General features: G+C 41.2%; 1 protein-coding gene across 2 annotated transcripts; it reads left to right on the top strand.

The window, feature by feature from the left end:
- Nucleotides 1-33,912: 33,912 nt before the first annotated feature.
- On the top strand, nt 33,913-59,377 carry GALNT15 (polypeptide N-acetylgalactosaminyltransferase 15). Of its 2 annotated transcripts, XM_026068618.1 has the most exons (11): nt 33,914-34,467; nt 40,510-40,676; nt 41,395-41,599; nt 49,973-50,140; nt 50,737-50,854; nt 51,821-52,015; nt 55,653-55,784; nt 57,184-57,285; nt 57,697-57,699; nt 58,140-58,280; nt 59,230-59,377. In XM_026068618.1, exons 1-11 carry the CDS (start codon nt 33,914-33,916, stop codon nt 59,374-59,376), a joined length of 1,932 nt encoding a protein of 643 aa, XP_025924403.1. In that variant the 3' UTR covers nt 59,377. The 2 variants fall into 2 exon arrangements, with proteins under 2 accessions (XP_025924402.1, XP_025924403.1); XM_026068617.1 differs by lacking the exon at nt 57,697-57,699 and having other exon boundaries at nt 33,913-34,467.
- Nucleotides 59,378-72,089: the final 12,712 nt, after the last annotated feature.

Genomic DNA, 72,089 nt, shown 5'->3' with positions numbered 1-72,089 from the left:
TACCAGAACAGGACTTTGCAACCTTGAGATTGTAGGCAGATGTCAAGGTTACCACTATTGTATCCTGTATCTCCAGTACAGATGATAGAAGTGGTTTGGGAAAGGAAATGGTTAAAAACCACTGGTCTAAGCTACAGTCATAAATAAAGAATAGGAGACCCTTGTGGATAATTGGCATATGGGAACCTTTCAGATTTTGCTTTTATAATTCATGTTTTTCCCTACAATGTTCTTTATGAACACTGCATTTTTATTTTACACTGGTGATGATTCCTTAGCAAAAGTGAAAATTAAAATATGTATGGCTGATTCAAGGAACGCCAGCCCTATTGAGGGCAGCATCACAGTCTAATCTGCATTGCAAAAGTATACAGAATAAAATCTTGGCCYTTCTGAAACACATGGAGTTTGTCATCGATTTTGATAGGGCCAGGACTCCACCCATCAACTGAAGGTATTTCTAAATAACAAGAGGAGGTGACCAGCATTAAAAACATTAGTTAACACGCCTGAAATAGAATGCTTTCAGACTGTGGTTAGACAGAAGAATTATACGTTCACGTAGTTTTGCTGGTTGAGGGGCTTGGAGTAAAGGCATGTTAAATACTTTTCCAAAGTCCACCTTTATAAGCTCTCCTTTTGTTACTACGTAGATATGCAGAATTATATGTCCTCAGACCCAGCCCTTTGTGATCTCTTCTTTTCCCATAATGTTTATAATGTGACTGACTCCCTGGTTAGCCAGTCGTCCAACAATTCTAGAAGTCGAAAGGTTTTCAGACTTTGTTTTGTAGAGAAGCAGACAGTAGCTGACACGAGATGCTCCCTAATGATTCAGTGTTGCCAGGCTTTCTTCTCTTCTGCTTTTTGCATGGAAGTGCTGAATGTGTATACCCTGCTGGCATCTCACCTTGCTCCTGAGCTTTGGCTAGGAGGAGTATCAACAATAGTTCGGCTTGTAGTGACCTCACTTCTTACTATCCAAATAGTTTGGTTTTTGTTTTTAAAAAGAATCACTACTCTCCTTCAGCAAGTAGGAAACAGAACAAAACATTGACTCACAAGTTGAATAGTGCCCTGGGTCCCAAGAAGCCTTTGAAAGAAATGGATATTTTCTTCCCATGAGACAGACTGAATAATTTTTAGCATATTGTTTTACTAAGTAATATGTTCCATCTCATTTTAAGAGTGGGGAAACAGCTCAGTCACCTACCTTTTTTCATTATTATTTGTTTTCACAGTTGTGCTGTCCCTACTTCGAATGTTGTAAAAGGCACCAGTTCAGTCAAGCGCTGCTTCAGTCTACACAAAAACGGACATGAGAAATTCAATGCTTTTTTAGTTTCTTTTCATTCCAATCTCCCATCAGCCATCATTACATTTCTTCATAAACAGCATCCAGATGTTAATAAACGTGTCAGACTTACTGTTTTTCAACAGCATAACCTTTTCCTTTTCAACATTTTCTACCATTTATTTCATCTACACTGGAGCCACTGTTCCTCGTTCATGTTTCCAGCTCACCACAAAATATGCTGTATGAGTGTCAAAGGAAGAATTCCTTTAATCTGAACCAAAACAATATTCATTTGCTTTAAAACTAGGGAAATAGATCCTGCATTTAAATTTATGCTCACTGGAGCTTCTGCTAACATTTTTTTCTGGATAGGAATTTAATGTGGAGCATCACAGTGTGTTCCAGTTGGAGTTCAAAAGTGAACTTTTATTTTCAGAGTTCACAATAATAGAAAATGAGGGTTGTTTTGTTTTAAATAGGCTTCATTCAGTTGAAAATAGGTTCCCAGCTCATGAGCTATGGCTTGCAACTCAATCCAGATCTGATAAGGCTGACAAATGACAGAAATACAATATGCAGCAGCTTACACAAAAGATTTGCAGCACCACTCATTAGCCTGAGCACATTAATGCCCCCTAAATTGTAAATAAACTTCAGATTAAAATCACTTTCTCCAGTCAAGACCAGCTTGCACAAAAATTTACTAGCTATATAGGGAATATGAGAATATAATATTTATATAGTCATGTCTTAGGCCCCAGTTCCAGTACTTTGCTGTATCGTGATAAATGCAGTTGCTTTCAACTTGAGTTCAATGGACCTTAGAGGTCCGCAGACTACTTCTAAGAGGTCTGTGTAAAGTACCTAATAAAACCAAGTACCTCACCTTTGGGGTTAATTCTGCTGAACAGGAGTCAACATCTCTACTAATCAAAGGTGCTTGAACTGATGGTTAAAAGCTAAAGGACAATTAATTAAATTACTTCCACATACCTGAAAATGACAGAAATTGGCAARGATATTGCTGTAAAGTAGTGGTCTATTACTAGAGGCTCGTTACTGAGGCTGAAACCAGAGGGACCTCCCCCAGCAACGGATTAGCTTCTCTGTAGGGGCATCTGCAAGGGACCTAAAAGACCCCAGGTTCCTTAAAAAGGTTGACAGCAAGACCAAGGAAGTGCATTTTCTCAGGCAATCTGAGAACTGCTGATAACAAGGATATTGCATCTTTTAAAGAACAGCTCAGGAACCGAGATGGGCTGCATGGCTGCACAAGACTTTCGCTAACTCAGTCATGGCTTTCCCACCGCATACCATGTACCACGGAGACAAGKATAGTCTTGTTTACTGCTGAAAGACTTGCTTGTCTGGCTGCCCTTTGTGCCACAGGCCTGAGGCTCACTGTGAAGGGTTAAAACCTCATCGCAAATTAAATGTTGTTTAATAAAGCTAATGGATATGCTGGGTTTGCCAGCCCAAGCTGCAGAACCAAGAAGATCTGAGAGCTTACCCTATTTCAAACCCATGACAAGGGCTGGCAGCATTGAAGCGATCTGGGGAACGCGGAGCAGACAGACTGCAGAGCGCCAGAGCTCTCCTGGCACGTGAAGCCATGACAACGTACAAACACTCTCCTCAGACTTCAAATTCAACTTTCCCCTCAGGGGACATGCTGCCAGAGTGATGCTGTTTGCTAACACCCAGGGACAGAAAGCCCTCTTTCTGCTTCACTGGTGGAACTGCAAAACAGGAATCGAATAAAGCCTAAACAAAAACTCATTGAAACCATTGTTTTTAACTTCTTGTTAAACTTCCCAAAGTATTCCGCTAACCAGAATAACAGCTCAACTAATGCTGACACYCCCAGACAGGAGCTTGTTGAGCATCAGGACTGCCTGTACCTTTGCAGGTCTGCAAAGCTAAGTTATATCCTATATATGTATTATTATACCCTCTATAACCATGGGGCTCCCCAGCAGGTGCAGCACCCACCCCTGCACCACCCCCAGGGATGCTCTGTGCTGTTCGGGGTCCCCCTTGGCATCTGCTTATGGCAAGGACTCTCGCGCTGGGAGTGGGAGACGGGTCTGGCTCCAAAGGGGAGGAGAAGGGGGCAAAAATGTGGATGAGGCACTACCACTGGGTGCTTTCTTATCTCAGATGTTCCATTTTCCAATGCAAGCAGGTTAAAATTGGTTGGAGTTACTGAAATAGTTAACAACCCACGACTGGCCTGCATGGGAGCCGAGCCAGAACAAATTCAACCACAGTGAAATCCAAATGGAAAAAAGTTCTGGTTCAGCTTTCTGGCTTTACTTCTCTAAGGACTTTGCAAATGAARGTAAAACAAAAAAATTAAAGGAAACTGAATAAATGAAAACGAGAATTGTTATTATAATAGCCTCTAGCTGTCAAGTTTGAGGTCCTAGTGGGCTAGGCTCTGCATGAACACAGTCCTTACCTCAAACAAGTTACACTCCAAACGAACAAGAAAGGAAGGGAAGAAAGAAAAGTGGGGCAAAGAAAGGTACAGGAAAGTAGTGACAGCACTGCCTATGACCATAAGCCTTGTGCTCTGCTCCAGGTGAAATCCTATCACAGCAAATTAAGAGAAGAACAATCCACACAGAATATCTTGGTTGCAATCCTCTGCCCATGCCACAGTTTCAGTGTTGATATCTGTTTCCCTAGGAAAGCTGCTCAGTTTCCCAGGAAGCTTAGATTATTCTCCCCCCTGCCCAATAAAAAATTATTAGCAGGAACATGAAGCAAGACTCTATTGTGCATGCAGTAAATATTCTGTTATGACAGGCTAAAGAAGTCAGTTGTGATACAAGAATGATTATGAGAAAGGTCTCCATTATTTTGGTTTGTTTTTAAATAATCTGTGGTCCACAGCTGAATATTTGTTCAAGGAAGTAATGGGGTATAAAGCGATCACTGACTATACACAGCAAGGGACCAGATGCTATTGGGTTACGCTTCCATGGACAGGCAGCATTAAAAAGTTAGAATGATTTTGACACAATAATAATGCAACAAATTAAAAACAATTCCAGGCTTTAACAGTACAGTCACCACTTACATTCCTATTCCTATCTGTGTAACTGTGTTTATTTCTTTTTCTTCCCAGGAGTAAAATTTAAAATAATTGACTAGTCTTCTTACTTGCAGTCACAAAACTTTGCTCTCCTCAGGTCTTTATRGAGTCCGATTCTGTTCACTTCCTTTCCAATTGCAATGTCTCCTGCAGACTTCATCATTTACACTAAAGAAATAACTCCAAGGAACCCATACAAGGAACAGTGTTGAGAGATGATTAGAAATGCCTCTAAAAATATTCAGGGAAAAGCTCTAGACTTTTCTTCAGCTAATAGGAAACACAGAGTATTTGCTGYCAAATGAGCATCAGAAATACGGAGCACCCACAGTGAGGTCCATAAGACATTCTCTAGCTCTGCAAAATCACGTGAGGCCTGCTATAGACAGGGGACTTCTCAGCAAGGTAGGCAAGACTAGATTTTGCCTCCTGGAATAAGGGGTTGGAACCTGACAAAGGCTTAGCTGCTCCTACCATGGGAAGGATGGGGGGGGGAAAAAAAGGGGGGGGGGTGCAGGTGGGATGAAGTGACAGAAAAGACTTGTGAAACTGGGCATGGGATGTCTGTTGCCCTAAGCAGAGAAGGGGCAAGTTGGTAACCTTTAACTCACAGTCACAGCTCAAATAACCTACTGCCCTTTGCACTGTGGCCCTTCCCTCAGCACAAGCCTTCTGGCTTTTGAGGGCTCCCAAGTAAGCAGACTAGGGCTATGACCCTAAGGGATGGTCCTGGCTACCTATATACCTCACATCTCCAGCAGGGTTTCTGCAATGAGAAATGAGGAGGACTGTTGGAGGGTTCCTAAAACATTTTAAGGTATCTAACCAGTTTCTAAACATTACAGGAAACATCATTATTTTGATGACCCAGATACGTTTTTTTGCACTGCATTACAGTAGTAACATATAAATCACAGTCTGAAAACTTCTTTTACCTGCTGCACTTAAGACTGGTTAAACACAGCCTGCTTTACCCAGCCTCTCCTCAGGGACTGTTCTCCATACCATTCCCTATCATACAGATCAGCCTGTTCTGCTGCATCATCAATAAGACCATTTTGGTGAAAGCAGTAATGGAAATACCAGGTTAAGACAAACTCAGTAGCAAAATATTAAAATAATTAGTTGCTGTAGTGACTCAACAGAATAACATTTTCCAATGCCATACAGATTACACAAGTTCAGACCTTGAATATTCTTGCATGGGGTGGAAGGAGAGGAGGAGATCTCATGCCATGCAGACCTCTCTTCAGAGAGGTCTCCACAACAGCCCATCCACAGAATCACAGAACAGTTGAGGCTGCAAGGGAGCTCTGGAGATCATCTAGTCCAACCCCCCTGCTCCAGCAGGGTCACCTAGACCATGCTGCCCAGGACCATGTCCAGGTGGCTTTTGTTGAATATCTAAGGATGAAGACTCCACCATCTCTCTGGGCAACCTGTCCCAGTGCTCTGTCGCCCTCACAGAAAAAAAATATATAATTTTTTTTTTTTTTTCTTACATTCAGATGGAATGTTCTGTGTTTCAGTTCACACCCATTGCCTCTTGTCGTGTCACTGGGCACCACTGAGCAGTGTCTGGCTCCATCTTTCTCATATGAGAGATGCTCTAGCCCCTTAATCATCTTAGTACCCTTTTCTAAACTTGTTCCAGTAGCTCCATGTCTCTCTTGTACAAGAGTGCCCAGAACTGGGCACAGTACTCCAGATGTGGCCTCCCCAGGGCTGAGGAGAGGGGAAGGATCACATCCCTCAGCCTGCTGGTAATGYTCTYCCTAATGCACCCCAGGATACCATTGGCCTTCTTGGCCAGAAAGGCACATTGCTGGTTCATGGTCAACTTGCTGTCCACCAGGACCCTAAAGCTGCTCTCCAGCAGGTCAGTCCCCAGCCTGTACATGGTGCATGGGGTTATTCCTCCCCAGATGAAGGACTCAGCACTTCCCTTTTTTGTTCATGAGGTTCCCCTCTGCCCATCTCCCCAGCCTGTTGGGGTCCCTCCAAGTGGCAGCACAGCCCTCTGCTGTATCAGCCACTTCTCCCAGTTTTGGATCAGCAAACTTGCCGAGTGTGCATTCTGCCCCATGATCCAGGTCACTGATGACTAAGTTGAACAATACTAGACCCAGTATTGGCCCCTGGGGCACACTGCTAGTTACTGGCCTACAACTAGACTTTGCACCACTGATCACAACCCTCTGAGCTCTGCCATTCAGCGAGTTTTCAATTCACCTCACTCCGCTCATCCAGCCTGCACTTCATCAGCTTGCCAATGAGGATGTTATGAGACACAGTGTCAAAGTTTGCTCAATTACTAGAAAGATTTTAAAGATAAACAAATTTGACTTAAATCCAGGTTAAAATTCAGGTTCACAGACTTATCAGGGCCAATCAATGTCAAAAAMCACATGAGAATTTGGTACAAAAAGCTAGATATTCGATATATATTTTGTGAAATTCCACCACCTGGAATGAACTCAAATAGAAAGTGAAGTCAGTTAGATTGGAAAGTTATGTGTTTTGAAATGAAAACAAAAACACCCCATCCCCCTGATTTATCAGATTGCTGCTAGCATATTTTAATCAAAATACATTTGGCATGAAATTTCAAGCCAATGCAGTCAAAAAAAGGAGAGAGAAGACTATTTATATTTAGCTAGTTTCTTCACAGAGTTACTCCTTTCTTAAGAGCAACTGAAATTGGCCTGATGCACAGATACCATTAAAAAAAAAGTCACTTTTCAATAGATCAGTAATTGGCCTGCTGTGTTCTGCAAGTGAAATTGTTAAGCCAATTCTCTCTCCATTCTCTATTCTTATCATCTATTTTATGTAGATGATTCATGAAGGGTCTTTTTGTTTCCTTAAAGCATGCAGTAATTCTATGAAATTTCATATGAAATATTGATGAGATTTAGATAAGGTATCCACACAGCAGGTGTATTTTACCTACCAACTCTTACCCCAGTTGGACTGGATCTATTTATTTTGGCTCTGTTTCCATGAGGTTTCCCAACATTTTCCACTCTTTCAAGCCACATAACCTTTTAACAGAGGAAACTAAGAAATTAATGTCAATGAAGTCTGTTTGAAGCTTCCACATTTACTGATTTTTATCCCTCCAGATATTCACAGATCAGAATTCCTGATCTGGCCAGAGCCAAATATCAYGAGTATGCCTAATCCATTGTACTGATGGTTTTGGCAGGCTTTATTCAGACCATAAAGAGCACATATCCAAGAGGAGGATTCTTTTCTTTCCCCTTATGCTTGCACTGAAAGAAACAAAACAACACTTAAAAATGCATCCAAAATTAAACAATTTGATGTATTCTACTTACTTAATGTTGCCCTTTTTGCAATGAAACAAACTACGTCATTGACTGTGCGGATAAGGATACCATGAGACAATGACATAAATCGGTGAGTTTTGCCAGATTCCAGTWCCATCGCCACATATCACTGTCCCCAGAGGGAAGGACTGGGCAGCATCATTCCATTCTGCTGATACACTGCTTTTGCTCCTTCTAGAGGAAGAGAAACCTAGAAGCTTTACCACTTCAAAAGAGTTTTGCTCATAGAAAAGAAGAAAAAAAAAGGAGGAGGAAAAGGAGGAGGAAAAAGAAAAAAAAAAAAACACTTGCTTTCTCCAGTTTACATTAGAATAAAAAACTTGCATGAGCCAAGGGCTTAACAGTACTTTTGATGAATTGATCTATTGGGACCAATGACTTCGGTATCCTTTTGTTATAATATGAATCAGTTAAACAAACATCTTTTACTCTGTGATGTTTCACATTTGTTCCCAACAAAGCAAACCTTTGTATCCATGGTTGCCTTAGAGCAACAAAAGTGTTCTAGAAGCACTGCGTTAAACATTTATGAACACTTTTTGCACTGTAGCACTTCATGGTTTAGTTATTCAAAGGAATTATTGAACGTAAATAGAACTGGCAAATGCGATGGGCATTAAAATGAACGGGCAACAGCAGCGCCAAGCACCACCAATACGTGTGTTCACACCTGTAATGTCTTAAGGGTCACTGCTGTTAAGGAAGAGATTTACAATATTAACAGAAGCTTATCAAAGCAAAGAACCAGTTTAGATAAGTGTCACAGTGAGATACAACCAAAGAGCAGCAACCTAGTTCACTTGGGTAACATGCTTGACTAACATATCAAATGTCTTGCTATCTTGCCTTGTAAATATCTGTAGACGACACAGAAGGATTTTATTGGTTAAGAGCTGTATTATATAGAGTACTAGTTAGCACTGTCCAAATAAAATAGTATTCTATGACTAACATAATTGCATAATGATGTTAAATAATACTAAATAAAATAATAAATTTAAGCATTCCAACAATGTTTTTGGTATAGGCCCTAAAAAGGGTGAGCGACCTGCAGCTTAGGAGGAGTTGGGGGGAGCAGACACATACTGGCTGCTTGTCTTTGTAGATAGGATAAGAGACAAAAGGCAGCTCTGAACAATCACTATATTCCCTGCCGATGGCTGCAGAGAGCCATGGAAGAAGCATACCAGGATGCCGATATCCACTGACAAAAGGAGGAAGCAAATGTAGAACTGCTGAACAAGCTGTAGCCCAGCAATGCTCAGCCCTCTCCAGGCCGTTTATCCTGTGTGGTGCAATCAGTCAGCAAATATGCAATAAATAGAGCTGCCACTTTCCATAYGCATGGGTAAATCTTTTGCCATCAAGAGAGAGTGACTTCAGCCAGGTCACAGGCCAGAAATCCTCATAGGCTGTTTATAGACTATTTGATGCAAGTGGCCATCCTTTTTACCTACAACCYATCTAAAATCCTCTGTGTGCTAGCTGCCTGCTCTTGAGTTTTAAGCTTATAAACAGGCTTAAAGTGACAAACACGCTGTACGTGCTAATTCTAGAAAGGATTTTTGAAAGATCAGTCTGCAGATTGTGGTGGGAGGAGTACAGATGAGTCACACTTTCATTAGTTGCATAAACTGTCAGTTCTATTACTGTTTTTGGAACATGCATTTCATTTTTTTCTCTGCTTGCTGATGTTGATTTGGCATTGTTTTTGTCTGCACCAAAATAACAGTGGTTGTTATTTTTGTAGTAAGTTTTGTTTGTTTTTTGGTAACAACAAAAATACTATTTTCCCCAACACTAATCATTCCAATTTATCATGACTCCATAGCTGAGCAAGTTGTGGCCTCTCTATAGGTTCAAAAAAAAAAAAAAAAAAAAATCGCTTATCTTTTCTGTTAAGCATAATGTTAATCCTGCCTCTCAGCTGGGTTTGGGTTTCACTTTCATTTACACCATATAAAACTAGAATAGCTCCTTATAACCAAGATCAGAATCCAGCCCAGACAGTTAATTCAGGAAAGGAATATAAAAATACTATAATAGTAGTCAATATGCTGACTATAACATTAGAACATACTGACATGCTAAATATGGTAGGAGAGAATTGGTAGTTAAGGTTATTCCCCAGATTGTGTTGCTTGGATGAGGCTTGGCATATACAACTAAAGACCTTTGGTGCACAAATTATACAATTGGAAGCTCAGCCCCAGTGCATTGCTTTGCCTGTCCAACAGGACTGTAGGCCCTCAGCAAGGACAGCCTGGGACAGCTGTGCAAAGACAGGGACTGGCAACTCAGCAGTCCCAAAAGCCTCCTGCATACCCACTCCAAGCAGCAGCCCAYGTGAGCAAGGTGGGACCAAGGCCCCCAGCCTACCCAATCTGGTCTCCATCTCACTCTGCTCGAGCGCCARTGCACAGCCTAGGGTGATCCCCAGCCTGGAAGAGGTCACAGTCATCTCTTGCCCCACATGGGGAATCCTGCTACCCACCATCATGTGGGCCAGTGTGAAAAGTGGTGGTGATAAAGACGCCAAGGGACAGAAACTGTTCAGACAAAACCCATGTTGTGAAGGTTTTGCAAGTTTGCATGGTGCAGTGGAAATTGGATCTGATTCACAAGTTTTGTGCATGCTTTATGCTCCACATTACCCAAGATCTCTACTCCACTTCCTGTAGTTGGCAGTAATAGTCACCCACCACTAAACTTCATGTGCTGCAGCAATAGCTGCATTTCCAGCTCTAGCACAGAATATTTAAGATCTGCAGGTACCACCTGCTCCTCACCATGCCGTGARGACACGCTACAGGTATCCTTGTCTTTCCTCACTCCATTGGGCATAGTTTGAGGTTGCTTTTGAGACATGGCCCCCTGCCTGCCTTTGACTTTTCTCACACTTGAGAGGGGCCAGCTTGTCACCTAGTCTGCAGCTAATGCTTTCTCTCTTCCAGGAGCACAGTTCCCCACCACAGCACAGCCATATGCCTCAGCTCAGCAGGCCAAAGGGAATAATTGGAGCAACCAGCTCTGCCTTGCAGTAGGTCCACTTTATTCTGTATTTTTTTTTAAATCTAATATTCTCTTTGAATACTTTTGGCATGCTCATAACACACCAGAGAAACAGCAGAACAATTGCTATCCTCCAGTTTAGCCAGGAGGCCAGTTATTCCTCAGTATCTTGCATCAGAAGTGGCCAAATACTTCTGCATACTTATAAGCCAGTTTTGAACTTTGAAGGCAAATACTCATTTTTAATGCAATTCCAAGTTATTTTAATTCCTTGCCTGCCTGATACTCTTGGACCACTCTTAAGTTTTTTTTTCCCCATACCAAGCCCTTAGGCCTCCTCTAAATACTCCAGAAGTTGTCTATTTTATTGTATTTAAGTCTCCCCCCAATAAGCTGGAAATAGAATTAAGTGAAACTCAGATGAAGGATAACAAGTAAATATCCAGTCTTAAGGGCTGAAAGATCTGCTAATGAGGAAATTGAAACAGTTTAAAGTGAAACAAAGCTTATTAGTCCCCTCCATGCTTGATCAGCAGGGGCACTGCTTACACCGCGTAAGGAAGGAAAGCCAGAGCACTCACAGTGTTATCACAGGGGCTGACCAGAAACAAAGCCAAATTTCTTTACCATTTAGCTCTAGCCATTATAGCCCATTCCCCCTTTCATCGCTCTCTAACTGGTAATCAGCCATGTCTCACTACCCAAGAATGAAACTGCCCGACAAATATGTTACATACTAACAAAGGAATTCACATTTTCCCCATCATCTGTAGTCTCCTATTTTAGGAGGTTGGTTTTGGCTCCCTGCCCCTTTCCCCCAATTTCCAAATACTTGTCCCTCTTTTTTGATCCCATTCTCTGATCCCACATTTCCCATGCGGGCTCTTGCCATTCTTTTTCTCTCCTGCCTCTTGCACAGCTGGTTCTTCRGGTTTGTTCTTCCTTTTAAGAGTTTCTACACTTTTCCCTGGAACAGGCTGGCCTGAACTAGCAATAAGCAGCATTGCCTTAAACACAAGGACAACATTTAATGAAGTAAATTGACAGGGGACAAACTCCCAGGAGACAAAACTGCTGTCCTGGACTTCCAGCTACACAGCTGTACACAGCCCACACCAAGGAACATCTCCAAATACTCACAAATAAACAAGATCTAAGGGAAGCAAGGACATTCAGTCACCGAGATAGATAAAGTAACAGTTACTTCTTCTCATCAGCTTAGCATTTATATATCAGTAAGAGGGCAGCAAGCCTTGGCTTTAGTACAGCTTGAACCTGCAAATGTAACAGTTTGTATCTCTGACTTGCGGGTGCCACATTTATGCCTTGTCAAACAGAAGTGTGGGAATGTTTGCAGAGTTTTGCCCCAAAGTGAAGGGAGCAAGTAATTATGTACAATCAGAGACATTCCAAAGTTTATACCAATAAACTCACATTATTATAATTGTATTTATTTCTTGTTTCTCTAAATGGACACCAATTAGCTCTGCACTTTGCTGACAAAACCTTTCCATTCTGCCCAAAATAGGGTCTTTGAATATGCATCTTGCATTAAGTAATACAACTCYGACATATTCTAATATACCTCATATGAATCATGACAGCTGAGTAAAATGTAAAGACTAAACACTGTCATTTTGTGTTCTGTTACAGTTAGGCATATGTCCATAATATGGACAGAGCAAAAGTTATGAAATTATGTCAGTGAACTCGCTACCTTGCCAGAATCCAAATAGATAAAGTTTTCTTCTCAGAATATGAATTAATACAGATGCATGCATTCAAGTGACAGCTGTCCAAGATGACTAGTGCATAATCCACCTTTATGTCAAGCTGCCTTTAGGTAGGATGAATCATCTGCCTGCGAGCACCTTACCTGCTATTCTGACTTACTGCAACCATATTTTGTCTGTTTATATAGTGAGAAACAGAATGCTTTCAGTTCCTATGTTCTTTAATTTTTGCTTTGGATTGAAATTCAATGAGCTTTCCCATCCTTCATCCCCTGCAGTTCCTATTAGGGGGAGAAAGAGGAAGGGAAGGAAGGAGAACATGAGAGAAAGAGGTAACAGCAGAAGGAGGAAAAAAATCTGAATGTCTTCTTATTCCTTTAACATACCAAGAAAGAAAAACTATTTACTTCCCCTCCTTCAGTTTCAACAACTCCACAGGAGAGAAGACAGTGACTGGGTGAAGGCAGCAAGAGGTATGTCAGAAGCAGCCATGGCAAGAGAGACCTGACAGTGTCTGCAAGGGCAGAAAGGTTTGAACTAGCTGGTGGCAGCCAGGAGAGCCTCTCTCTCTCATCATCTCTCCCACCTGGAAGACATGATTCCTAAAAATAGCACTAATCCTTTCTTTTCTAACCTCACATGAATCCAAGCCCTGTGGATGCTGGCAAGTTAGGGGATCTCAAGGCAAGTCATTTCCTTCTCCTACTTCCCAAGTTTCTCATTAGAGCGAGCACTATCCACAATCCACTCTCTACACCAGACTTTGGGGAAGTGTTTTCCTCAGTTGCTTCTCCAGAGTTTTCCCACTCATAGCATCAGAATACCACTCATGCAATTGATGCACCATTAACACATCACTCTCCTTCTTGGGATCTCCAAGGAGATCCAAGGAAAGTGAATGAAATAAAGACATGTCCCAAACAACAGCTTCCTACCATGTTACAAGAGCTTTGGCAAACTGAAGTTGAACATGTGTTTGGTAAARTAAAAATTTCTTTAGAAGATTCTCTGTCTGGACATTCAAAAGAAGCCATGAAAATGGATTTTGAAACATCTAGAGGTCTGTATAGTAATTAAATCTGCAGTAGTAAATAAGACATAGCCAGGGCATAAGCCTTAACTAATGGCACATGATCATCTGTAGYATTTAATTGTCAGGATGGTGCCTGGAGTGGTTTTGGTCTTTATCAACTATCACTCAAAGTATGCTCAGACAACACAATCCAGGCAATGGTCCTTATAGACAAGGTGGCCAGAAGTACCCTGCCTGGGATGGAGGGTGTTTAGCCATTTAGATGGAAACTGGGCCATGCCACTTACTCCCAGAATGCTGGCTCATGAGATTTACTGATGTAGATATAAGTCTCTAGACTGGAATGCCACCAGATCTGCAAAGACCTAGACTGTCCCCAGAGAGCAGGGCCTATTAGTGAGCAATGCAGCGTTATGAATCCTCAAAGGAGCCAGAAAACATTTGCTCCATGACATTCCCAGGCTGATTATGGTGGCAGTGGAAGGACTTGTGTAGGACAGGGGGTTTGGTTTATTGGGAGGTTGTTTTTTTTGTTTTAGGAGTCAATTAAAAAAATTATATCTATCTATTTATCTATAGATAGATATAATCTCCAGGGGAGGTACAGACCCTTATATAGTAAGCTTAAACCAATAGGCAATACTTTTGCTTTTTCCAGTTGCCTTCCATGATCCACTTGAAAATAGCTTGCAGATCTCAAACAAGCCTCCATTGAAAAACCAGAGCGGTAAGTTAGTAGATCTATATCCAATTCAGAAYCGCCACCTTTGATATCAATTAGGGGTCAGATCTTGCAAATGTTTTGTCCTATAATGAGGGAAAACCCTGAGTCACCCTGCCCCAGAAAGATACTTCAGGGTGTGGATTTTGTCAGAAGGGCACCTCCTTTGGAAGACAAATACACCCAAAACAATGCACGCACCATAACCCTGGGTACCACCACACCCAGTAGCGCACCTGGGATAGCAGGAAAACTTCACACAATCACTGCTTCCACTTTTGCTCACTTTCACAGATACTAAAGGGTTTGCTACTCTCTACCCCATGACTGCTTGAAGACATCGCTTGTCAGATGCTCTTCCGAACCCTGAACTCGGGAGGCAGAGGCTCTCGAGGCAAAGCATAAATCACTCTGTTAACTGGGGGCAGCAAGTCATGACACCTTCATAAGCCAAGTGGCTGAAGACTGCTGTGAGCAGGGATGCCRTGACAGTGGCAGGCAGCTGATGTCAGATCACCCAGTCCAGAACTCRGCAAACCCAGCTCTCTGCCCTCTGTGCACCACAGTGCATTTTCTGCTGTTCAAGGCTGCACGCAATGGGGCTCGATTCCACAGCCTAGTAAAGCTAGACGTCAAAAAAGATAATCTGGGCATTAAGCCTACATTTTTCATTCGTATTTTTCTCATTTATATGCATAAATTAGTATAAATAAGCTATATGTATACACTAGTTTTTCTGCATTTTAACAGCCAAGAATTTCTGAGTGAATATTAAAGAGATGTTACTAGCATGGCAAGGCTAATTAAACATTGAACATGTTGCTATGTAGCTAGCATTTTAAGAACTACAGCTGCTGTGATGGGATTTCATTTATGTGCAGAAAACACCCTCTTAAAATAATCAGAGATATATTATTCAGAAAAATACAATCTCAAACTATTTCAGCTGTCAAAATAATCACAAATGTGATGGGAGCAGAGCAAGCTACTTAACAATTGTATAAGAAAGCTCCAATTTATACAAGGAGGTAAGGCTTGATTCTCTCATGTCCTAGATGATTGTGCTTACAATAACACCACCTATTTATGGTGGATTTGGATGAAGCAATCCAGTCTTAAATGGAACAAAAAGATAAATACATATTAATAAAAGCACAGATAAAAAGTGTCAGCAGATATGCTAAGTATCTCTTAGTTGTCAAATACAGAGATATCAAATATCTTTTAAGAATTCAGTAAATAGCTGCTCTGAATATTAACAGCAAGCACAGGTAGTCAGTTTAAACAAAGACTAAAGCAGCAGGCAAGCCACGCTGTACAGGCCCAGCTGGATCTCTTACTAAGTGTCCTGTATCACTACGCAAAAGAAGGGTGTTATTTTCCTATTCTTGATTTATATGGTAGATCAGTCTGCAACACAACTTTCCATATGAAATGCAATTGCCAAGCAGCTCTGTTAGTGTAACACAGTAAGGTTCCATTTCTTTGTCATTTCCATGTCACACATTGATTCTCAAAGCTTTTTTTTTTTTTTTTTTTTTTTAATTACAGCCCCTATAAACACCATTTGAAATGTGAAAATAAAAGTTAATTCCTCATAGCTTGTAGTTCTTCTCAAGTATCACATCAAATTATACTTCTCACCACAGCTGCACAGACCCTGGCATTACATATTGTGCCTTCTGATAGCTGTGCAAACTGTAGTGGGTTTACACAGCTAAAGTGTTTGGAACATAAGCAACTCTGTAGACATGATAAATACCCAGTTTACTGTCTCCAAGTAGCATCAGCTCATCTAGAAATTGTTAGTAAAATTAAGAACCAAAAGTGGACATGATTGTATCTGCAAAGGAATCAGATTTGGTGAGACAGTGGCTACATTAAAGTGGAGAAAAATCATAATTAAAGGCATATTGGTTCTGTAGCGGAAGCCAAATCTAGCCTCTTCAGCTACAGCGATTGCAAATAAAAGGCTAGAAGCAGGTCTCACAGCCTCACAGCATTACTAAGGGGTTCTGAACTCTGATTGACTTTTATAATATTGGAATAAAGCCAAGCAGGCTGAGGTAAAGCATTTCAACTCATGCAAAATCACCCTTGAAATGAGAAAGATGTTGGCACACCATGTTGGAGCAAAAGCAGGCTTTTGTAGTGGGATGCAGCACTGGGCCATTTAGACTGGCAGCAACAAAGATTAGATGCAGCTAATCATGTCTTATATACACAGAATCAAGCAGGTTAAATCCCAGCACTGCAGCTGCCTTGTCTCTTCCAGACAATCTGTAAACCCTATGATGTAATAGGGAAACTTCCAAACAGGAAAACCAATTTCCTATGCTGCCTTTTCCCTAAGGTCTAAAGATTCACTGCAGGGTGGTTTTCACAGATTGTGCCTCATAGGTCAGGATCATCCATTTAAGATGCCCATCTAAAAACAAGATGAGGTATCACTGTCACATTCCCCAATGCACTGAAGCATAAGGAAGACTTTTGCCAAAATTTAAAAAAAGGACATTGACTCAGACTTGATGTCAACATGTGAAATTGGTTAAGTAGAAGACATGCAGAAAGAGTCTGGCATGAACCCTGCATCCCAAGATTGTCTTGCTGCTAAATTTGGGGCTTTGATTAAGTAAAAGAGATTCTTCATGAATATCTTAAGGGAATAGAAAATATAGTGGCCATTACAGTTGTCTGAATTCGAAGTACAGCACCTTTTGCTCAAGAAAGGTGCCAGCTTCCAGAAGGACTAACCATCTGAGAAGAGACAGTAGCTGCTGGGACAACCCCTTGAGTGGATTAGAAGGATGGCATCTTCCAAAGGAGAATGGAAGAAAACAAGGTCCTGTGGGTGTGATCTGTAACTCCATGGGATGGTACAAGATGAGTGCTCTAATTATATTTTAATGCAGAGTCTGGTACAGAATTGTTTTTTCCTTGAGCATACAGACAAAACCACATAATTAAGGCTTTAATCTGAACTACAGCCAATCTATCCTCCCTCACTCCATAYTTGGCTGTGAGACTTCAGATCCCCCAGCTTGAACCGGGAAACTCTGTGCATGAAGCCAGCAAGTTCCCCAGCATGACACATGGGAGCATGGAGGAGCCAGATTTGATTTTTCCTCAGCTATCTCTCTGCCTGAAGCTTACAAAAAGTACCTGCAGGAGAAACAGGGCTGGGAACTCCATGCCCAGAAAGGCATAACTTTTCAACATGGCTAGAAAACAAAGTTGTTGACCTAAAAAAGTTACAAATAAAGTTTGGATTTCCCTAAACCTAGGTGAGTCACTAGCAAGTGAGTGTAGAAGATTGTACCTTTAAGAACTGGTTGATACGCTGGACCAAGTCTCTCATTATCTTCAAACTTAATCAATCAGAGCCTGGAGATGAATGAAGCAGACCTCTTTTGTACTTAGAGATGCAGAAGAAACCTATTGAGATCTCTTGCAAAAAAGCAGAGACCAGCTCAGGCAAAGAAGCCTATCTTTGCTTCGAGGGCAACATGGGCAAAGGTTTACTTACATTAGAAGAGAAATTATGATGTACGTGTCCTACACTTTCATGCAAAACATTAACAAAAAAAAAATCACCACACTACAGCAGACTGTAAAAAACATTTTCTTTAGAACTGGCACAACTCAGACCATGTTTGAGAGTAGACTACAGCTTAGCAAGTGTGAGTTTAAATCACTTGCAATAAAATATATATTAGAAATTTAGGAAGCAATTCCCACTAGCTCCGATTAAGAGGTTGGTAGAAAACAGTGTCAAAATAAAATGCCTGCTGTAAGAGCTATAGAATCAGACTGTGATCCATATTTAATACTCCTAAAGAGATGCTCCTGAAGAATGGATCCTTGCTTTATGACACTTGGTAGGGGGTCATTTATTTTACAAGCTGGACAATAACACAGCAGGCCATGGCAGGCAGCCACCCAGGCACGGCGCAAATGGACTTACTTCCCCCAGCAACAGCAGTGCAGACGTTTTGGGAGACCAAGAGATCATGTAACGGCAGAGCACACCTCAGAGACCAACTGAACATCATGGCCCTTAGGTTGTCTTAATGTATCCAAAATTCTGTATTGTGTCAGTGTGGATTGTAAATTATTATGTTTATTGTTATAGACATGAGAGCCCCCTGTTTACTGCCCTGAGCCCCATGGGGCAGCACAGGATGGGAAACAAATACTCCATTGCCACAGAGCAGAGTACACAGGGATACTGTCCTGTATTAATTTCTGACAAAGGACCCACACAACAGCAGTAAGAGCTGAACATGTACATGTGCAGTTGTCAAAATAAATTRATCTTCAGAGCAGTCAAAAAAAACCCCACACATCTCAGAAATGTGGTTTAATTTTTCACTTGGTGATAGTCTCCTCTTCCAGGCAGAACACCAGGACAACATAGATTTACAGTCCAGAAAGAGAAATAACACCATAAGACYGAGATGAGCTTGGCACAAGTAAAAGGAATAAGGCGTATTAGCCTGGCATAAGAAGCCAACAAGTCAGCAGYGATACACAGAACAGTGTTTGGCTGAAACCTTAGAGCTCCCAGTTAGAAGCCTGATCTCACATCCRCTGCAATCAATGGAAAGACTTCAAGAAATTAATCTAGGTGATATTTGGACCAAATCCTTACATAACATGAGTGAAGAACAAATGCAGTAACGGAGCATCTGTTTTCAGTTGCCTTTTTTGTTTTTTGGAGGGAGTGTGTTTTGTTTAAAAAAAAAAAAAAAAAACACACCCCCACCCCTCCCAAGCATTTCCAGTGAGGAGATCCCTGAAAGGAGAAATTCCTCTCACACTAAAAATTTCTTTATTATTAAGATTTTAAGTTTGGCTTGATTTGCCATTCAATGCTGACTTGAGCACTTTAATGAAGGTCCTTCAATATATCTCTGGGTGAACAGAACTTACACTATGAAACATGCTTCCCTAGCTAGTTGTTCATTGCTGGATATGAGAAAGCTTCAAAATTGTTCGGTTGCCCATTTTTAATTAATGRCCTTACAAAGTTGCACCGTCTGCAATAAGTACCATTTCAAACAGCATTTGCTTGAATGATTCTGGGTTTCTAATTAGGTTTGAAGGCTGGATACAGTTTAGTCGTGCCTGTCTTGGCCTTTGCTTTTCTCTCCAAAGAGACAGTGGCAGTCTCTACAAAGGGATGTAAGTAGCCTTGCTGTTTTACAATTAAATACAGMAAATTTGATCCATTTGATCATTTAATTATGACAAGCCCCAGGAAAAGTTTGAAGAAAAGCCTTGCAAGCCAAATGGTTATCAGTGATTGGCACTTTATCCAGATAAGATAGTGTCAGATAGCTACTGGACTCAGCATATTAAGAATTGTGCCTACCTAAAATTCCCTTCTGGAAGGGAGAAGAGGTTAAAAGACAAGCTAAAGAAGGATGCAGCATGGAGTGCAAGAACTCTTTGTCAAGCAAGAAAACTTCAGAATACGTTTGGCTAAACTGACTACATAAAGTTAATGTGTTAGCAGCCTGTAAGATACTTACTCCTGTTCACATGTTACTACAACATTTTTTTCAACATCTGTTTGGGCAGAGAGATACGAGAAGTTGTCAGACTAGTGTTAAAAGAAGCACTCAGACCATGGCTTTCTATCAATATTGATGTGTTGAACAGCTGTCTGGAGACACAGACATAAGTTAAATGCCCATAACCCATGCACTGTAGCCATAATAGAAACCCCGCAGCTTAACACAAGGGCTAGACAGAAGCACCTCCCCAAACTGCCAGCTTACCAGCTTTGACCTATACATTAGCCTTTGGGGAGGCCCAGATGTGTCAGTAGCACAGCCCCATCSAGGTTTTGGAAATGCCATCCCTTATGGGCCACCCTCCTCCCTCACTGCTGCAGCYGCTAAGGCACTCACTTGCAATAACCACAAGAAAGAAGGCCACTGCAGGGGCAGAGGAGGGAATTGGGGAGAAGGGAGATGAAAAAACCASCCACTGATGCTACTGACAGCAGGAGGAGAGACCTCCCCAGCAGCTTCTACACCACCTTTCCACATTCTCCAAGTCAGCAAGAAAAGCAGCAGCCTGGTTTGGCACATCACTGGAGATGTTCAGCTGCCCAGGTAGCACTTGATTCTGCAGCTTTTAGATTCCAGATCAATCCAGCCATGTCCATTCACAAGAAAGAGAACTGGATATAGATGACTGTGGCTGCTAACTGATAAGCCAACACAATTACTACACACATGCTGATGATGCACACCAACTACTGCCCGTGCTGCTGCACTGCTGAGCAGGTGACCACRTGATGGAGCAACAGCTGATACTGAGAGAGACAAACTGCATGGCCACACACGGAGTTGAGGATTGCTGGCTAGGGACAAGGAGGGGACAGAGCGAGTGCAAGAAGGCATGGGATGAGCAGGGTAGGGGGAGCCAAAGGCAGCAGGGATACAGAGCATCTCAGTGAGTGCAGGGCTGCAGGTGCTGATAGGGCCCTGGCAGTGATAGTCCTCATCAGGATTCAATCCATTTGCCACTCACTTTTCACATTGCCCCCACCCAGCAGTAATCAAGAATATCCATCTGTGAACCTAAAGAATTGCCATCTCAAAAAAAACAAAAACAAAAAAACCACACTTTTCCTGTTTAATACATTATGACAACTTTAGGCCTCAGATACTTGGCCTGAGATCCTTTCAGCAGACATCCCCATTGTGTCAACTGAGGTAACAGGTCCAGGCAAGTAAAGTTTACTGCTGCTTACTCCTCCATTTCTGGCTCATTCTTGTGCCTCAGTCCTCCCTTGGCACTAAGCAATGATTGAGCAATAGCACATGCATCTCGTATTCCCACTATCACAGGCCCAATACAAAGTACAAATCACAGAGACAGAAGCATCACTGGCGCACACCTCTGCAAGCACGGGCTGCAATTCCTCCGGCTGTGAATAGAGGTCTTGCTGACTAGAAAGTGGCCCATGAATCAAAAATACMAAAAAAAAAAATTGCAGCATTATTTATTATCAGCATTCACCAAGGTTCTTCCGGTTTAAAGGTTGGCTTCTTAATTATGTCAGACATTTTTTTATGCCAAATGTTTAGCATTGGGAGACAATGGCAAGGTCCTCGCATACCACAGTTCTCCCATTTCTCCACAGCACACCCGAAGTGCAGAGAGGCCAGGGAGTCGACATAGCCTGGGCATCTGTGGATTTGCTTTGAGCTGAGTGGAATCAGAGGATTGTGTGGGACAGCTGACTGTTTTAGCACACTAATACAAAAATCTGTCAGGACATAGGGACTGATTGCTGTCTACAGAAGGAGAGAAGAGCAAACTGCACAACCCCTGAACACTTCCAGGAATAATACCTGTCACAGTACAGAGAAGATCCAGATTTTTTTTTTTTTATTAGAAGGTCCATGTAAATGATGTGCTTAAACCTTGTATTTTCTAGAACTGTGCTGTTAGAGGAATTCTCTTTAAAGAGCATATCCCATGATGTTTAAGAGATAACAAGTCTGTTACCATGCACAAATCCGTTAATGAGTCTGAAAGACAGTCTCTTTGTGAACACCACTTCCATCCACACAAACGCTGAAGARAATATGACAGAGAGCAAGGAAGAAGTCATGAAATACTGCAGGAGAACAAGTCATTTCTTGTTCTAGATGCTAACAGGCATGCTGAGCTGTGGGTAACATTGTATCATGAGCTTTCTGCAGCACTGAAAAGCTCATTAGTGAGCCCACATTTGGGAGAACCAATAAAGTAAGGACAAGTAAAGCCAAATCCCTTAGCATACCTGTGTTGAGATGTCCTAGCCATTTTGAGCCCCTCTGTAGAAAGGATGTTCTGGCTGCAATCCCACCCACCAACAGATTTTTCTCTTATGAGGGATCTGTCTTCCAGAGCTACAGGTGTTCACAGCAGTCGGTTCCAGCTACATCTAGCTATTAGGATACTTCTTCACAGCTTTGTAAAACAGCCTCATTACAGCTAATTATAATTCTGATACACATTAGTGTAACTGGAAACTTAAGGTACAATATCCTGATCCAAACTAAGACCAGAGACAAGCTACCCTCGAAACTGAGAGTYAGCATTCATTTGCTGTCCATAGCAACCCCAGGGTTTACATGAGTACCATTAAGGCTAGGCCTATATTAGAAAGGGACTATACAAACAGTTGACATAACACAGCTCCTGTCTGGAAAAGGTAGTAACCTAAACAAGCAGAAATGGGGGAAAGAGACAAAGGTAAGCGATCTGCCAGCAATGGCTATACTAGGCAAGAATCCACATCTCCTCATATCCCCCTTTCCGCAGTTTCCASGGCATTGTCACTGTTAGCTACTTTTTTCTAAGGCAATTTTCAAGCAGTTTGCTAATTTCCTCTATCTTCCTACACGCATATAGAATATATAGAATACATTGATCACTTCATAGAAACCAAAGAGCCTAACCAAGTGCAGAGACAAATTACAATATATAGAAAAGCATTATATTTACAGAAAAGGCTAAATTCTCAAAGTTAAGCATTTAAGAAATATATGCAAGCTGATATGTATCATCCCATTTTCCTATGCTGGACAATGTCCACCTATGCTTTTGTAAATTTAACTCTAGGAAGGTAATTGAAGAGATAAGGCTGGAATCTGTTCTTACTGCATCATTTTGTAGCTAAGATAGAATTCTTCAAAATATTTGCAAGTCTCACACTAACCAACTACATTTACATGGACAATAGTCATTCCATCAAGAATTCATGCAAGTCATGAAATGTGACCAATACATTTCTTAAAGAGTCTCATCCACAAGCTATTGAATATACTGGTATTAAGGAGACAGTTTCACATCTACTTCGAATGGTTTTAGTTCTACAAATTGCATTGAAGCATATAATATAGATTTATTCTCCTCTGGTTTCCCTTACTCTGCTGGGGTTACATCAGGGGTGTAACACAGATATTAGTCACATCTGAGAAACTCCAGGACACTCCAGTTTGCCAGTCCCTTGCAATCTGAATGGGGTCCTGTGTAAAGCCATCACGAAGAAAGCAAAACAGACAGACAGATTTTTGCCAAAGCTTGCTCAGATAAAGAGAGGAAGAGGGGATCCTTGAACTCCTTTGCAGAGCCAAGCAAAATGCATTAGCTTGCACTCCCACTATGTAGGGCTAAGGGAAAAACAAACAGAGAGCTAGACTGGCTTATTGGCTCCATGCCCTTTCCACACCATAAACCGACTGAGGCAACATGGAAGAAACGCTCTCTGTACGCTGATGAGCCATACAGGCCAGCCCGCTTGTATCCATATTTCTAAAGACCTTGGTTTTAATAAYAGCCATAAACGCGTTGCTTCTTTTTGGGCGCCTGCATGACATCCAGTGTTTCGCCTCTGTAACTTGAAGTTTGACAGTTTCCATATTGTCAAGGAATGCACTGAAAGTGATGCTGTGCAACAGAGCAAGAGAGAAAGCACGGCGCAGTCTTGTGCGTAATATGATCTACAGACTTTCACACTGCATGCAGTAGGTATAAAAATAGTCATTAGTGAGATGAAGTTTTACGCTCCTGTAGTCAGTTACTTAACTGATCTTTCCAGAAACTTGGCAGAAGAAGTGTACTGCAGCTATGCATATACACTATACTTAATGATGGCCATTAAGCCTGCAGTCACAAGATTCAGTTTGCCTTTTGCTGCTAAATTTGTACTTATAGCCTCCCAGATTTTGCAATAGTTACTGACAAGGTACAAAATAATAGTCCTGTGAAATCATGACCCTGATTAGTAAAGGGGTAACTGCATCCCCCCCTCTAACTTCATTGGTCCCAGTGGGATTATACCAACAATAAATTTGGTTCTTTCTTTGAAGATGAAAGGTGCTATAACATGCACTTTATTAAACCCACTATAAAGACTTGTTATTTTTGCTCATATACTTGCTGAGTGATGGTTTCCAGAGGTCAAACAGCACCCCCAGAACATGCACACTCATTTTACTTTCTGGCTTAGAGAATTCCTCTTAAAATTGTGTGCCACTTTTCCAGCTCTTGATGTACAGCTTCTTATACAGCTCAGAGTTATGGATCAGAATTATTATGATTCAGACAGCTGTGTAGAAACACAGCTTTACCRTGAGATAGAAATGATACAGCATTTTATTAGATGGAGATGATCCAAGAGACCTGGTTCAGAGTCAGACACTGATCTTGACTCTGTCCAAGTCATAGGCTGTGTGATGAGGTTCAGATAAGGTAGTGCTGAATTCTCACTACTCCTGACCCCAATCAGAAACCTCCCAAGATGATTCTAGCAATGATTTCTGGCCATGATGGCTTAACCCTCCCCTCCCCCAAATCCAAAATAACAACAACAAAAAAAACCCCAAAACAAACAATAAAAAAAAACCCACACCACACAGCAGAAAATCTAAAAGGCCTACAGTGCCATTTTTAGCTTTGCTGAAAAATTTGCTCCCTTCTTTGGTACAGAATCTCTAAATCACTGTGTGAAGTCCTAAAATTCACAAGAGCTTATTCTTCTGAGTTTTCAATTGACAGAAACATTAGCGCTAGCTGAAGAACAGCCCAAGCACCTAGTACCTGCTAGTGAGCATACCATGATGTAACTCCATAATCACCAGGCTCTTAAAAAAAGGATGTCTTCTCCAGATATGCACCTTTACAAGCAGTACTCTTCCTGCTGAAGTTGTTTGCTTGGCATTTTCACACTGTTGTGGAGATGCCAGCAGCATGATTTGTTACAAGTAGTTAAGAGAGCACTGAAAAAAGGCCCTGTTCAAATGACTAACCACAAGCCTATCTCCTGAACTTGCCTTTTCTCCCGATTAACAGAACTATCGCTTGTTTCAATTTCTGTGAGCATTAACAAGTCAACTGTCTTCTCATGCTACAGGGGCTTACCRCCTTCACAAACCGAGTCTCCCATTTGGGCATAGAGAACCATTTTCCTAAACAGAGGAGAGAAGATGACAAAAAAAACAAACCCCCAAAACATAACATGAAGAGGAAAGCAGTCAGTGAAAACTGTCTGGATTGCACTGCACCATATGCAGCAAATAGGAGAAGAGAAACCAAATAAACCTTCACTTCAGTCACAAATGCAGGGAAGATGAACTGGCACCTCAGTCACATACCTTGGTTTGTATTCTTGTGTAGCTCAAAGCACATTCAGACTCTCGTGAGCAACGTTAGTCTTCCTGTCATTTGACAGTCAGATGTCCTTGCCCAAAGACCTTGCAATCTGAAATCACAGCCTTTACCTTTGCTACATCTACCCCTCTTCTTAAGTCACTAAGAAGTCACAAGTTTTAGAGATATAACCTATTGTTTTGACAATTGTGGAGGGGTTTTTTGTTTGTTTTTTTTAAATGAATTAGTTTCCGAAATCTTCATTGCTTCCTAACAGTTTCTGTTAGATATAGAAGAAAGCTCAGAAAAATCATGCAGAAAACTCCTGTCACCTATAGCCAYGGCACGAAGCAGCTTTTCCTCGTAGCAACGTGTCCCTTCTAGCTGTGTGTCTCACTCCCTTCAAAGGCTACGTTTGGAAAGGACACTCTGTTCCTTTCCACCAAGGAGGTTCCTCTGGACTTGCAGACTTGTATAGGGAATGCGGTAGATTAACACACATCCTAGCTGTCTTGCCTCTTCTTCCTTCCATCCTTGTATTCTTTTTAATGGCTCACCATGTGAAGATATTTTCATGAGGTAGTAAACAAAGGGGTCTCATGTCCCTTAGCAGATTTCCTGAAGTGAGGCTGTCAGGTCCTATTTTAAGACAACAGAAAATAACTGATCCAAAACAAACCAGAAGTCACTCTTTCACCAAGAATATCAAAAATGTTCAATATATACTCTGTCTGGAAAATACAGCAATGAAACAAGCTTATAAATGAGTTACTAAAGAACACCAACTTCTCACAACATGCAATTGGGTCTAACCTTGCTGAAGAATTTCCTATAAATCATTCTCTAAATTCCAGTCACATTTGAGCAACTCCCAGAGCATCAGCATTAACCTTTTACCAGAAGTGTAAGTAGATGCCAAATTTTAAGAGCACATTAACAAATTAAAATCATGTACTTAAATCAGCTGCTCAGAAGTCAGTTCTATACTGCTAGAGAGATGAGAATAAGAGTTTTCATGCACTCCAGTTAAGAGAGGAGGGAAAAAAACAAAACAAAACAAAACAAACCCCCACACACGCAAGAAAGGAAGCACCTTCAACAGTTGTCTTCATTTAGTCCCCATGCCACCTGCTGAACACAGCACATAGGGTATGATAACCCAGGCAGGAATGGACCCCAGGAGGTCTCCAGTCCAACCTCCTGCTTAAGCAGGGTCAGCTACAAAAGCAGAACAAGTTGCTCCAGACTTTATCCACTTGGTTCTTGAAAACCTCCAGGATGGAGACTGCACAATTTCTCTGAGCAGCCTCAATCCATGCCTGACTGTCCTTATGGTGAAGAGAGTTTTCCATATAACCCATTTGAAAATATTACATGTTCTTTCCTTTACTTCTCTTTGAATTTAATTCTCCTCTTAAACATGCCAGCCACACACACAGCTCCCACTTATATTTGGCAGCACATATGCATATCTTTTGGCTAAGTCTAGCCTACCTAACATATCTTAGGCATATGGACTGACTTCATTTTTTAATAATACTTTACATTCAAAGTCTATCTGCTCTACATGAACACTGATGAGCCCAAACAAATTTAAAGAAAAGCACAGGGTTCATTTTGGATTCCTGAACAAACATTTCCAAGATCTATGTTCCTACATAACGTTTCTTATTTCATTTACTAACAACCCCATCCTCAAGTGCACTTGGATGGACAGGAGTCTAGACCTTTATTCATGAAAGTTAGCTTTCACATCCATGCAGCTTAACTGAATGATAGCTTAAAGATTAATTCTTACAAGTGTAACACATTTTTATCTGAAAGTCAGTATAAAAAAAAAGGAAAAAAAGAAAAGCTAGTAAACATAACAGGCTTGCAAAACTGGTATTTTCCACATTCCTCTTACCAAATACCCAGTTAAAGAATGTAAGCCTTGGTTGGAAAACATTGAGAGGAGTCATAGGCCCAATCCACATGCCTGCAGTATCAGCAAAGCTTACTTTCAGTTCTAATGTATTTTCCCCAGAACAAAAACTAAAGCATATAAAAGTAATACCCATCGTATCCTTACCTTAAGACTCTATCTCACATTTACCCCAGCTCTTCCACCATGGCACAGCTGCATGCACCCTCTGTACTCTCAGTTTATGCTCACCAGCTACCCAGCTCCAGCTCATTAAGCTGCACACCTGCAGTGACTTAACTTGGCCTTTATTTGGCTTTTAACCCACCCCCAAAACATCTAAATCATTTGCTCTTCACACTACCATTAAAAATTGTCTTATCATCAGGGTTTTTACTACTATGACACTCTCTGCCAACAAGAGCTATTTAAAACTTTTTTTTTTTACTTAGCCTGAACACCATTTTAGCTAAAAATACCTATCTGTGGGGACATCCTATCCATATGAATACTATGACTTTTAAATACTCTCTGCAGTTAAAGTTTCTAGGAATCATACAATGTTTATATATCTCCAGTCTACACAAAAAGAAGTGGAGTAGATGTGAAGCTAGAGCTGCACAACCAGGGAGAGTACAAATTAAGGACAAAATGCTTTGCTGTGGATGTCTTTAGTATCACCCAGATCTCTAGAGATGCTCTGGTTTGCAAACAGTCTCATGTCCTGTGGCAGTGAAATAAATTTCAGACCACAGATGAAATTCTGCAGACGGAGTTCCACAAAGGGAACAATGGAACAATGCGTTATGGAGATCTCCTTCTCATGACACTTTACCTTTGGGGCCAAATTTTTCTCTGGAGTAACTCTACTGGCAATGTCAGTGTTACATGGTGGCTGAATTTCCCTTTCCTCATTTATTTTTAAAACCAAAGATGTTGGCCCAGACTCCAAAAGAGTAAAGCAGCTTATACCTGTCCAGCTATAGCAATTTAAAGCCAGCTAAGAACTTGTCCCACTGTTTCTAGTCATGGGTTAGCTTTTATGGTCAACATAGAATGATTTTCTAGTGGAGGATTTGACATCAAAGTAGTCCCAACCAGTTTAGAGCTGGATTCAGGTTACCTCAGGTTGGGTTACTGGGGGTTGAATATATACAGGCTCCTCTTCAGCTTAAAAAATGGGTATGTTAGTAGTGATTGAGTACAAGAGGCAGGAGGGTGAGACGGCATGTATATTGCTCACAGTGCCCAAGATGCATCATTTCTAGGTGGGGTAATCCTGATCCAAAGTCTCACTCCTCCAGTGATCACCCGTCACAGATAGCTGGTCACAGTCTGAGCCTGTGTTAGAGGCTAGGTTTCCGGCAGGGAGTACATACTAACACCCCTTAAAGTCCTGAGAGCCACCGTTTCTGAGTTAGCCGGGGGCTGTGGTATGATATGTCCACGCTGTCAGTGCTGTGATATGTTCCCTCTGCTTTCCATTAAGCACTACTGACCTTCACACACAGGGAACTGCTTCTGCCAAGCAGTGCAGAGGTCCATGGTTTCCATGCTCCATTTTACATTAGCCACGTGATTTATGAGCAAAAATCTTGTAAAAATGCAATTTCAGCAGCATTTTTTTTGACCTTTTGCTTCACTGACAGGTTGGCAAACATCTTATAAATCACAATGTTAGTGCCAAAATCCCTGCCAGTGATCAATAGATTTTAATAGCAAGCTTTGATAACCTCCAAAACAAAGTTCCATAGAACATTTTTCTAATTTATTATTAACTTGCTGTTAGAAAATGACTTTGAACTAACAATTGAACTAACTATTCTGTACAATGCCAAGTACACAAAATACCTGTAACACCTGAAAATAAATTATACCTTGTGGTAATCTAAAAAAGATATTTATTATTGTATCCTGGGGAGAATGGGGAAAGTAATTTGATTACAAAACCACCACAAATCTTGTGCACCATGTAATCAGTCACGTTTTATACACTGACTTTCCTCACATCTGTGCAAAGAAAGACGTTAAGACATAACATAGAACTCTGCCATATAATACGTACAGCTATATAATACATGCAGCTATGAAACCATGAGTGCTGCTATGTGTTGAGTCTTAAATGGAAGATGGCACATCTGCTTCTGGCATAGCAGTGTAAATCAATCCAAGACGTTTATTAAAGAGTAAGTAATAACCTGTCCACATGCTCTTTCTTCCATCCAGCCTTGTTTTCGTTCTTTCTTTGTTACTTTCCCGGCAGTTAAATACAGGCTATGCACATTCAAAGTATGTGTTGTTTCTTCACGTATGGGTAACATAACATGCCACATAATATTTAACAAGTACCTGAAGGGAATGGTTTAGGCAAAAAAGCAAAAATGAGGTGGGRATGAGGAAAGGGTAAGCACAAACAGCTAAACCACAGTGACTGAAAGGTTTATTACTCTGGATAAGGCAACTTATGTTTCCTAATACTTTTCAAATGAATAATATATCCTAGATTTGATTTTATGTTCTAACTCTGAGCAGTTACTGAGCAAAATTTGCAAGAGTGAAGGATGGTGAGTGTTTTCTTCATTATCCATCAGAGACACAAGCAAGCATCAAAGAATGGAGGAGTCAATATGGCTTGACTTTGTATTTATTGAAGGTTTGTATACCTTCTAGGACAGGGTCTGCCTGAGCAGGAAGGTTAGGAACCTAAGTCATTCAGTATTTGCACAGGCTGACCAGCTGGAAAGACAACACAATATTGGTATTTCTCACCTCTTCGAAGGTTACTTAAGGCATCTTGAGGCTAGTTCTTCCTGGAGCAATCGCCAATCTACTTGGCGTGATCTGTAACACTGCCCTTAGCCCTGGTGCTGTTTTTCTCCCACTGACTGAGCTCTGCTCCCCCAGGGTCTGCTTTAAGAACAGTACAGAGGACAACTGTATCTTTTGCAGAGAGCAAGGTAGCCTAGGCTACCAGGTGTAAGCAGCACCTATGAGACTGGAAATAGGGAGGAAGATGGTGTCTCTAGGCCAGAGAGGAGAGCCTGGGGCATGCAGCGCTCCTTCCTCTTTCCCCGAAGGATGCACTGGGACCTGCCCCAGGACACCTGGGGAGAGGGACTCTCCCACTGCTAGGCAGGAGGGCACCAGCAGGTCCATCTGTGTCCCACCAGAGGCCCATAGCTCTTTGACTAAAAGGACTGCAAGGATTTGCAGCCCCCCTGCATTCCCTCTCCCAGCTGTAAATAGTTTCTCCCAAGGTACACATGCTCTGGCTGCTTTTTCCCAAGAGAGATGAACCTTGTTTCTAGAAATGCTCCTTCTCCTCAGGGGGAAAACAGCACTTGCCTACAAAGGTGCCCTGTGCCCCCCTACCTTCCCTTTCACTCCTGGGCTGCCTACCCTGCACTTGCTGATCTCCCATGCCACTGATGAAAGGCTGCAGGCTGACTGGCACCTCTTTAACTCTTCCTCACCCAGAGACAGCAAAGAACCTACTTTATAGCCTTTTAGTAACCATGGGTAGAAGGAAAATACAGGGAAATGGCCTTTTTGACTCCCTGGGAAGCTCATAAGACACTGATGCTGCTCTTGGAGTGCATATGGTGAATAAGGCATGCCCTCTCTGACACAAGGGGCTCACGTTTAAGAAGTGAGGTTGGAAAACAGGCTGTTTGACAGGTGATGGTTTACAAAGGCTTGCAGTACAGAACAGGGGGTTCTTGTGAGAAAGCTTCAACAAAGAAGTCCATGCTGGACAGGGAATAGAGGCTGCTGGAACTACACCATGTACTATTTTATGTTTGCACATTTAATTTACTAAAGTGATCTCCAAACATCCTCTGTAATTGTTCAGTTCTTTTCTGTTAAAATGGTGAGGATATATTCAAAGGTCACATTCTATATGCATGAATTTCAGTGATAATGTTACTTATCAACTCTGGTCTCAAAAGTAGAAAAGATTACTGTAAATTTGCTAAATAGGTCTCTATTCATCCATAGCTAAAACACAGCTGCAGAAGATACCCAGGTGGATGTGTTCATCAACACAGAACATACCAYGACAGAAGAAGTTATTTAGCAATTACTATTGCAGGCTAGAGTTATCTTGATCAGAGTTGTTACAGCATCCTGTTGTAGTACTTTAGCCAGGGCAAAAATATTAATTACATTAAATAAAAACACTTGGGTAGCTCAGAAAAGAAAAAGAAAACAGCCAATAATACTTTCTCTCATTTATTCCACGTGCTGTTCCTTAAGTTTCTCCTTTTCTTTTCTTCCATATGCCTGATAATGGGACTCTATGGAATTGAACATTTTGCAAGTCACTGGTGCCAGCTCTTTGCTGAACATCTCGGACAGGTCTCTTCACTTCCATTTCATTTTGTCTTTCTATGGCTGACATGCATTGTTATTTAAATGAAGGCTTTTGAACTCAGATTTTTTTAAATGCAAATGTATGCTGCTTCCCTATTGAAAACATCAACTTTTTCCTCCTATGAAAGGCAGGATAAAGAGCAATATTCTCAAGACAGAAGGTGGGTTGCGATGTTACTGTTCTGTGAATTTAAGCTGAAAAAGGAAGGCACACACAATGGTGAAGTATCAAAATATTGGCCAAATCTTCCTTCTACCCAAGATATGATTAAAACAATATTATATCTCTTAAAACACAGCTGAGATAGGGAAGGTGCCAAGACACAGCAGACTGGTCACATTTGCTCAAGGCATTCTGCCTGTATAAAAGTGCTAGGGGAGTACACGCAGAGGTGCCAGACACTACATGCCTCCAGAATTTTAAGGTTCTCTATCCAGTTCCTCATTTTGTAGGCTATCACTCATTTTAGTTCAAAAGTTGTTGTCCTCTCATTTTTATTTTTGTGAAAGCCATCTACCAAGAACCACGGACTGAACTTACAGAAGGTCTTGTAGAGAGATAATGGGGAAGWAGGAAAAAAAGAATGAATGCCTAGTTCCCTATGTGAATAGTTTTTGCACCCTTCACTGGAGATCTCAACATTGCCTACCCCAGGAGTTAAAGGTGGTGATCCAAGCTCCTCCAGAACATCATATTGTCTTGATTATGATAATTGAAAAAAGAAATGTGAATTCTATCCATCTTCCTCATTCCTTCAGAATATACTGTATTCATGTTTTCAGAGTTTTCTTTACCTATAATGTCTAGAAATTTACTTTTTAACAGAAGATGAATATGGAAGTTCTCCAGTAATCACATGACTCCTGGAGCTGGAGCTTTTAGATGATCATGAAATATTGCAAGATATGGAAAAAAATCCACCCCATCTACCCTTCCCCCCCAAACAGAAGAGTTGCAAACACCTGAGTTACTTCCATATTTGCTGTCAGACCAGGAAGCATGTGATGCTGAAGCATGTGAACTATCTCAGTCCTTTTCCCATTGCACAATGACCCATCTCACAGAAAAAAAATGCCACAGTTCCTGCCCATTAGCACCCTTGCCAGCAGTATTAGCGCAGAGACTGAACTCCTCTTTTAGTCACAGAAATAGTTGTTCTCTTTCAGTGTCAGTAGCAGCTGTTCCAGCACAGAGTTTCTACATGTTATTCCCGGACTATTGCAAACTTGAAGTCCTGCTCCCCATGCAATAGCAGGTTTATGGATGAGGAGACARCTTCAGTCTGCCAGGTGATAATTTGGCATCCTTATGTCAATGCTAAAATTCCTACAGTTGTAAATATTTATTGCAAATGAAATATACTCATACACTGCAGCTAGCACATTACCATATGAATAAATCTAACATTAAATAAATCACATGCACTCCACCTTTTATTCAGTTTAGAAAAGTCTTATTTCTTGCTGTGAACATTCTTAGCTTAATAAGGATATTCAGAAGTCAAGTGATTCATGGTATGCCTTGATTTGTTTGGTAATACAACATTTTGCTTCTTAAATTTCACCTCTAACAGTTTTTGCGAAGTTGTGATTTGATAGGACAAGAACAGTGAGGGCATTAGGACCAAGAGAAAGACGCACACATTGCTCTGTATTATATCTGGCAAAGTGCTTCCTGACTGAGTGCTGTAGTTATGTGTGAAACAAAGTCAGGGACTGACTAGTTCTCATCTGTTGATCGCAGTTAACTTGAAGCCTCAAAACAGGGGGAAGCTGTCAGATCTGCTTTCAGAGATAAGGCACTTGAATCCAGGCAGCAACTGGAAACTTTGCAGAAGCAAGAAATACTCTGGAAGGAAACTATAAGAAACGGAATTTCTTTTTACTTAGAATTAAAAGAGGAAAAAATCAAAACTTGAGCTACTTTTTTCATCAGCTAAACATATTCTTGTCTAGCTAAGCTGGGATTCTGCATAACAAAGGATCTACTTTATCTCACCGGATCCATGCTATCTTTTATTACAGTAAGTGCAATATTAATAGGCATTTTCTATTTTGTCTGCAGATAGAGAGGAAAGCATGAAATGGCATCAGTGAAATGTGAGGGGAACAAAAAATCCTCTTGGCAGATAGTAAAAACCAGTGCTTTGCCGCAACCCAAGGACTGGAAACTGAGAAAGATCCAAGTGATATTTAACATGACCATCTGTATCATTTTGTCACCAACAGTATGTTCTTGAGGAAGAAATGCAGATACGGATCACGTAAGCTGCAGTTTCTCTTATTGTTGCTGATGCTGGGCTTTTTGCTACTGATGGTTACAACGCTGAACCCACCACCCAGCAACCAGAGCAAGGAAGGGACTTTCCAGCCTGTGGAGTTCAACCCCCGGGAAGGGTATCAGGTGGACTTTGCAGAGACCCAAGAAATGCTGGAGACTCAGGAGGAGAGCCAGCAGTACTACCCTTTGGACRGGCTGTCACCTTTCATCTCCCTGCGGGAGGACGAGTTGATCGCGGCCATTGTGTCACCCGCCAAGAGGAACCACAGCAAGGCCAGGAAGGGCTATCGCATGGTCAAGCAGCAGAGCAAACGGCTGGAGGCACAGCGGGAGGTGAGGGCAGAGGGCAGCCCCGAGTCCCAGCCCATTGCCCTTCCTCTGCAGGACGGGAAAGGTGCTGACACCACGGAGTGGGTGCTCGGCCTGGAAACCCATGGCTTTAACGAAGCGCTCAGCGAGCGGATATCTCTACGCAGGGAGCTGCCTGAGGTACGACATCCGTTGTAAGTAAAACAGCCTATTTAATCTCCGGGAGAAGATTTTACCTTTCCCCATCACTGCCCCCAAGCGAGCCGCTCCTCCTCTAAAACCTGTGTCTTTCCTATCAACTTGTCTCCTTTGGTTTGGGAAAACATTCCTCTTGCACCGGTTTCCTTTACGGAAACACATACCTCTTCTGCTATTTTCCCAGCCTCCCTCCCACAGCCTCGACCCTGAAGATGGAGGGAGCCGAAGGCGTCCCAGGCAGTCCCACACGTGTCCTGCCAGCACCTCCCGGGCAAAATGCTTTCCAGGTATTTTCATTCCTTGGGAGGCCGAAAGCCCCTGAGGGACCCGAGACCACAGCAGGTGCCACAGGAGGAGCTAGGAAACCCCGTAAACTTTCTCCTCTTTTTAAGTGCTACAACAGCGAGGAGTTAAACGACCCAAACGGCAAAAAATAACCAAGCTGTTCTCAAGCCCTCACGAGCTGCCGGGCGCCAAAAACGGAGGGCGCGCGGAGGGGGAAGGGGGGAACTGCGGCTTTGGAGGGGGGGCGGTCAAAAAAGGCGGGGGGGACGAACGRGTGCACCGCGACCCCTCCGCTGGCTTGAAGCGACCTCCTCACCCCCTGCCCTGCGCGCCCCGCTCCCCTGCGCTGCAGCACCCTCCTCCCCCCGATCCGGCCCGATCCGGCGCGGCGCGGCCCGTCACCACGGCAACGCCGCGCCCGTCACGGCGCCCCGCGGGCGGGCGGCAGCGCCCCCTGCCGGCGGCGGCGCCGGGGCGGGCGGCCGGGCGGGTCCCGCCGCGGCAGGTGCCGGGGCGCCGGCCGGGCCCGCCCGCGGGGTCCCCTGTGGGGAAGGGGTCCTGGTCTCCCCGTTTACGCCCGAGTTTGCTGTGCGCTGCTCGGCGCTTCGCTTTCTAAGTGCCTCAGGTCTCGGCGGGCTGTTCGAGAGCCCCCGAGCGCGCCACGATTTGGGAAGGGAATCGGCCGAGCAAACCGGGCCACGCTCAGCTCTGGCCGACGGGGCTGTCACTCGCATCAGTACTCCCCCAGCTTGCTCACCTAACCCAAAAAAACGCTTAACGCTTCTTGGTGACCACCCTAGGTAGTACCCCTCCCAGCGGCTGCCCCTGGGGAAATCCTGCTTTAGGCGCCCGGGTGGCCCTCGGGGCTGAAAATCCCCCTCTCTTGCTGGACACACACAGAGCTGAGCCACCAGCGCCGCTAAAGCTCTGGGCAAAACGGAATGTTTTACCCGTTCCTGCATTTGCCTTTCCCAGCGCTGGCGTGAGGAGGAGGAACAAGCACGCTCCCCGTGTCCCAGGCTGTGGGGAGGAAACCTCTGTGGGGCAGGCRGAGAGCGCCGACACCGGGGCACGCGCGTGGCTCCTACGCACGGGGCTTTTGACTGTTTCTGGTATAATGAGTGACCTGACGAGCATTAAAAGGCAGCGCTGGGGAGAAAGGGAGGTGGAGTTCAGTGTGTCCGACCAAATCTGCCAACACCACTGAAGCTAACAGCAGCCAGTCTGTAAGCCCACTGCGAAAAAGTGGTGTATTTGAAACCCAAAGCGTTGCACTGAAGCCCGGACACCGGAAGAGCCAGTTACTCTTCTAGTCTACGAGGGACAGCTTGGGGCACTTCTTAAAAACAGGTGTGAGAAGTATGTCCTTTCCCCTGGCCAGCAGAGAGGGATGGGGATGTGGGGGGTATCTTGTTTCTTACCTCCYGAAACAAAACCGGTGGAGGCTTTCCCCCAGCATACCGCAGCAAAACGTGCCAGAGAACAATTTAAATAAGCCACAGAGTTTCTATAACATTTTTTCTAGTGGTCATTTCCCCATGGTTAAAGAGAGCTGGTGGTTCGAAGTTAAGGGGACATCTCAAGGAAAGATAGATGAAAGTTAGGAAGTGTTTTCTGTATTTGCTGACTAGATTTAGTGTTAATTTCTGTAGTTTCATTGAATAATGATATGCTAATTTTATTTCAGTTATTTTTCACTATAGTTCATCAGCTGTTCTTTGAACTGTGTAATGTTCAAAGGAGGAATGATGACCCTGTTTTACTGCCTGTGATGTGAGCCAAAAAACAGTTTTACTTTGGCAGTTGAAGAGTCATCCAACAAGAGCCAGTTTTAGTTAATGCTAATCTCAGTCAGATTTAAGCTATGGTCTCAAAGCTCTTGGATGGGTTTTCCAGTCTGACTAGTTACAGCCTAAGGAGTTATCTACGCTACAGCTTATGGAAGCCCAAATTGAAACCACAGCTCTGAATGTCTGAGGCTTTGCAGTTGTTCACATTCATAAACCTGCAGCAGAGGTCTACCTCTAAGCCAGTCTTGTTCTTTATGACAGTATTCAAACCACAACGTACTTTTTTAGATGTAATTTACTCTGGTGGTCTAGCTCACAACTGTGTCAGTATGGTTTTATACCAGTGTAAAATGGGAGTGAAACAGTAATGAATCAGAATGTCTATTATTCTGTTCTATTAGAATCACATTATTCATAATCATGTCTATTATTATTTAATTAAATAGACTAAACCGGTTAGAAGTTTTTCGCTGAGTTAGATCTAGATCTATAGATGTCCTCTGTTTCGTTTCACTTGAAATTAGATGGTAAATTATTTGAACCAAAAGCTATACCTACTGACTGTGAAGCACTTCCAGATACTGTAGAATGATGCTGGCTGAACTGCACACTTGCATACTTCATTTACTAATAGACCAGAGTTTAAGGTGTAGAGTAAATGCTATAGGATATACTTAGTTGCTGTTCCTTAGAAATTCACATGAAGAGTTCTGTTGTGCTTTGCACTGAAGCAATGTACAGCATTAATACAGTTTCTTTTTATGTGAAGATTACAGAGCTCTGATAGAAATAAACTAGAGGCTGCTGGCTGTGCTCTGCCTTGATAGCCCAGGATCCAACTTCCTGTCCTGGAAAGTGATGCTTTAGACCTACCTCACCAGACCCCAGCTTCTAACATAGTCCACATCCTTTACGTGCCTTTACAGGTGAATGCTTTATGCTACTTTTCAGAAAGTAGATGCATAAAACTGTGTATTGTCCAACACCCTGCAGTAAAGCATATCCCGATAGTAAGTCAGATACCTTGATTTGCCCCATTTGTTCTGAGTAGCAGTTCTGACACAGCCAGGGTCTCCGGGTGAAAAAACATTACAACTTGTCCAAATGTACTAGAAAGTTGTCTCCCACATCAAGACTCATCCTTTGGGGTACCTTTCTCTCACAGATTGCTTCCATTGCTGTCAGTTTGCCCAGCTACCACTGACATCCTCGTGGGACAGTGAACCTGGGACAGCATGACTTTTATGACATGGTCCTATCTGAAAAGAAGCTCTGCTTTTCTCTCTTGGTCTTGAGTCACTCAATATGTATCTAGGCAAAYGCAAACACACAAAGTATCTAAAAAGGGTTTAAGTTTCATTAAAAAAAACACAGCTTTCCCTTGAGTGCTGTTGGGAGTTGAATCTCAATGAGACATTTTTGTGAAGATGAGTGGGAGTCCTGTCAGTAGAGACTTTGCCTTGGCAGAATTACTCTCCCTTTCGTTGCTGCTTATGACAATTCCTTACTTTTCACAAATTGAATTAAACCACTATTTCTTGTATCAGTCACAGCCCTGACTTTTTGAAATGCCAATTTATGATGGACAGTCTGTGAGACTACTCCAAATTACAGGGAAGGTATTCCCTATACCAGTAGTCTTTCTCATATTTCTGAAGATTAGATATCTATATTGCAAGCCTTTGCCAATCTCCATGGCAACTAGGTACTCACCACCTAGGCTGTGTATTCAAGTGCAGTTTTATTTTCAATTCTTTTCCAATTAAGATTCCAAAAAAGCCTTATCTTCTTGCTATAACCACAGTTCTAGCAAGAAAGCGTTGTAGGATTATGGTGGAAAATATAAGTGGTTATACTGAAAGTTCCTGGTTGGAAGCTGCCTGGTTAATAAAAGGACTTCATCAGATCTTCACTTTTCTTAATTATCTTTAGATCTTCTGCCTGAAAATACAAATACTTCCTAAGTCATGAGAGTATCCTTTTCCCCATCCTTCTGAAAACAGAAGAAATTTGCCCATATGTATTTATGAAATAATAGCATTGTTGATTACAGAAAATTAGTTAAACAAAGACAACATTTGTTAATTACTGTTAAAAATATCTAAAAATTTTGTTTATCTATATAAGAAATAAATTAACATGAAATATTATAAATTGCAAGGAATAATTATGCTTGTGCTAATTTTATTCCCAAAAGTGAATCTACCRTATTCATTTATTTGTATTTGTTATTAAAGCATTCAGATTATTGATTCTATTAAACAATAACCAACTTTGTGTTTGTATAGTGTCTAGCATGATAGGGCCTCAATCCATGAAGAGCAACTCTAAGTATGATGAGAATAAACASAGCAATATTGAAATTATATCCCTGACATCAACTCCTCTTGCAGTTGAACAAGTTCAGTGGCCACTGTAATAATAACCACTGTTATTACAATAAACAATAACCACTGTAAAATCTGTATGATGATTTGCTTGGCAATACAAAGATGTTGGAATAATGATGAGCCAAATTTATCCAACTAGTTTTTATGGGCTTAAACCAGAATGTTTTTTATAATAATCCTTTATTTCCATTAAGAAGTTCTTGCTGGTAGAGATTAAATGAATAAGGCAAACTAAATGAATGCTACTCAGGAAACAAAAAACCTTTTAAAATGCATTTTCACATGTAAACAAAACAGATAGATAGGCACATACTTTGTGTCTGTACAAGAGGTTTTTGAAGACCTTTTCTGGAAAGGGTGTATCTTCGTGACAGTATGATGTGTCCTGTGTCTTTTGAGCTAAGAGCGGTAAATGAGAAAGCACTTTTTGTCATGATGCATTGAAYCCATTTTTTGGATTCTTTTCTTACATTTGTGAAAAAAGCCATTTTTTCACAAGACTTTATAATTTTCATATAAAGAGGTTCTGTGAGGGTGAATAGGAAGTGTTTCTGATTCTTAAATGCTTGAGATGTCAAAGAACCATTTCATTCACACTAGTTTTGATAGAAGTCATTTTGATGCTATGGGTGAAATCTTGGCCCTATGGAAAACTGAGAAGCTGTGGGCCCCAGCTGGCAGTATAACATTTCTATGCCATAATGGGTTGGATCAGTGACCCATCCAGCCAGATGTCTTGCAGTAGATTGTATCAATACCTGGAGATGTAAAAGAAATAGCAAAAAATAGCACAGAGATAATCAATCTACCCAGCTCAGATAATCTACCCAGGATCCTCATTCATCTGTGATTTATTTTCATCAGAAAAAATGTAACCGTACAAACTTTATATGGAAAATACCTCACTTTCTTAAATGTATCTATATTTGTTTTCATTACCCATGTAACTGTCCACCTCTTTCCTGTACAAGACTAAGATGTTGGCTTCATTCACTAAGATCCTAGTCAGGCAGTCCACAGGTAAACTAATCTGCTGAGCAGATAAGTTATTTTTCTTTTAATTTACTCTTAAAGGTTTTGCATTTCAGTTTGTTCTCTTCTCTGTTACATGAGAAACTGTGGAAATGGGGGTGCCTGGCTGACCTGCTTTACCCCCTTCCCTGCCTTGTTCTGCATCACTCATGTTCATTTGTCCACCTCCCTAGGGTTCTTTCCTAGTTACCTAATTTCTCAGATAAATAATCTAATTGTCTTTTCAGTTTCTCTTTCTGTGCCTTCTGGACCATTTCTATTTGAGCTCCATGTTTTTGAGGCAGCCAGAACAGAAGACAGTATCCCAGAATACAGCAAAACATTCCTATTTTTTATATTTTTATTTTCATAATGTCATTCCCATATTTTCACTTTGTATTCTGGTTCTGGACACCTTAATGCTTTCTTTGCTCCCTTAGAAGTGAGGTGAGATCTTAAACTGCCTTCCTGAAGTTTTAGGTGTAGGTTACCATTTGTAGTCTCAAAATAGTAACCAGTTGCACCAGTGATTCCAGTGTCTCCCTCATTTGATCCCATGCAGGTGCTTACAACAAGAATATGACTCCAGTCTGCCTACCGCTAGTGTCATCATCTGTTTCCATGACGAAGCCTGGTCTACTCTCCTCAGAACAGTGCACAGCATTATGGACACAGCCCCAAAGGAATCCCTCAAGGATATCATCCTAGTAGATGATCTCAGTCAGCAAGGTAGCCCGCGTTTCTCTGTATGTGAGATCTGCTTTCCAAAGCTGCAGGGAGGAAACTGTCCTCCTCCATAAAGTGTATGAGGAGAGTAAAAAGCAAAGAGGACCCTCAGGAAGACAGCTAAGTGTAGACATGATCTGACTGCCAGATTTTACCCTTCATCCCTAGGATTCAGCTTAGCCTTTTAACTTCGAAATGTTTCTTTTTTTCCCATCACTTCCAATCACTCCGAGCTTTCTTACTTTAAAATAAGATCAGAGTAGGCAAATCTTAGCCTTTCCACTGGACCAGATCTGCTGTAATAATTTCCAGACTTGGAGTTTGGCTCAGTCATGGAGTGGAAAACTCTGCGTTGCTGAAGTAATCCCAAGCACTTGGGAGAGCCAAACACCTGTAGTTTCTCACTATAATCTGTGTCTTTTATGAGATGTTGAGAGTCTCCACCTTTTGCTTAAAACAGGAGAGGAGGATATTCAGTTTCCCACAGGAATACCTTCACACCTAGTGAATCTCAGTCTCCATTAGTCTCTAATTCTCTTTGACGCTATGCTGCTGGGAATACTTAGAACATGGCTTCCTTAGCCATGTAAGACAAATGCCCCCCAAATATATTACCAACAAGCAAGTATCTACTACTTGTTCTACTTCTATTACCTATTGTGTTTCTATAACAGCTTGAATCAAAGTTAAAATGTCTCAGTGACCGTTCTGTTCATGACAGGGTCCCTGAAGTCAGCCCTGAGTGAGTACATCTCTAAGCTGGATCGTGTGAAACTGATCCGGAGCAACAAGAGACTTGGAGTCATCCGAGGTCGGATGCTAGGAGCCGCACGGGCAACTGGGGATGTGCTTGTATTCATGGACTCCCACTGCGAGTGTCAGAAGGGCTGGCTGGAACCCCTCCTAGCCAGGCTGTCCAGCAACAGGTAAATACCCTTGTGACCTCTGAACCCTCTGCATTGCTAATTCTTGCTAAAAAAGATACACTTGGAAGGGTTCGAATATCTTGTTTTTATCCTCACTTGGTTACCTCCTTCTTTCTGGCTACATTGCTTTTCCTTTCTACTTTCACTCCACATACATCATGCTGATGCTTGCAAAGCAGGATAGGTCATACAATTGACAGCTCTCACTTCACACACAATATGGTTTGTATCCAGACGATGTTAGAACTAAAAGAAGGCTTCCTGGTGGTAATAATTAAACAAGTTTGCAATCTCAGGCTGTCTGCAAATTGACAAATGTCCACCAGAGAAACTACTGCAGCAACCCATTATTTGCTGTACTTTTTAGTTGTCTCAGTCATAAAGCCAAGGATTAAATGGGACAGTTTTCTTAATTACTTTGTCCTCCTGAGTCAGTTTGGCTACATGTCAATGTCACCTGTACAGTATCTGCTCCATGGAAAAATAGAATAGTTTCTGGACAGTCTAGACAGTTCTAGCTAACCTCAGATATTTTCACTGACGCCAGACTCACAGGGGAGTGTACAGATCTGTATTTTCCCAATCTGTTATGTTTCAGTTGGTGTTTGGGCCTGCTCTCCTGTACAGTTGAGCTCATCTGTGCAGTCCCCAAGTCCTTCAAAGAGATTAAATCACTGAAAATGTTTCAAGAATTACGTGGAAGTAAATCCTTTATTACAGGGACTTTTCTGAAAGAAACATTTGTACATTAACTTGTCTCTCATAACCCATAAGCCACTCAGGAAAAAATGAATATTTGCTTGAAAGGGTAAAGAAATCATATATATCTTTAAAGCTCTTTCTAGGCCATTAAATAGTCATACTAAAGGCCTTCAAAGGCAGTTCCCGGGCAACGGAACAAGCTGCTTTTATGGCTGATTATGCTTGCTTATAAATGAATTAATTTGAGCTTTTAGAAGTGATTACATCAGTTAGATGAAAACATTGAAACTACTGCAAGCAAGTGGAGTGCTGCCCTAGAATGTCTCTTCCCCTGGAGGGCCTACATGCTCATTCATTCCTCCAGGAGGGCAGCATTTAATACTGAATTAGATAATGGCTAATTGGACGAATGGAAAAAGTTGGAAGGACATTTGAATAATAGTATGGGCTAAATCATCCCTTTCTGTATGCTATATCAGGCCCCATGTCTAAATCTGGAAGCCTTGTCACTGCTAGTGTGGGGAGCCTGTGCCATTCTCCAGTGCACAGGAGAGACATGCTCTAAGGCATTCTGGCAATCACTTTTCCTCACTGTCCCTCTTTCCCCAGCTGAAAAATGGTGATAGTAACACTGATCTGATAAGGAAGTTAATTCGTTATTTTTCCTAAGTTGCTTGAAATGCTTGCATGGAGATCACTATGGAAATGTAAAGCATTAGCATAGTCAACTTGGCTTCATTTAGCAGCTGAGGAGCTGTTAAATTAGATCATGTCCACTACCTTAGACTACCCAAATGAGGAAAGTACAGTGAAAAAAAGCTTAGAGTGATTGGTGAAATACCCATCGTTCCTCTTCTTTATGTACCAGTCAAGCTGCCACTCACACACTTTTGCTGGAGAGACAGGATGGGAAAACACTTAATCACCTAGAGCAAGTGGGTCATTAGCTGGCAAGGAAAAACACAGCCTTTCCAAAGCTCAAACCTTTGCGATACTGGTGAGGGAACTGGTGAGATATTTTAACTCTGAAAACTGTGAACAAACCCAATTTTCTAGACTCCTACGCAGATCTAACACTATTATTATGACCTGTATTAAAATAATGTGCAGAGATGCTTGCCCAGACTGAGACCTCACTGTGCACTGAACGTACAGGAAAGGAGAGGCCCTCAGTCCTGAGTATTGTGTAGCAAGGACAGACAAGACCAACAGTGGAAAAATTAGCCCAATTTTACTATAGGGAAACTGATGAAAAGTTATTTAAGTGACTTTTCCAAGGTGGCAGAGATGTCTGTGAAGAGCGGGGAGCGGATCTGACATTTCTGAGTTGCTGTTCAGTACTGTAAAGACCAAGCTTGCATGTTTCTGCTGAAACAGTTATAATCCAAATCTGTGCAGAGGTGACCAGTTTATTAYTAGCAAATAAGGTAAACACTTTTGGTTCAGGTATAAGTTCACAAAACACAACAGTTTAAATTTCAAATCATTGTTTTTTATCCAGAATTCACCTGTCTGTATCGTCAATATATCTAGAATTTAGGTAGTGAATCAGTAGGTTTTTGTCCTCCTTAATTCAAAATTATTTATTCAAATCTTAAGTCATCGAATTTTGACTAAGCACTTATTATCAGGTACTTGACTGCTTTCAGTGGCATTTCATCTCTCTATGTGATCATTTTGTTTGCTAACCTAACTAAAATTATTTACCCAAAAGGTGTTAAGTCTTTCTAAAATCATTACATGTGCATTTATGGACACCTTAATTGAGACTAGTTTAGGAGGCATTCTGTGAACCGTACCTAACAGATTGAGTGGGAAGCTGTGCATCAGCTTAGTATACCACCTAGAGAATGGTTCAATGGTTTGTAAAGCATTCCTTGATATTCCAATTATTCAAGGACAAATACCATAGGCACCTGGACAACATTAGAAAACTAGCTAACTGAGATGCCTCTCAGATCATTTCATTTGACAACTGTTTATGTTCCAGGGTAACTCCAGGTGAGTAGCATGGTGCATAGTAATGTAGCTATGGAATTATTACAATCATCTTTTGTAGGGTTTGCCTTTTCCAGGAGACTGTGAGAGGCAGGTGCTATTTCGTATTCAGTCCAAAGGTAGTGTAAGACAGAGGGGGCATATACTGAACTAAGCCATGAAGCCTTGAGAAGATTATTTCTTTAACCTAAAAATAGTGACCAACATGCTGAAGTGTATGGCTCTATTCTTGCAGCAGGATGATTTTTAATAAAAAAGTCCAAAGTGTGGTTCCGGAGAATACTGCGTGGAGACAAAATGATCCTTGATTATATCCTTGAAAAGAAATTCTACCATAAAAAGGCATGGTCACCGTAACTGTGGCAGAGAGATGGCTTGCAAAGGGATGGCTTGCCCTCAGGACCTTTCCCCTGCTCCTTGTTGCAAGGATTATTTCTCTCTGGGCTGGTGCACTATGTACGTCACTGCTCAAATATTGCTCTAGGAAACTGAAGTCTGTGATATTATTAAAAGGAGCCGATCTAGTTTCTAAAATCAAAGTGCCTTCACTTAGCTCCACGATTCTAGGTCACCAGTCTTTAATGCAAATGCTGTTAAATGGAATAAGAAATGATCACAGCAACAGAAAGCAGTCTCATCAGCTGTYTGCTCCTGTTCAGGAGTCGATGCATGCCTTTGCTTTTAGATGCAGGCATAGACGCAGAGTTCTGCTGTTCAAAAAATTTGTGAGTGGTGTTACTTTTATGGCAATACAGTAGGGTGAAGTAGAATATTTCACGCTAAAGTCGAACAGTTCCTACACATCTTCATCTGACTCTTCACTTCTCTTTTGCCCATACCCCAGCTTTTCAAGCTACCGGATACATAAGCACAAAAGCAATCTGCTTTCTACCTTCTCACAGGCCCAGGGAAGTATGATATTGTCTGTCCGGAGTCCACACAACCTCAGCATCTGAGCATCCATGCTACTCTCCTTGTTTTGAAAATCTTCCATATATGTCATGTATAACAGCCTCCTTCCTGTGACTTCTCTTTTCTGCCTGATCTTTTTATGTCCTCCATTTGTCAATAATACTCATTTCAAATTCAGTTAGATAATGTTCTGCACTTACATGGTATGATAGCTGAAGATATGCTATCTCTTTATAATCTTTCACAGCTGATCAGTATCAGCAGGTGACCTATTTTCAAGAAGTCAAGGTAAAGAAACTGAAGAAGAGAAGGTAAAAACAAAAGCAAACATTGCTGCCAAAAGTAGGAGCAGCTAGCGTTTAGGCATGGTTCATGGCACAGAGTCCTGACTATCCAATTTAAAAAGTAGTTCCTGYAGATTCCAGCAACCCTAGAAATAAGGCCAATGGGGACCTTTGGGTATTTTGATACCCTACATGCAAATTTGAATATAAAAGATGTGTTCAAAAGAATTTCCTTAAAGTAAAGTATTCCCTTAGGACTCTACCTAGCAGAGATTTGAAGTACATATTTAGTGTTAAGCATGTGAGAAGCGCAATCTATTAAAAAAGACTGTTCATATGCCTTAAGTTAGTCAGGAGTTAGTCTGTAAGGCTATATTTAAGTAGTCCTCTAGACCATAGCTTTACCATTCCTGCTCACAGCATCTTCTCTTTTTATTAACCCCATTCATTTTTATTAATTTCAAATGTTCTGCAGCATTACTTCTCTCAAAACCTCAGCCAGCAAGGCAATTTCAGTGAAAATGCAGCATGCTGTGGAGCCAGCTTGGATTCTCAGTTACTTGCTGAAGCTTTGACTATGTGCAGAACAAGAGAACTCGGAGTGTGTCTGGATTTCTGAGCTATATTATTCTTGCAAGGAAAGATCCACTCCAAAACTGGTTGAAGAAAATAGAGTATTTTCATATTCATTTTTGTTGTTCTTCCTTGTATAAAGGAGGACTTAAACAGATTAAAATCTCCCTTCCCAGCAAAACAAAGTATAAATCAACAAAGAGCACTTTTGAAAAAAAGTGTATCTAAAATTTCAAAACAGATGTGTTAATTAACTCTTCTTCTTCTCATGTTACTTATTCTAAAAATAGAAAAGAACACAATGTCCATAGTGCCTGTAAAGGGTCATGGGAAGACATTTCATTTGCAACTGTATTTGGCTGAGACATCCTAAAGCAGGAAATTATTCATGTTTGGGTTGCTCTTTTTTCATGGAATTGTGACCTTTTGTAGATCCTGTGTGTTCCAAGCATTTGAAATATTCACAAATTAGTATTACCACAGTCAAATGGTTCAAAGCTTTGCTGCCAGTTGTATTTGAGTTTCCTGTTTTTTTCTTTCCTAGGATTCCACAGAGCAAAATTAGCAGTAGTTTGCCAGGGAGTGTTTCATTTCAAAGTGCCGAGAAGCTGCTTGTCTGTCTGCCAATTGCACAGTTAAAAACAAAAAGAATAGCTAAGAACATCTTCCAACTTTCAATTACCTTCTGCTGCAAATTTGCATTTCGAACCACACAAATATCAAACCCATCACTGAACACACAGAAAACAGATATTTTATAAAAGAAGCCTTAATATCAAAAGATATATAAAGCACTACCTGATTAAGATAAAAATCGGGTATTGACCAGTTTTCACAAAAGGTGAAGTTACTGGATTCCTCTGTTTCAGATCAGAAAGACACTCACAATGTTTGAAGTTTTAAGAAGGCATGGCTCTACTGATTTCAGAATCCTTCTGCTGTTAAACAATTTTATACAGCCTTGCTTTTTCTACTGCCTACACATCAGCTAAGAGATTAGGTAATGAAAGACCGCAGCATTCCTAAGCTGCTGCAGAATGCTCATGAGCCGGGGAGACTGGGGATGTACGTTTGTAGGTAGTTTGCATAATTGTTTGGTCTCCATCTGAATCCAGGACATCGCTACAGGTATTTTTCTTGAATAGCAATGAAGATTCATGCACAATAAAAAGCAAAGCAAAACATGCATTAAAAATTAAGGATCATTTCAGCAAGAACTACTACTGTAACATTTACTCTTATGAGCAATTGCACTGATGCTAGATGTGTCATTGGAGTTTGGAGTTTTATAGTGGCAAGAAATGTATGGTGGACCCAAAAAGGACAGAATTTAAATGGCTGGATATGAAAATGTAGGAGATAGTGTGTCATCTGATCCCAGATATATCTGAGCGTAACTCTTGAGTATCCCTATTGTCTCCATCTGAGCTATCCTGGAAATAAGCACATGGTTTAGTCTTCATTGCTATGGTTTTTCGAATGGATTAGTCTACATTGCCTCCTCTGGCTTCTGCTCAAACACCTCCTCCTAATCTTTCCCTCTCTGCTGTGAAATTCTAAAATAACCTACCATGGGATCATTAGTTCCTCAGTCCTATCTGGATGAGAATGGATAGACAAGTGGCAGTAGATTAGCTTACATTTCAGCAAATAGCAACAAACCGAGGTGGGAAGTATTGAGCTCCAAGCATGCTCCTAACTAGACAGTTGTCAGAGATGTCTACACTGGAAGATGCAGCTGGATGTAGGTAGTCCAGTTATAGTGATTTCGTCATTTTCTGCAGTTCAGTCATATAAAATCCATTCAATTTGTTAGCCTCAGCTAGATTTTCCTCAGCATACCAAAGAAAAAATACTGCTTGTGTGAGTCAAAACCTAAGTAAGTCCATCAGGACAGTACCTTTTAGTAACTTCTARAAGTAGTTATTTCCTTTTCCCTGCTGTTCTCAGTGAATAAAGGTTAAATACAGCTTTCATTAGAAAGATTCCTGTAGGCTTGAGTTTGAGGTGGTTGCTCCTATACTAGATACAAAACTATATCACAGGATATCATCAAGAGAATCAGAGGAGCATTTCAACTTTATTATTTTTAGTATCATTTCATTCCATTTTTCCTTGAGTTCTGTGGAAGAACGACAGCAAATCACTGCCTTAATATATATGCCTACAAATGCTACAGTTGGCCGTAAAATTGTCTCATCTATTTATAAACCCAGTGCCTGTTTCTAAGAGCTCCCATTATTACATATTATAAAGGCTGGTTTTATACCTGAATGGAGAAATATAATCACTTCTTTGTTTTAAATCTTTCTGCCTTTAGCTTGTCATAGGGCAGTCTGTCTGCTCTTATTAAGAAACAGAGGAATAACTGAGTCATTTTAGCTATATTCTCTGTATATTACAAATATATTTCATACGGTTCACTGAAGACCAGTAGTCTCTTTTCCTCCACAAGGCTCTAGAATTCTCTTTCAGGAAATAGCAACTGTGATAGAACAAAGTTTTGAGCCCCCCCCCCACACACACCCTGTCATTGAAAAAAAAATTACTATAATTATTGTGAAGGCAGAGAAGACAAGTCAGGGTCACATGAACATCACCCAGAGCTGCCAGTTTCCACAGCTGGTGCTGGTCTTTGCCATGGAAAAGGATGAATAACTCACTCAGCTGAAGACTTCTGAGATAATCTACTCCACTGATTGTAGTATGTTTTAAACCTATTTATCTCAAGAGTGATCTCTGACCAACATATATAAACCTTTAAAAGAGGGGGGCAAAACATTCTGCTTTCTACCCCCAAATGGTCCATTTCTTCTCTATATATAACAGGAAGTTATTTTCTAGGAAAAGAGCCACTCTAGAATAATTTCCTATATGTATATTCTTACTCTAGAATAAGAGTAGTTTTTTGCAGTATAGTTAGTCCCTAGTAATTGTTACTGATTTTTTTCCAAAATACCTTTTCTCTGTAGGCACCCCCCACATGGAGACCAAAGGCTATACATTGTGCATAACAGAGCAGAAAAGGATAATGTTGCTCTTCAAAACATTTTTTTTTCCTGCAATCCCTAATACCATTTCATTTATCCTCTGAAAATGTCCAGACGTGATACATTATTGACCTGGAAACGAGGAAGACTGGTAGCTCTTCTGAATTACCAGTAATTCCAGCACACTATGAAATACCATGACATGTTTGCCATGGGGAAACACAGAATACCTCTTCTCAGATCCATCCAAATTTAACTAGAGGTAGAAATGATTTGAAGGATTGCCGTTCACATTGCAATGGCTCCGTTCTGACTCTTAAAAGTAGATCCCACACCGTGACAGTGCATTTGCAAGAGCAGTTTAAGCATGTGATAAAAGAGAATACAAAGAGAAACTTTTATAAACTCAGTGATAAAAGTTTTTGCAAAACAACCAGAAGAACAAAGTAAGGAAAAATGCACTCTTCATTGGCCTAAAGAGACAAATGCCTCAAGTGGTGTGGAACATCTAGAGCAAAATCAAAGGTTGGTGAGCTATGTGGTGCCAAAATCATCTTTTGCAATGAACTTTGCATCCATATGGAGCCTATAACTAGGCTGATGCCTCTATGTGAAATAGCTTTTTAAAAATTCTGATAGTGAACTCATAGTAAAATCCTGAATAGCTCTAAAGTGACAATGCAGTTTATAGGTTCTCGGTAAATTAGCAGTCTTTGGAATCCTCACTACAGGCTCTGTATTCCCATGCACTCGCTGAGCATCAGGCTTCTCTCAGCAGTGAAAATGAGGGCATTCAACATCTACAGCAGTGCTTGTACCTGACAGGATCAAAACTGAGAGTTACTGTTTTCTAACACAGTAGTGAACTTGATCTGTGCTTTGGCTTTTAAAAGAAATTGTACTGTCTTTTTCAGAAATAGTGTCGTCTCCCCTGTCATAGATGTCATAGACTGGAAGACTTTTCAGTACTATCACTCTGTGGGTCTGCATCGAGGTGTTTTTGATTGGAAACTAGATTTCCATTGGGAACCAGTGCCAGATCATGAAGAGAAGGTACGACAGTCTCCCATCAGCCCTATCAGGTAACAACAGTTCATCAGCCAGCATCCTTCCGCTCAGCTCAACAGTACAACTGTAAATCTGGGTCATCTTCCAGCTAACTGATGAGAGATATGGTTACTTGCATTTGCTTGGTTAATGTTTTTTGAAGGGACAGGTTTACATTGAGTTTATTTGGCCTTTAATAATCATTCTAATTAGATTTCAGTTATACTTTCATCGTGTCAAATATTTTCCAGGCATTGAGACAGCTAGTATTGACAAGACAATGTATTGAGGCTTGGAGGGAGAGCGAAAGATGGAACATACAGAATTAAAATAAGTGTCTTAATCATTATCTGCTAGTGTATTGTTTTGGATGTACAGTTATATAACATTTCCCACTGTTCTGAGCTTTATTTAGCAATTCAGCTCTTGTCTCTCTTCCCCAAGCAAATCCTAGAATTCAATTCCAGATGTTCTTTCTTTTGGTTAGATAATCAATTCACTCACGTTTATATGACGTAGCATTCAATCATTTTGTAATACTATCTCCATCACAGAAATGGTGAGATTTTCATCCGCCTTAACTCCCTATCCAAAACAGAAAGTGTTCAGTTCTAAACTGTTTTCTACACAGGAGTCCTGTGGTTGCTGGTGCAGTAGTGGCCATGGATCGACATTGCTTCCAAAACACTGGAGCTTATGATTCTGACATGACCTTGTGGGGAGCAGAAAATCTAGAGCTATCTATAAGGGTAAGAACTGTAAATAAAACATCAGGTGCTGGTAACTATTGGGTTTTTAAGGCACTTGAATGTAAAGGAGAGAAGAAATTTAGAATAGCAATTAGATGCAAAACTTTTTGGGCTAGGGAGAATATCACTTCCCTCACAGAATTCTATCCCCACACTCCTTGATCTGACACGATCATACAAGAACTTGTAGCATCATGTCAGGAGAATAATGTTTCACTGGCTATGACAATCTGCCTGAGGACAGAGTCACTGGTTTTGGCACCTTCTGAAAGTTGCCTCTTACATTTTGTGCATGTAACATGCACCAAAGCAAATGTAGTAAATGCTTTTATTTCTTAGCAAACATGTACTTTTAATACCAAATGGTTTATAATAAATCATTTGCATTAAACTGTGCTGAATAAAAAGAATAAATGATATTAAAAAGCAATGAAAACCTCAAACACAAAGGTTATAGAGTCTTTGATGTTCCATGGAAAAGACAGATACACCCTCGAGTCTCTTCACTACACTGCACTGTTCATGCACATAAAAATATAAAAGCATATAAATGTCCGTATTGAGTCAAACCAAAGGTCTGTCTTGCCCAGGATCTTCTCTGYGTTATTTGCCCAATGGCAGATGCTGGGGGACAGTGTATGAGGAAGCATATAATGATGTTCTTTCTGTCTCCAGCAATGCACAAATTAGGATTTCCTGAGACTAAGTCTATAGTTTTGTTAAATCAGAAAAGAAGGACCTAGAGGGGGAAAAGAAAAGGAGCTTCTCCTTTTTAGATGCTTTTGAACTGAGTGTAAATGTTCAGCCACTGCCCAGAGCAGGGTTTGACTCAATGAATGTCTGTTTCATTTTGCTTTGCACTCTGTAAATTGCTGGCCTATTATTCAGTGCTGCTGGTTGTGCTTTACCAGCTGCATATGAGACAGTCAAGGCTAATCTCTTTTTGTGCCTTCACCTGTGTTTCAGACCTGGCTCTGTGGTGGCTCTGTGGAAATCATTCCATGCTCCCATGTTGGCCATGTCTATCGAGATCATTTTCCACGCACTTTCTCCTATGAAGAGGCCATTGTGAGGAACAAAATCCGAATAGCAGAGACCTGGCTGGGTTCTTTTAAAGAGAATTTCTACAACCATAACACAGTGGCTTTCTTAATCAGCAAGGTAAAGACATCTGTGCGGTCTGTTTCTGAGAGGAGAAGTGTGTGTGGAGGTAGGTAGAGGGGGTGGAAATGGGTGGGAGGGAGTCTGTGTACAGTCAAACATTCATCATAGATGGTGCTGGGGAGAGATTTTCCTTTTTATAAAAGTTTCCAGTGAGAGAGCTGTTAGGTCAGCAAAGAAACAGAGAAACCTGTGCCTCAGAGTTATTTGCTGAAGCTGTCAAATCTCACACGTTGAATATCACTCCTTTGCCAGATGACTTCTTCAGATTGCCCAACAAAATGTGATTTACTTTCCACTTCTGGTACGTGGGGGGAAGTAGCCCATCCCACATGGAACCCAGTAGTATTGCATGCTCAAAAGGTCCTCTTAGAAGATTCATTCTTCATTGCTGAAGTGTCTTCATCATGTGATTCAAGTAATATTCACTGGCATGAGGCAAGCTGTGGTGTCCCTCCTCTTGGAAAGGAACATATCTGAGTGGTCTGGTGACAAGTAATGTGATTTCTTCCTAAACTGACAGAAGTCCAGAAGCAGCTGCCTGTAATTCAGGAAGTCAGATCTCACCATAATCACTGTTTACAAGTTACTTTTTCATTAGAAGCATCACACAGACAGCAATCCAGCCTCCAGGGATTCAGATGCCCAGCAGTCCGTACACTAACTCAGTCCGACAGCCAGGCATATGATTCATGCAGCCACACTCGAGCCACCTTCAGGCTATGCACCACCTAACAGCTGCTGAACCAGTCACACTTGCTTTTAAGCTACTGTGTAATCCATAGCAGATCAGGGTCAGTCCAGAGACTGGATATCTGATGTGTTAAAAAMTGGTGGATGTTTGTTTATTCTGAGCTAGGCAGCAAGACTGTTAACAATGCTGCAATTCACAGGAATTCTCCGGCTCCAGTACCTTTTGTTGTAACAGTATCCTCTTCCGCAAGGCAATGGACAAATTTATGGGCAGTTTTAAATGAAAAAAAAAGTCATTCATCTTTTTGTTCATTTAACAGTGCCGTGCTTTTAAAGAGAAAAGATTCACTGAAAACAGCTAGGCAGAACACGGGTAGGTGCTGTGCAAAATTTCCCATTCAGTTTTGCTCCAGCATTTCAGTCCTGAATGCCCCAGTCATTACAATGCATCATCTGAGAGAGCCAAGATCCAGCAGCAACTGAGTTCTCAGTGGGGAGAGGAAAAGGGCTGTGTCTCAGTGTGGCTCCTCTCCTGACAGGTAGCCTGACCTCCTCACTCTCCACCAGTAAATCTGCCTCTCCAATCAGCCCACTGTGCTAATCCTAGAGAATCACATTCATTTTTTTAATTCTATTTTCACTTTTTTTAAAAAGCTTTTCCCTCCTTGTTTATGTTGTGGGGTTGTACTCCACTGGCCAAAAGTTCATCATTGACTCTCTAAGGTTATAGCCATGTAATTGAAAGGAGAATGCTAGGCCAAGTCTATTAAGATGGGTAGTTAGTTCCTTAATTCATTTGGTAATTTCCTGAAGGCCTTTCTTGTCCACTCAGTAGCAATTTTCTGAATTAAAATAATACAGCCTTCAATGTTACAGTTTACTAGCTGTAAGTGCCATGACCTTTTGCCTGAGAGTTTATTCTACCCGGAATACTTTTATTGCTCATAAATATGATGCTCCTTCAAATGATGAATTTTACAATCTTTATGTTCAGCTTACCATAACATAAAAGGCCTTTTTCTCTGTTTCTTTCTTTCACAACTCATTTTTCAGTATGTCAGTACAGTGGGATGTTATTCAAAAGACACAAGCAAGCAATGACATTATTATGGCTCAACTACCATTGCTGCAGATCAGCCCTGCGGGGATTTATTGCACTGAAACGGTGACAGGGTGAATGGAGCCACCTATTGGCCACTACAAAAATCTTCATGAGCTAGTTGAACGCTGACATTACCCAGTGATGAAAATAAAAAATGACCCCCATTTAGATTGCTTCATAAATATTCCCATTTTATTATCTGAATTGCATCCTGCACAGGATGCCTGTGGTGTGACTGTTAATACAGATGAATAAGGCTCTTCACAGCTCTTTATTATTTCAACCACTCTTTCTGTTTCTCTTTTTTGTGTGGTTTGTTTATTTAATTTACGAGCATGGTTTCCTTTCAGATTGCTTTACAAAAATAATGACTTTCTTTAGATTATTTACACTTTTTATTTGGCATCAAATGCAGACTGTAACTGCTATGACAAAATGAGACTTACTGCTATCACCTTCTTCAGCCAAAGTCTCATGAGAAGCACCTCTTTTTAGGGGAAGCATTTTACTCCTGCCTTGTTCCAAAGAAACCTCTTGGGACCAGGTTTGCGTGGTGCTGAATTGCTGAACTTTGTTGTTATGCTTATTGAATCCAGGAGTGACATTAATCTATGAGGTTCTCTATAACGTATTGCAACTGATGAGATTTGCCTGGGCAGTTTACAGGGGATGGCAAACAGTGCCACATGGCATGATTGATCCCTAGATTTAGAAACTGGTATCTCACCGTTGATCTCCATGGCTTTTTATTTGTCAGTGTTTTCCAGACACACTGCTAAAGCCATTTTTTTCTTTCCTGTGGCTGCAGAAAAATGGCTGGTTTGAGGAAAAGTTATTTATAGGCAATTCCTTTCTTATGTTATCAATTTTAATTTCTGACATAGGAATCTGGACTAGTGTCCTGGCATCAGAAACTACATTTTAGAAATGCAAAGGAGGAGATCTATTGCTGGCAAGAAAGGGGAAAGAAGCTCTTAAGGGTGGTGGTGTTTTTTTAGTATCTGGGCACTCAGAGATTCAGAAAAGTGTTTTGTGTGGTTTTGAAACCAAAGGAGTTAGACACTTACCTGCTTTAGGTGGTTTTCAGAATCCTGTCAGGCATTTTTAGATGCTAAATAGCTTTAAATATTCAGGCCCTCTGTCCTTTGAAGTGCAGATGCTCATATCTGCAGGAAGGGTTGGAGGTACTTGCCATTTTTCAGAACAGAGTTGCTATCAGGAAGGGTGAAAGTTGGGATTGTATGTAAATAATTTAATAAAGCATATAAATCTTAGGAATGTTTTTATACCTCTATTGCCACAAAACATATTCACATACCTATATTTAGCAACTATCAGATAATAATCTAATAGGCTTTATGTTGGGCCAAATACTGTCTTCATTTACATCCTCTGATCATGGAGGACTGTCAGTAACTGAGGAGTTTGGACTGTTAAATGCCAGAAAATTCAATTTTAATCAGTGGGGCAAATTCTGTACTGAATTACAAGCTAATACAATCCTACTGATTACAGTGTGACTAGTACCAAACTTGCCCTGATGACAAGGACTGACTTATCTTACAGGATTATACTAATTTTTAAAGGAAATGCTTATTTCCACAGTGTGTGCTACTTCTGAAACATTACCTCTCTTACACTTTGAGACTAAACGCTCTTTTAGCACAAGGTTGAGGGTGTGTAGCTGGTCTTCCTCCATTGTATGAGCATGTGAAATATATGTCAATATCTATAACATGCAGGATAGAAGAGGTGGCAGAAATGATTCCTGTGTAGTCATTTCTAGCATCTCTAACACAAATACACTGGTAACCTTGTTCATTGCCCTATGCTTTCATTAAGGCAGAGAAGCCTGACTGCAGTGAGCGCCTTCAGCTACAGAAGAGACTGGGCTGTAGAAATTTCCATTGGTTTATATCAAATGTGTACCCTGAACTCTCCCAACCTGAAGACACACTAAAATTCTCTGGCAAGGTAAGAGAAAATGCATTATAAAGAGTGATTAGTGTCTCTGCATTGTTCGAAGATCCCCATATTGCCTCCATATAATAGGTATGCTGTGAGCATACAATAAGAGGCTGTTCCTGCTTCGGAAAGTTTGTCATCTAAACAGGCAACGCAACAAGGATGGAAGGAGAAACAAAGGGAGAGAGGAGTCAAACAGCTGGTCCAAATTCTCACATAAACCTAGCATCCCAGCTAGGAGCTGGATCCAGACTGTCTGACTCAGTTTGGTGCTGCAGATCAGAGGATCCCAGTCTTAGGTTCTTTAGGTACCATTAGTAAAGACAAAGAATTGTTTGCCTCATGCAGACAGCAATGGCAACAGCAGCTGAGATGAGCTCTGTGTGGACCCATGTGCAGAAAGAGAAAGAAGCATTTCTCCAGCCCTACACTTCCCCCAGGTGCGGAGGTGGCAGCAATAGCAGTTCCTTGGCAGAGCATGTCCAGGAGGTGATATTCTCAACTTTTTTTTTAACGTATAAGTTGAAAATTATCACCCATTAAAATACAAATTTATTCCTTGGGGATTTTCCCCCAACAAGGCAATAAGGTCCACTGATTAAGTCACACCTTGATATCAGATTTTACCATCTCCTTTTACTATTTTGTCTGTTCCTTATTATGAAGTTTCAAGAGATTTCTTTTAACCATCATGATAGTTCAGACCAGAAGTGGGTATCTCTGTTGGAGTGAGGGAGGGGACCCCGGAGTAACGATGAGTCTCAATATGAGTATGGTCGTTCTCCCTTTATTAGAGCTTACACAAAGTATATATATCGACAAGCAATACGCATGCGCTAGYGATAGTTACATGATTGGTTACAGTGTCTGTCCATAYGTATAAAGCGGATACATGATTGGTGCAAGGTTGCTGACTGCGCTCCATCGACATTTATGGAACCTAGTTCCGTCCAGACTTGTTTACCAGGTTTGTGAATACCTTCTTTTGTAGTGCTCAAGGCCGCTATACGGCCACGTTCAGCAGGCCTCAGCAGGTTCGCTTGCCTTGGCCTASWTAAGGCYGCTTTCAGCAGGTTYGCTTGCCTTGGCCTAGATTCCTTCCTCTACCCCGAAGACGGGATTGCTCATCCCAATCAGAGCATGCCCGCTCTCAGTTAACCATTCCTCCACATATCTCTAACTCAACCAAAACTCACTGGGTAAAACTGACCTTTGGTGGGACTCTCCTGTGTATATCAGATCACTTTGCAAGATCAATATGCAAGATCTAGTCCGAAAGAATGATGCTATGGCCTGAATTACAAACAAAAACATATATCGTAAAAGCATAAAAACACAAAAAGTTAGCTGAAGCATGTTTTCTTTGCATCTGATTGAGCTTTATTTCTGTATAAACATTTATTTACAGCTTTACAATACTGGTGTTGGTTCCTGTGCAAATTACAGACCTGGAAGGGCCATTGAAGAAGGCTCTATCAAACTCTCCCCTTGCAGTGACAGTCTCACCCAGGTACTGCAAATTTTAACTATACAGGTACTGCATCAGATCTGGGGAACCATTCAGGAAGATGGTCCCTCCAATGTGTAAACAGTTGGGTTGACATTAGTGGAAATATTGATGTGTTCAAAATTAGGCATGTGCTAAAGCAGTGATACCCCACCTTTCTGTAGCTGAGCCTCATTTGAAAAATGGCAATGTTCCATGGCTCGCCAAGCCCAGATCCCCACACTCTGCTACAGCAAACACCATTAAGTGCCTATTTATTAGTGTATTTGGTAGTGTCTGGAGAACATAAAGCCTGGGAGTAAAAAATATATCTCAATTCTAGAATAATGGGGATGGGTTTTCCCATATTCTAATGCCTAAATTGCAAAGATAAAAGGGGACTTCATGTAGAGTCCCAAGCTGGCCTTAGACTAGCAAGTTCATGCATTGAGAGAAGCTGAGCCAGTATGTCCTGACTGCAGATATTTATTCAAAATCCCAAACAAGTTTTGCTGGCCACACTGAGCTCAGGGTGAGTTGCAGCCACTTTTCTAACTGCAATGTGTGCAGGCACTGTCAGAAACACCCTTCAGTTCAAACATTTATTAAACTAGAACATTTTCTTGTCTGATGAGTTTACTTTATACATAATYACAATCCATAAAGCCTTTCCTCAGAAAAATAGTCTCAGATAAATAGTTTTGCCAGGCTTGTCTATGGGGAGATTGCTTTGCAGGATTGGGCCTGTTGGGTCTTCTTTATTCATGTTTGAGTTGCATCTTAACAAATATGAACAGGAAACTATTTTGGGAATGAGCATTTAAAAATGAATTGGGATGTCCTTCAAACTCTGTTCAAACAAACCATCCCTTTTCCAGCACTTTGAATATAATAGCATGAGGGAAATCCGGCTTGGTTCTGCTCCGCTGTTTTGCTTTGATGTCAGACACGAGAAAGTTATCCCTCAAAACTGTACAAAGGAGACAGACAACAGCCAGCAGCACTGGGATGTCCAGGAGGTTGGTAATGACTCTACTGTGAGGGGAGGGCAGCTGAGAGTGACTGTGGGATCATGGGTGATCCACAGGATTCATTGGTGGAGATGGGATACTTGAAGGGCAAGTTTCACTTCTGTATCATTTGCACCCAGGAAATTTAGGATGCTGTTTGCCCATTTACACTGTGTGTGCAAAATAAATTTGGTTTAAAAATACAAATTACAGAAATGCTATATAAATTCACATGCCCTTGATTCAGGCGTTTAACTTACTTGCCTTATAGGAATAGAATCAGAATGAATCAGTGGTTTTTAAAGTAAGAGCAGGACAAACCCTTGCCCACTTCTTTTGGATAGGGGAAGGGTCTGGGAATACTGAACTTGCCCACATGAGAGCACTTTGGGGGTAGCAGAAACTATGAAATTCCTCCTGTATGTAAGAGAAGGGCAAACTGCCAATTAGAGGAATCCAGTATTATTCAGTGGGCCTCACCCAGCAGAGTAGGAGCTCCTCCACAAGACTGAAAAAATGTAACACTCTAGGACAGCCTAAGAAAATATCAGTTTCCGTAATTGCAGGGATGCTGCAATCCTCAGGTACAGTTGCTGCTGAAAGTTGTTTTGATTCCTAAGAGAGGCACTGGTCCTTATGAAATTTTGCAGCCTGTAATACTGTAATTGATACTGATGAAAACATTTACCCATAGGAAACAAACAATAACGGTGGAAAAGAGATTTAGTAAGTTCTGCAGCTGCCACTCCTGTCAACTTCAAAAGGAATTGTGTGTACTTACCATCCCGTGGGCTCAAAGTTAAACCCAGCCTCCACTTTTACAGCAATACTTAATAAACCTTGAACAACCAGTCATTACTGATGACCTATTGTACAAAAAGTTTTAGAAACATGGCCTAGTTTTTACTGGAAATCCCTTATATTTTGTTCTTTTTTCCCTTCTTCTCTCATTTTATAGAATGGAATGATTGTCCATGTCCTTTCTGGCAAATGCATAGAGGCAGTGAAGAGTGAAGATGGGAAGGACTTGTTTTTGTGTGCATGTAACAAGAATGCAAATCAGCTGTGGCAGTTTGAACGTTCCCATGTGCTAGAGCAGAGATGACCAACAGGTCTCTGGGGAGATCAAGTCTCCAAAATTTATCATTACTTCTTCTGGGGATTTAAGATGACACATTTCCTGCATGGAAAAGAAAGATGTTTGCATCTGTTCTAGTTTGCAGGGAAGTTAGGAAGGTGTCTCCTTGAAAGCCTGGCTGAAATATTTGCTGCAGGTTCCTGGTTTATTCAACTCTAGCTAAAATAACCGTTCATTCTGTGAAGCAGGGAATAAAGATACTGTGAGCATCAACAGATTCTCAGCTCTGCTATTGGTGAAGATAGTAAGTTTGCCCTTTGAATGAAACATGAAAAACTGGCTGCCAGACTGCATGTCTTTAGCATATTTTGTGACTTCTGAGGAAACAGGAAAACAAATGTTTGTGAAACTTTTTCTCAGAGGAAGTCAGCCAAATCAGGATGAGAGTTTAGCCTTGTTGGACTGTGCATTTGACTTATTAAAAAAAAAATAGGTTTTGTGTGCATGAAAGTAGTAGACATTTTCATGTGTAATAGTTAAAACATTGTTTTCCAACTAGTCTGAGCCAAATTTATACCCTCCATGAGACTGTAACTTCCCAGGGAATACCAATAGTCCTCAACCTTTAGCACACCCTTCCTTAAATCCTTTGTCTGCAGTCTAAATTGGTTGGGAGAACAAGACTAAATCATTAACAACTTGTCATGTTTTAGTTTTCATGAAGTTTAAGAACCACTCTTCAGGAAACTTTTCTGGGAATATGCAAAGACTGAACTAGATTAGAGAGAAGAGTAACCGCTCCCCTGCTCATTTTGAAATGGAAAGTTTCAGTGGCATCTATTGGCTCTCATAAAGCTTTGGGATGAGCCAGTTATTATTCCAGTGGCAAAATTCTCTCTGAAATGAACAAATGAAGGGAAACAACAGGTTTCAACAACAGCTACCTAGGAAGAAAATACTGGTGCCTGCTTCCACTTGTTTGCTGTCTACTGCATTGATTAAGTCTATCGCATTGTCAGTTCTAGCTGAGATCCTGTGGGTTCTTGCTGTCACGGATCTCCAAGCTGGTCCTCAAAAGAAAGTAACATGCCTAACTTCCTAAACTGTCTTTTTYTGTGGAGCCTGCATCCCCTCTGAGCTCCTGTCTTTTACAGAAGTGAATGAGAGCTCATGTCATGTAATGATACTGGTCTCAGACACTCTGCATTACCAAAGCAAACTTGTATCAGTATTTTATTAGGGGACTTTCAATTCTGGAATTAAAAAACATAATGATGACACGTCCTAAGATCAGAACTGGTACCTGATAAGATAGAAGAACAAAGATTTGGGAGTTTTCCCACTTGTCAGCTCCACACCTGATTTATAGTATAAAGCAGTCATGGCCACATATATTTATTAAAGAGGAAGGTCATCATTGATGAAACCTATTTTTTTTTTCAAGAGACAGAAAGAAAATTGCTTTTTTGTAAAATGTAGAGCAAATTGTTTGAGCTTTGGACAAAGGGAGGAATAATAGATTATTCTGCTCAGAGCGTTCAGTCACCAGCTCGTGATAAATCATAATAAATTGGTTAATGCCATATAAAATTGGTTAAAACAGAAGACATGAATATCATTAAGTGTTCTGTTGTTCAAAAAACTCCCCAGTGCACTCCCTGTTTGCTTTGAGTGATAGATTCCACACCATGTTCAGGCGTCATTGCAATCATCCTAATTAGCACTTACTCTTTCTTTGTCATTGGTGCAACAGAATCTAATACCATTTGCTACTGTATCATTTAAGATTCCCTGTGACATTCTTGAAAATTCTTCAATTTTCAGCTGAAAGGAAGTTAGGAACTTCTTCCAGGACACTAAGTGATCCCTGGTCATTGCCCATATCCAGGGCAAAGAAGAGAAAAGAGAATTTCTAAAAGTTGCATAAAAGCTGAGTGAAATGTTGTTTTAATCAAATGTGATTTTTTTTTAATTATAAGTATGCCAGATTTTTTAATTATGTATTATTTATTATACTTTGGACTGTACACTGGGAATATTATTCCTTCAGCATTTAGCTTAATGTTCAAAAAATGTTTATGCAAATATGTTAATTGATCACAAGTTGGATTTATCACAGAGAAACAAGAAAATATTTTTGTTTTAGAGAGGAAAAGTTTGGAATAAAGCTTAAGAGATGTGGTCATCCTAATCTTATACTGCTTTTTAACGTACTGATGAAAACCTAGGAAAGGATTGCTGTAGATGTAAAAAATATGTTACATAAAGCTCTCCCAACAATAAAATGAGAATATAGGTTTTTTCAGTACCATTTAAAAATAATTGCTGTTATACTTGTTGCCTTTAGCATCAGTAAATGTGTGTTTGGTTTCCAAGAGAAGTAAACTCCAGAGCCCAGGCAAGAAAGGAGCTGCACTGTGGTCTGGGAGGCCTCCTTATGGGGACAGCCAGGGGACAAGGATTGTGGACCACACCATGGAGCACACTTCCCTCTAATATAAACATAACTGGCTACGACACAAAAAACAAAGGGAAAACATCTATCTCTCGTTTTTCCTAGTTTCTTTCCTGTATGCCTTTTAAATTGGTTCTTTGGTTATACCAATGCTGTTTCCCCAGTGTGGTCATTTACATTTTGCCCCTGTAATTAGATCCATGAACAAGGCCCTTTCTCTCATGCAGATTGTACAGGAAGGAATAAATGGTCTCTGCTAAGGGTGTTAGTCTGTTTTCCATGTTCTTGCACATCTTTCACACAACACAAGAAGAAAGCAATGGTATGATCATCACAAAAAATGGAATTACTTTTAGTTCTGTATTTAGACAGGGAATACATTTCAGGTTCTTACTATAGTCCTCTAATACCCATTGATGAGAGAGAGATGTAAGAACAAAATGTTTCRGGTGAGACTGGAGTGTCAGTTTTAATTTTGAAGACCTCAATAGTAGCACCTCAGGCAAGAGCAATGGAATTCCAGCATAGCACAAGTAAACATCTTGTATTCTAACTCCCCTGGTTTTTTCAGATGTGGCAAGCCCAGCATGATGAATGTGTTGAGCCAAACACACCCAAGAAGCTGAGCTGAAAGGTCAAATTCAAGAACATAAACAGATTCAGATCATAAAACATATTCAAAAGTCTTATGCAGGAGAGTGAAAAAGGAGGGCTCTGCAAATTGGTGACTTCTCGGCTCATGTTTTTAAGCTACGCAGACCGGACCACCTACATTCTGCCCCAAATAAAGTATATAAGTGCACAGTGAAATGTTGCATTTTTATTCTTCCTCATTATGATGTGACTGGCCAAAGCCTCCTTTACCTCACACCTCAGAATAGCTGCTCTGCAAACAAGCCCATGGAAAGCCTCCCTTGCCAATACATCCATTTAGCAGTTACTTAATGGTCTTAAAGAAGCATACAGGAGCACTCTGTGTCCACTAACATCTTAGATGGGGTCTGATTTTATAGTCCTTTGCCATAATTTCTATTGGTTGCAGTGGAAGTGTCTGACTAGGGAGTGCAGGAAGAGACTCCCTGGAAAGTGTGATCTCTGGCACACAGCCTGGCTACATGACTATGGATAACATGCAGAATATTTTTGCTCTCCCCCTAGCTACAAATGCTGGATTTTGCAGAATAGCTACTCACTAGGAGATTATTATGCATAAGACACATGGGACAAAATTCATCTCTATTAACTCCAGCCAGGTAAACAATAGTCATCAAAACTAAGCTAATTGTCCAGGCTTCTTCTGTTGGTCAGCAGAGAAGATGTTCAGAGTTAATTTTGTTCTTTTCAAAGACAGGTACTTAAACAAGATGAGTGAATCACTATCTAGAAGTGCTTGCTCTCTCCACTAATTGGAGAGGGAGTCTTGATGAGCAATTTGGATGGTGTGTGTAGCTTTTAAACTGGAGCTAGGTGGAAGGAACATGATCCAGAGGGTACCCAGGCTAAAATCTCTTCCAGGAGCTCCATCACAGTGCCCAGATCTTTGGAATCCACCCAGAATGGGCTCTGGGCACCAAGGTTACAGCCAGCAATGAAATCCCTTGCCACCCTCTGCAGCTTCCTCAAATAAGCCTACATCCAAAAACACTGCAACAGGACATTTTCTTTCAAGATTGCTTCTCTGTTCAAAAACTAAGAGATCCTGCTATGTAGGATGCTGTGTTACAGCATGATCTGGTCACTCTGGGATACGAATTTAAATGTTCAGAAACACATTTTTTTTGAAGATATTAACTCTAATATTAATAATTAAAAATCATTTATCTCATTCTGCTGAGTGGGCTAGAAAGTTAGAGAAGACTTTTGATGATACGGAACAGATACAGGTGACAGGATTGTTAGCTATGTTCTTTTTTTTATTAGCTTGAACCTAAATTATGTACAGACCAATCTAAAGGTCAGATACATCATTCAGTTTCTAAGTAGCTGCAGTGTGACCTTTGTTAAAGTCCATGACCTTTTTTCTATCATGATGTTTATTTACATTAAAGGTAAGTTTATGTTGCAAATTCAGAAGATGGTGAAAATGATCTTACCCACTTTTAAGAATATGTATTATATATAAATACTAAATATATTTTAAAACAACCTCAACTGACTGTTCTGTGCAATTATTCAAACGATTGCTACCACAAAACTCCATTCTTTGCTATATTTGTTATTACTCTCTCAGTCTTAGAGACTGATAATAAGAATTAATCTAATAGTGTTATTTATATTGTTACAGGCATAAATGAGCTTTAAAGGATAACATCCTTTGGTTTTATGTTTTTCACAGTATTTTTTCTTAACTTCTTAACTTAATATCCTATTAAGTTAAAACTGGTTTTGTTACAGTCTCTTTTTCATCTCTTTACTGTGACATTTACACTAAAAATTTCATAGCAGATATGAAAGAAAATCAATGGGTATTTTGAAGCATCAGGAGCGGATCTCTAAAGATTTTGAACATCAGATATTTACGTCTGAGTACAAGCTACTGGGAAGCTGCTTTTAAACACAGTGTATTCTGTCATTCACTCTTTATACACATGGGTTGGGATTACAGAACAAATTAAAAGTGGTCAAAAGCTGTAGTCAAAACAAAATGTTTTATGTGATGATTATACACAGTCCCATGCAGAAGATAGTTCATTACATCTTAACATCTTCCTCTTTTTCTGTCCCTTTTATTAACACACACTTTTTGCTTTGCCCACTTTGAAATCAATAGCCAAGCACTGAACAAAGAAACAGTTTCATAACCAGGATATTTCAAGAAGGCAGATGCATAAAACTCATCATGTCAATTAAAAATCAGCCTCACAGTAAAATTCTCATTGGCCAAGTTGTCTATCTAAAACACTGGGGTTTTGTCTTCTCATCTGATTTGCATATATGTCATATCCATCAAAAGATTGTCATCTCTGGTGCCTAAAGCTGCTTCAACTTACAAATCAATCAACAAATCATATAGCCTGAAAGTCTGCTTCATCTTCTTGAGCAGTGAATGCTTGTTGAGTCRCCATAGCGAGCCCACGGACGGTGGCAGGAGTCACTTCTTGAGGGCAGGTTGCTGTGGACTCCTTGATTTGTGGGAGCAAAGGGAACATTAACTTCTGAGGGTAACAAGCCATGGTCAGTGCATGTGTTTGTGCAGATATGCACATGTACAGCCTCAAGAACAGGCTGGTGTGATGCTGAGGAAGTAACACTCAGTTTTACATAAACGCTGGACTGCTTCAGCTCTAGGTCCTGCTATTGGAACAGTCTCACACGTGAAGCCAATATATTGCACTTAAGATTCCTTAGTGCCAAGGACAAATCCTAAATCAGCAATGAGAGGGAAGGGTGAAACAAAATAGGTCTTGATACTGAAAAATAACTTGATAAGCAAAACAAGTACAACGAGACCATAATTTGCTAATTACAGTCAAATGATGGTCTCTCCTTTTCTGAAAAATATCATATTTAATACATTTTTATTCAACATTACACACTGTAACATGATGCTCATGCTAGGCAGACAATAGCAATTCCTTTTTGCAGATTTTCCAAGATATCTGAGCTCGGTTTGGTTTCAGTGTGGAGAAGAGCACACGTTTCCTTTACTCTCTGCGGGCGAGAGCTGGGCTGCTCACCAGCGGCACTGTGAGAGCCTGGGCTGGGCTGCCCGTGGCAAGGTGCCAGGCTCCACTTCCTTGTCCTCCCATCACGAAAACAACCTTATCCTCTGGGATGTCTTGCTTTCAACAAGCTGGCAAATTTTGATGAAAATTGTTTGGCTGGAACTTTTTTAGTCAGCTCTAGTGACAGCGTTTATAACAATTACATGCTAACAAAGACTGTAGACTCAGCACAATGAGAGAAGTCCATGTTCAAATTTTAAAAATGAAAAAGAGTAGAGTAAAATGGAAAATGGGAAAAGCTGAATTTAATTTCCGTTTCCAAGCACACCCACCCATTTGTTTTTACAGCACTGGCACATTGTAGAACAATCCAACACAATAATGGCAGCCTTGGGGTTAATGCTGCAAATACTGGTTCCTACTGGAGTGCCTGCCAGGGAAAGCTCTCCCCTGCATTTGGATTGATTTTCTTCTCTTTCTGCTTGTAAAAGCAAGCTCTGGAGGGGAAGAATGAGGCAGGTAGTCCGCTTTTTGGGGACACTCTATCATCAAATACACAGGTATATTGTGCCACCTATCCATATTGTTTTGCAGGACCTCTAGTGGGCAGCAAATTGTGTTTGTGGACAAAGTCACCTTGGGAAGCTCTTAACGTGAAGACAAGACATGAAGTATCAGGATGGCTATGAACCCCGGCCAGTCAAGAATGAATGTCATAATGTCATTTCTTTAATTAACATTTGGGATTTTCTCCAGGAAAAGTTATCCCATCTTCTTCCTTCTGACACGGAACACTGCAAAAGAGTAAATTGAAATGGAGTTCTCTGTTTGTGGTGGGAAGTACACTGTTTTGCTAATTGTGGAAAACGATTACACACTGATTTAAAAGAAGGGTATCCTTTCTTCCTCTGCCACCCAAAAAACCATCCTGCTGTTCTGAACACAGGTTGCCAAAATCCAGAGCACTGAAAGACTAAAAGCCTGCTGGAAAAGTATCCAAGACATAAAATACATTTATAACAATTGGTAATCATTATTTTATGCCTGTCAGGAATCTTTCTGGCAAACAGCTATCTTGACATCAGTGATATTTCATTCTGGGGTTTGAAGGTGAGACTATAGATGACAGGTTTTACTCCTAATTTTCTGCTTCTCAGTAGGACCACTCTTGGCAAGATAAATGTTGAAAATGTGCCGCATGAAACTCCTTTCCACAGGAGCGCCCTCATTTTGACACTTGATGACACAAACGGTGCTAGCATGCTGCAACCCTTAGCCAGACCGGTGCTGGTGTCATTAAAATGCTTCTGCCYTGTGTGGATCTAGGACTGCCAGGCCAGGGATGTGTGAACACGCAGCGCTTCTCCCTCCAGGCTGAGGAGAACCTTAAGCTGCACAAAGGGAAGACCTATTTATACCTGCTCCAACAGTAGGTCTTATCAGCACAATCATTTATTAAAATGTTTAAAATACACCTGTGAAATAAATAGTGAAATGACTAAAAAACCCTATATGTGGACAAAGTCTACACACAGCAAGAACATAGGAGAGGCATACCTTTTTTTTTTTCCTGGCAGTAGAAAGACAAACCTAATGGAGACTACAGGTGAGGGAATGACAGCAGAAGAGGTGGCAGGGAGGGCGGAGGTCATTTCTCAGGCTTTGAGAATGTGCAGGTGGTCATTTGTTGCACTGAGACAAAGACTTCTCTTTTTCTCTGTCCCAGGAAATGACTGGAAATTTCAGAAACATGCACAAATATATACTCAAGATTTCCTCCCTGCCCCATTTGAGAGGCTTGTCTCTCTTAGCTTTCTGTTTGCTTTCTGCTGGACTGGCTATAATGAAAAAATGATGGAATTTCCAACAGCAAATTAACTATATTGTGAGCTATAGGCAGTCTTGGAAGTATCATTTCTTGGCAGTCATGAGCGATGAATTACAATATGCTACATCTGGGGGAAAATACCAGAAAGAGTCTGCATGGTAAAGGCCTGGATAGTGCAAGAACGAGCAAAAGTAAACAGTATTTCACATTGATAAAACACACTTGACAGGTTTAAAATATGACAGTCAACTCAATAAGAAAAGAGAATATTAAAACTGAATAGTTTCAAGTGGGATGAAACAGATTTCTTTTTTAAAAGGATGTTTCTTAACAGTCTTTGTGCCTCTGGGCATGGACGTTGCTCTTTCAAATCTCAGTAAGGCATTTTGATCCTTAATTAGTGTTGCACAACTGATCAGGAGCCTCAAGGGTTCGTGTAAGGCAGATGGTGTTGTCTGCCGGGGCATCAGGCAGCGGGGCCAACACCCTGACCTCGTGAAGCAAGTGACTGTGAGTCAGCCTGATTCTCATCAGGTATCTTATGTCGTGAGGGTATTGTTACTGTAATAGGATCCTTTTAGCTGCTGAGCAAAATGAATAGGAAGAATCCAACAGTAAAGTACAAAAAGAGAAGTCAGAATYGTTACTCACTGAGTGAAGTCCCCTGAAAAAATAAGTTTTGGAGGAACCAAGACTACCCACAGATTGAGGTCAAATTTGAACTTGCAGTCACAAAGTGCATGGAGGGCTTGTGCAAGGTGAGAAATACTCTAATAGTTTATATTCACTTCTTCAGAGTGAAACTGTTCCTTTCATAAATGCTGAAATGTTTGAATTGACACTTTTGGCCCAAACTGATTTTTATAAATTTTGTGCTGAAATAGTTCCTTCCCCTTCTCCTCTATATTTTTCAGTTCAGCAAGAGATTAAAAAAACAAAACAAAACTGGAGACAGATTTGATCAAGACTAATCACAGAAAATGTTCTGTGGTAGATTTATATTTAAATAAGGCACTGGTCAGGCCCACGTCTATGTGTTAGACATCAGAGACCTGTCTGTGATCCTGCCTGTCACCAAGCCCTAACGTCCTCCAAGGTGGCTGACACCCACCTGCGCTTGCCCCGTCCGATCTCTTGACTTACACACTGAATCAGCAACCAGATTCAGCTTCAGATAGTTATGAGAGAGAGTTATGAAGGGCAGAAAAATAGAAATTTATTATTTACTGTTCATGTCCTTTATTTCTCCTTCAGGGTTGTTCATTTAKATCCTTGCAAACATCTAAAAATGATTCTGGGGGAACAAAGATGGTTGTCTATTTTGGAATTAATGTTCCTCCACAAAAAGCTGTTTCTAATACAGACAAAGGGTGAAATTTTGGCCTTCTCTTCAGCGTAGCCAAAGCAGCCCTGGTGCCTCCAGACTCAGGCAGCTGCGGTGAGCGGCGGGGGCTGCCTCGGAGCAGCCTTCAGAAAGCACTTTACATGGTGCTGCGCCTCGGAGGGCTCTCGCTGCCTGCAGCTCAGACTATCCCCAGCCAGTTTAATCTTAACGAGCTGCCTTTGCAAGGCAATCTGCAAGTGTGTTTACAGTTCGAGCACAGTATTTTCTTATCCCTTGGGTTGATTAACCTGTCAGAAGATGAATCTCTGTCTTCAGAACTCTATTTTTGTAGGTGCTCTGGGTATAAATGCCTTAACTGCACAAAAACGAACTAGACAAAATGTGCAGACACTTTATTTGGCATGGAAAGAAACCAAGGACACAGCCTTGCTACGGTTGCAAAAATAAGAAGAATATGGGGAACTTGGCCTTCCTCAATGGAAATTCTGCATTTGGGTGGCCTTGCRGCAGCCTGTGTGGGACTGGCGGTCATTGTCTCTGAATGAAGAGGCTGGCTTAACCTGGACCACTATCAAATCCTCCCCTCATCAGATCTTTCCTTTGGCAGCTCTACTGACAGAAATGCTCTGGCTGAGAAAGCGCAATCAAATCCCGCTACACATAATATCTGAGAAGGGGGTCTAGTAGTTTAAAACACTGAGAAAGTTTGACTGTGTTTGTTTGACATTTTCTCCAGTTGCTGATTTATTTGAATTCTCCTTCAGTTATGAAAATCCCAGGCTTGGAAAAACTATCAAGGAAAAAAAATATATATATTTGCAAGGATCAGAGTGTTTTGTAGGGATCACATTAAATTCTTCCAGTGTGTATCTTCTATATATTATCCCCACTTGCTGTATGTACAGGGGATGACCCTGCATCCCTAACCACTAAGTTCCTTGCTAGGTTTTACCAAGTGAGGAACAAATTCTGCGATTCGTGCCTGGAGCAAACACCTGCGGTGGGGGAATATCCTCCCCCTCGTAAGCGGGATCAGTTTGCCGGGGCCCGTATGGAGAGGAGACCCTCCCTGCACGGGAGCTGGGCCCCCTACCAGCATATCCCCCAAACTGCCCCACTCCCGTGCTTTCGCTGTGTGTGTACAGAGGGAGTCTGCACAGCATAAGCTTATGCATCGATCCTCCTTCCCGCTTGCCCTTGCCTCCGCAGCAAAGTCGCATCTCTTGACTGCAGAGCAGTTTGCAGTGGAGGTGTGGAAGCAGGGCCGTGGAAATGCATTTTGACGCCCAAGGCGGGATGGCAGCTTGGTGTGCTGTCACCTGCTCTCCCTTGTGCCTCATGTCCAGGGGTGTGAAAAGCCCAGTCGTGGTTCCAGGGAACAGCAGGGCTTGAACTTCATGAACCATCTCTGTCAGAGAGGGTGTTTTGCTGCTCACTGCACCCTTTCACAGTCCCATAAGTAGGGCTGTGTTTGCCTGTAAGTGTCTCCCTGGGCACCATCGCTGGGACTGGGAATTTCGCTGTGTGCCTCAGCAGCAAATGGATGAATTTCCAGCCTGCACAGCTTCTACTTGCCCACGGAAAGCCTGCAGGCGCTGACCCCAGGCTGTTTGCAAAGCCTGTCAAAAACTATTTGTGTATAGAGATCGCAGCAGCAAATATCACAGTTAAGGCTAAAAGGCATTTCCATACCAAGCTCATTCTAGGTCACTAACTTCCTAAGGGTATTCTACCAAGAAATAGCTTTACCTCGAATAATTCTGCAGGAGAGAATGAATTACAATTAACCCCTTCTTTGAAAGGAAGAGCAAGAATTCTTCACTCCATCACATTCATCACTAAAGATTTATTCAGGATCAGAATWTTTTTTTTTTTCCGGGCTAGTGCTAGAAAATAAAGTTACAAGGTAGTGGTAGCTTTGAATGGAAAAAGTTCTTCACTTTTTCAAAAAGAGCCATATTTTATACATGCATCTTGGGCAGCATCCACACTCCTTTTAGGAAAGTAAATACAGTGTATTCAAATTAAAAAGAAATCTTGCACTGATGCACACCATCAACTCCAGTCAGAGACCTTACAGCCTAGAAAACTCAGGTCATGATCAGGAAAGCCACTGCAGTAATGACGGAAATATAAAAGGTGTACAGATGTGGCTTTGAAGAAAGAGCTGAAGCTATGTACTTTCCAAGTGTCTTGCAGAAAGAATTTCAATAYGGCTAATTAAAAAGAAAAGGGAAGGGAAGTAAACAAATTACAAAATTAAACAAATAAAGGCAGCTAAATGATGGCAGGAGACGAGCAGTAACCAGTTTGGGACAATCCTACCCAAATGTGTGGAACTTGCACATCTTCCCCAGCTGCCATTAGGAGATTGTGGCTACCACAGCCAGGAGGGACTAGCAGAAAGACCACCAGAGCTGACGATACCCCATTCAGATCCCTGTCTTCTTCTGAAAGACCTCCAGGGTGTAAAAGTAAGGGAAAGACTTGATTATTCTGAGGCTTAGGTCCTGAAGGACTTTGGCCTTAATTAAGAGTTAGCTCTAAGACAATGTCAGCTTAGTGCTCAATAACTGTCAAAAACCATGTATCGAAAGGTAAGAGTTTTTGGAAAATAGGGAACAGAACAGAGAACAAATCACTATGCCAGTGTATGGGACTGTGATGCACCTGCATCTTGAATTGGGCACAGTTCTTTTCTCCCTCCCTCTCAAAAAGCAGGTAGCAGAACTGGAAAAAGTTCAGAGAAGGGCAACAAAGATGATCAAAGGTATGGAATTGCTCCTGTGTGGGGAGTGACTAAGTAGACAAGGACTTTACAGGCTGGAAAAAGAAATAACTGATGGAAGATAGGAAAAATTTCTAACCAGTCATCAGTAGGATGGAGAGAACAGGTAACTTGTCTCTTCCTATCCAAAATGTAAGCGTCTTCAAATGAACTAGGAAGCAAKGGGTTCAGAATAAACAAAAAAAGATGGCTTTCCTCACAAAGTGTACTTAAATCGGGTAATTCCTTTCCACGGGACGAGGTGGATTGTAAGTTGTCACATGGATTCAAAAAGTGACTGAGAAATTAGTGAAAAAATGTATTTATCAAATGCTATTAAACGCAAAGACAACAGCTTCAAGAAGTCCATGACCTACAAATTGTGCGGTAGTACCCCAATTGCTTGCCCTGTTCTTTCACTCTTCCTTAGCTGTGGCCCAGTGCTGGGGATGGGATACTGGGCTAGGCAGACCTTTGGGCTGACCTGGGACAGCCACTCTTCTGCTCCTTTGCACCTCTGATGTTGTTTTGATGACAACAGCCACGGTTCATCTCAGCCTTCAGGACAGAAGCTTTACAGGCTCTAAAATGGCACTGTAAGGGGTGGTTTGTCTGTATCTCTGCCTCTAGGCTGTTTTTATATCTAAATTCAAACTCTGATTCTCCTGATCAGGCCATGG

Source organism: Apteryx rowi, unplaced genomic scaffold, assembly GCF_003343035.1.
Source record: "Apteryx rowi isolate R43461 unplaced genomic scaffold, aptRow1 scaffold_277, whole genome shotgun sequence".
NCBI classification, from domain to species: domain Eukaryota; kingdom Metazoa; phylum Chordata; class Aves; order Apterygiformes; family Apterygidae; genus Apteryx; species Apteryx rowi.
The sequence above is the reverse complement of the archived record's forward strand: the minus strand, read 5'-3'. Positions and strand labels throughout refer to the sequence as shown.